Consider the following 71446-nt stretch of genomic DNA (forward strand, 5'->3'; position numbering starts at 1 on the left):
GGTTTGGGATTAGTTCCACTAGAGAAGAAACACCAGAGATTTCCCAGTTGTTGTCTATAAACCATTAAGGGTACAGTGTTTTATTATTGCAGCCAGACCAAACTAAGACAACCACTGTGTACATGCCTTCTGCTATTAAATATTAATAAACATTTCAGTTTTCTTTATAGACTCTGCATTCCTAGATGGTGAGTCTGTTCAATATTTTTAAGTTTCTGAAGCTTTCAACAGCAGCATAGTGTCTCTACTGCAAAAAGACAATTCTTGAGTGTCCCTTGAATTCCTGTGGTAACTTCCATGTCACGCACATAGTAACACAGTAGGCTTGGGGTTGACTGCCTCACACAGAAGGTATCCATCCACTTGTAGTTTTATAAATTCAAATAGGAGAACCTTGAAACTGGGAAGTTGGTAAAATAGCTCTCATTTAAACCATTCAAACACTTAGGAATCACCTCACAGTGGGGAAGAGTCTGATGAACTTCCCCAAATTTCCTCTCAGAGTCAAGGAAAGATGAAAGGAACTCCTTTGCTCTTTGTTTCCCCGTGTTCTCTAAGCACACAGCGGTGCCTCTGGGCTATCTGACTAAAAGACTGAAAGGGTTTCCTTCTGGGTTTTCTTCAGCCCAGGTACCTCGAAAGGTCTATTGGGAAGAATCCAGCATGAGTCAAATAGTAGGAAAAGCTGAGTCTATGAGAAAAAGGCGAGTGGATTTCGGGTAATGGTGATGACAAAATTATTCTAAAGGGCCCAGGAACCTGTGGCTTAACTTTGCAGCTTATGTTCATGTAGAGCTCATCATCTGCTCGACGTCTTTGAGTGGAAAAGGTATTCGCTGCTGCACTCCCACCTCCACAGTGAAGAAGCATGCTGCCTGCGGAGAGCATCCAACCCGTGCAGCTGTTATCCCAGCACAAATATTCCACCATAGGACAGATGTGCACGAACATTCCCCGAACGGTGCTCTGAGGAGATGGAGTGTAAGTAAGCCCTGACTATAGGCTGTCCCTGTGACCTCTTTGCTTGTGCCCTGTGCTCCTCCTGCATTCTTTTAAACAGTGCCTTTCTCACAGCACTGACACACATTCACCATGTCCAGAATCAGGGCTCGGGAACCCTGGGAGGGCAAGAAGGCATTCGAGAAGAACATAATCTATCCTTGACAACCTGAAGGTGGCAATAATGAGATTTACTTGAAAGCCTCGGGAGAATGAACTACTTGTTCTTACTGTGCATATGCAAACGTATGCAAATGTATGTAAATGTTAGACCCTCTTCACCACTTTTCCATCTGGATGTGGCCCCTTGTGGTGAGGCCAGAAGCCAGTGGGCTCTAAGTGAGGGATTCTGTCCAGTTTGCCCTGGGGCTGAGGGATAGCTCTGTTGTTGTTCTGTCCATTCTTTATCCACCGCAGGAAGGCAGCTGGAGCACTAAGGTTCACGACCAATGCATACTAATTACCTTGACTCAGTTTGCTCGGCATGGAGAGGGCAGACTCCCTTCCCCTACCTCACCACAACTGGCTGCTATCTCTCCCTGGCCAGGGCACAATGTGATAAAGACAGGATCTTACACTTTGAGGAACACAACCGAGGGACAATCTTTCATGTTTCTGGGTCTCAGCCACCTTCTGTACAAGAATGAACCTGATTCACTCAAAGCTCTCTCCCAGAAGGTCGTATCTGAATTTATAATGTGAGCTAGATCGTCGAAGCTGGGTGTTGTTATGACTCACTGCCATCTGAATGCAAGAGAAAGAAAGAGCAAGAGATTGGAAGTCTTTTTGGAACACAGACGTGGGTTCAGATTTTAGATTTCTAACAGTTTATTCTTGAAAAAGTTGCTTTGCTTCTGATTGCACTGGTCCATTTTCTTCACTGTAGAGTATATTAATGTTTATATATATATATACATATATATATATATGTTTCAAAATGTGTTCTATGTGTCTAGCACTAGGCTAGATTCATCAAATGCAAAAACAGGAAAACCACAGACTCTGCCTAAGAAACAGAATTATGGGAGCAATCCCCAAGGACAAAGGTTATATGTGAATGCCTATGTTGCTGTGGGAGTACATGTCAAGCACACCAAACTCATCAATCAAGCCAGCAGGGCAATAGGTATGGCTCTAGATAAAGGACATAACCTGAACTAAGTACTGAGGAAGAGGCCTTGTCCAGATAACGGGAACCACTGAGAACCTTCTGGGACAGTGGTACTACCCTATGTAAAGAGACAGAGATTCCAAAGAAGGTGGCTAGCTTTCAAGACATCATTGTCATCCACTATTTTCCGAACATTGTCATGAATGGCAAGGTAATTGAGGGGGTTCAGAAGTTAGTGGGGACCTCGACCCTATGCTACATTTGGTCTTCCTCTAGGGTAATTAGAAGCCAGTGATCCTCAGAAATGTTATGAATTGATTGGCACGTTCTAAGAATCTCTTTGTCTGCCTATAAAATTGCTTTAGAGTGGATTGGGCTGGAATCAGGGAGGCTTTCAAAATACCGAAAATGCTCCCCATCTCTGCCCCAGAGAAGTTGCTAGAGTTCGGGCAATGGGGGAGTCCTTTCTAAACTCTATTGTGCAGAGACATCACAAGGTATCTTACTGAGGGGCAGACTCTGATACAGCTCTAGATTTGAGGTGGAGTCCAAGAGTACGCATTCCTTGTATGCTCCTAGGTGATGGCCCGTCATGATCTACAGCCCACACTTGAAGTAGAATTAGTAGACCTTGAGGCATTGACAGTCCTTCTTGGCTGGGTTGGGTCAAGTTCAGCTACTGAGAAGGAAAATTCTTCCAGTGAACTTGCCTTCCTACGAGAAATAGCCCACCAGGAATGGGAACCACAGGCGATTGAGACAAATCTGAATAGGGTCATTTTAAGATCTTTAAATATGTTTGGGTGTGATGGGACTTGCAGAGGGACCATTGAAATTTGGCAGAACAGAATCATTTTACCATCTGCTCTAAATAATGCTATATAATGTAGCCTGAGTTAGTCCAAAGGCTGAAACATACCCAGCTCTAACTAGCCCCCTACCTCCTTCCTGCATCCATTCATTACCATTTAAAATCAAGCCTTTCTTATAGTTTTCTCTTAAGTTCTATCTCAGATAGACTTACAGCCCTGTGGTCGTGAGTGGATACCCAAGGACAGGAGCAGAAAAGTAACTTCCAAAAGTCCATCCCCTTTTATACATGCTCATGAATGTATAAAACTGTGTATTAGAGAAAATGATCCCAAAAGACAATAGACATTTCCCCAATCATCTTCAGGGTGGACTTTTTTAAAAAAATACTAATTACAGTATATTTCTACCAAGCCATAACTGATTTTTACATCTTCAACATCTGTCAGCCTACTCAATTTTGACATCAGACCTTTGAGCTAAGTAGGGCAAAGTGTCATTAATGTATCAGATAAGGAAATGAGGATTCAGAAAGTAGGTGAGTAATACAGCAGAGAATGCAGGACCCACACACTTTATGTCTAACCAGTGTTTCAATTCAGCCACCTAACGCTAGTACATTATGTCACTTCTCATAGGACAAAACTGACCCATGGAGTGCCTTGCTTCCTTGGCGAGTTGTTCATTAATCCTTAAAGCTAGGGTCTCTCTCGGTTTTCTTAAATCGAGAATACCCAACATGAGGTAAAGAAGGCAAAGGACATCTGGAAAGCAATTCTTGGCGATCTCCTCCCTCCATTATTAACTCCAGGAAAGAACTTTTAAAAACATGTATTTAGATTTCTTTACTTTTTTTTTTGTTCGTTTTCTGGTTTGTTCGTTTTTTAAATAAGGCTTCTTTTTTGGAGCGTTCAACAGCAAACTTCCAGACCCACCCTGGGTCTGGAAGAAGTGGGAGTTGACGCGACGGCTTCTGAACACTAGAGGGCGCACAGGCACCGGCAACTCTTTTTCTGCAGTAATTTGTGCCAGGAATGGTACCTACCTTTGGAAAAATTCAGGTCAGGTCCACATCTGGCTAAGAATCCTTTCATTGTTCTTTAAGCCAGAAACAGTGAAAACAAAACTTTTTCAGCTTCGGATCATGTATATAATTCCAGAATACAAACAAATTAAAATCAATGTGAGACCTGGGAATCTGAATTTAAAAAAAAAAAAAAAAAAGCACGTCCATCTAGCTATATCATTTAGCATTTATCAGAGTGATCCAGGGTACTTTTGTGCCCCAAAAAAGAGATACCTGAATCAGAATATCTTTGGTTGAGCCAAGGATGCCATGATTGAAAAAGCTCTCTTCGGGTGACTGATCCTTGGTTTTTGTGAGGTAGCTGTGAGATCACTCTCAGCCGTACCCCAAGGACAGGACACCCTGCACAGACTTCTGAGTGTTCTATTGCACAACCCCAGCTTGAGCTCTTTCTGGGCATAAAAATAAGCATAACACTAATAATTTCTCCCCCTTTGTTTTCTTCTTCCCCACATTCTTGCAAACCCTTTCATCTGGAAACATTTGCAATTTATGTGTATTTCCCTTCCACCTTTCCTGTGGATCTCCAGTCTCCACAAAGTCAAGTCTCATATCTGGTAAGCTGACCACTAAAAATCAAGATCATAAGGCAATATAGGGTGCATATCTGCTTGTGTGTGTGTGTGTGAGAGAGAGAGAGAGAGAGAGAGAGAGAGAGAGAGAGAGAGAGAGAGACAGAGAGAGAGAGAGACAGAGAGACAGAGAGACAGAGAGACAGAGAGACAGAGAGACAGAGAGACAGAGAGAGACAGAGAGAGAGACAGAGAGAGAGAGAGAGAGAGAGAGAGAGAGAGAGAGTTGTGGAAAGCTCCTCTCTTCTGGTTTGTTCTTCTTTCCTCCTCCTTCTGCCATTGGTAACAGTGTGACAGCCCTTCCCTGTGGCATAGATTCCACCACAGACTGCATTTCCTAAAGTCTGTCCCTCATTAGTCTTCGTGTTTCTTCATCTCATCTGCTAGTTCCACTTCTGAAGCTACGCACGTGTATTTATTTTTCCTATAACCCAACTCAGTTACTTCGATACACATATACATTTTCTCCAGTTTTCCAGTGTAGCTCTCCCTCTAAGACACCCCTCAGTGGCAGCCAAAGCATGGTCTCTTATGTCATCATCGTCTTAAAAGTCAACAACTTTTAAGAGCTTTAATTTTCTAGTAGTACTTTCAACACATGGGACCTGAAGGTGAGTCCTCGATTCCGTACATGTTCTATCTGGGCAGGAGTGGCACCCTGCCCTCCTTTGTCCTGGATGCTGCATCTCCTAATGTATTTGGAGACTTCATTAGCATTTTGGCTGCCATACACAGGATTGGATCATACTTAGCTTGTAGCCAAGTGAAACCTCTAAGGATTTTATTTGGTTGGTTGGGGGGGTTGGTTTTAATATGAAGACGTCTGTTAATCCATGTCCCTTCCATTCTAATTCTGTGCAGTTGGTGTCTTAAATACAAGTTTTCTATTTGTCTCTATTAAGTTTTATTTGGTTCTCGTAAGTTCTGTTAACACGGTGTCCTTTCTTCCGTCTGCTCCTTTTATGTTCCCCAGTTCTTTCTACCAATCTTTCAATCAATTAAATCTATGAAAGAAGAAAATACTCCTCACCAACGCTTGAAAGGGCTGAAGGGGAGGGTCAGAACAAGGGAAACATTGTTGTGGTTTTGGAAGCTTCTAGGTTGATAAAAATGATCATTCTGCTCCACCTCTTTCTCGGGTTGCAGAGCGAGCCAACTCATTTGCACCAAGCTTTTGCTCCAAGCTCCACACCCATCCCTTATGCTCTGGGTAATTGGATTTCAGTGGGTTGACTTGCAGAATCTACCACAACCTCCTCCTGACAGCAAATAAGCACCTCTGGTTTGTTAGAGAAAAATCTAGGCCAGTGAGACAGGTACTGACCAGGAGCTCTGGGACTGGCTATGAAGAAGACGCCTAGACAAGATCTGGTGACTAAGGACTCTGAAGATGTATGTCCCTGGATCCAAATGAGCCCAATGTGGTTCCGTGGAAGCCTGAACAACCCCAATTAGGAAGGAAGGAAGGAAGGAAAGAAAGAAGGAAGGAAGGAAGGAAGGGATTTTGTCAAAAAAATAGAAGATGTCTATAATTAAAAATTTTCTTTCTGTCTCCCTCAATATCTCCCATGGTTGCTCGATGGGTCCATTCTATAAAGGAAGTTAATTATACCCATTATGTGCCTAGAAACATTAACCTGACCAAGTGCTTAGAACATGAGAAAGATAAATTGACCCCAGAGAGTGGAGGGTCACAGAGGACAAAAGACAAGAGAAAGAAATCGAGCGTAGAGATAGAGAAGGGGAAAGGCTGATGGGAATCCTAAATTAAAATTACTTAGTAGAGAACATTAGGAAATCTTTACTATGTCGATCAAAATGACTTTCAGGTTCCAGGAAATGTGAGCCTTTCCCTAGACTGTGTTGAAAACTGAGGAGGGAGCTGGACTCTGAATATGATTTGGAGCCAGTAGAAGACTTCATGTCCAAGAACTTCAGGGAGTGTCCTATGATTCACTACAGATAAAATATGGCCTCTCCCTTCTCTTCCTGGCTGTCCCAAACCTAGCATTGTCCCCAAAGAACCCAAGCATTATTCCTTCATTGCATAACTAAAGAACTGTGGTGAGGTCCCCTAGCTCTGTCAATCATGAGTTGGCACAGAAAGGGGGTTCATAGACCTTGAAATAAGTAAATAACACACAAGAGAAACAACTTAAAGAGAAAGTATTTGTTGTTGATGATGATTCTTTTGTTTTGGTTTGATTTTACAGATTTCTCCCCCAATTATTTGTGTGCTTGTTTCTGTTCCTTTTATCACCAGACTATGAACCCTCCAGTGTGGGAAGCTGTGCTTTATTCATACAAAACAACTAGTTTGCTTATGTGCTTATCAAATGCCTACTGTCCTCTGACTGGGTAACACCCAGGCCCTGTATTCTTGAAGCCCAGTATATAGTAGTGGATGAAAGGGGTGGACAGGAACTGAAGTGGTCAGACAGTAAGTGAATAATCAGGACAGTTTTGATGTCGAGTTCTTGTTGCTATGGAAACAGCATCAGCTGGGTGTGGTAACGCATGCCTGAAATCTCAACATGTCTTTCTCTTAATTTGCAGTGAGAGTCACACTCATTGACCAGCGCTTTGTGGCTGTCTGTGAAGGAGAAGCATGGATGAGAATACAGGGTGACTAAATACTTGGGAGGCGCAGGCAGTGGTATTTCCATGAATTCTAGCTACTCTTGTAGAACACCCAAGTTTATTTCATTGCTCACAACCAACTCTAATTTTGTATCAGGGATCTTCCATCCTTTTCTGTCTTCTGTCTGAGCACACATCCAGACACACACACACACACACACACACACACACACACACACACGCTCATATATACAAAATAAAAATAAATTAAGAGAGAGAGAGAGAGAGAGAGAGAGAGAGAGAGAGAGAGAGAGAGAGAGAGAGCACTGAAGCTATATCCCTTTGAATGCTAGGTCAGATTTGAAGGAATTGATATTTGTACTGAGACCCCGAGGATGGGGGGATGTCATTCATACAAAGAACACAGGAGAGTTTTGGCAGAAAAGTATCTGGTGGGAAGACTTGCACACAGAAGGGACTTGGCCATCCAGAGAATTGGCCCATGCTAACAACCGAAGCACTGGGACTCTTTGGGATAGGCTGTAACCTAGATGAACGGTATGGGGAATGCAACTCTGAGGCACGATAGAATAATCCTTAAAGGGAAGACTTACTAAGAGGTGTGCTCCTTCTCTGCCACATGTTACTTGACTCTAGGGAGAACAGAAGTTACATTAGCAAGACGAGAGAGACAAAGGGTAAGGCTTGGAGCTATGTGAAATGATTTTTTTGTTTGTTTGTTTGTTTTCCCAGAATCCAGAAAACTACTTAAGAGATTTATGCAAATAATTTTCCTCGATGGGAGAGACAAGGGAGTGAATTGAGACACTGTGAGCTATGTCTTTGGGGGTAAGCAACATTAGGAAGCCCATATGTGTTAAAGAGAAATAGAGGAAAGCATGCTAGAAATCACATTAGCAAGAGAATGAAAGAAAGGAAGAAAGGAAGAAAGGAAGAAAGAAAGAAAGAAAGAAAGAAAGAAAGAGAGAGAGAGAGAGAGAGAGAGAGAGAAAGAAAGAAAGAAAGAAAGAAAGAAAGAAAGTTAGAGATACCCAAGAATTATAAGGACTTAACCTTGTCATGTACTAAAAAAATATAGAAAGCATATTCTAAATGTAAAAGTGGCACAAAAGTTGCCTGAACTCTCACTACAGTTTGTTGTTTCCAAATCCCCAGCCCAGATATCTAGGAGCTCTTTTTTAGAGATTCCCTCTTCCTCTTCATCCAATAGTTATCGAAGAGATGTGAACCAACACGAAGGTTTTCTGAACTGATTTCCTAAAATACCCGCCGCCCTCTGTGTGCTCCTTACCTCTCCCACCCGAATCACCTAGATGTCTGAAAGATGATTTGGAGACACTTGGACTTGTTAATTAACCTAAACAGTCACATTCATCTGCAAGGTGCATTATTGTTAATTAAAACCGCGATTCTCCTCGTGCCCAGACGGCCGACTGCTGTTGTCAGAATAATTAGATAGCATAGGATGGTTTTCATGCAAATTCCTGGCAATTAGAGTTGGCAATGAATTGGGTTTGAAATCCCAGTGAATTTCTCAGTGAGAATTCCTCGGAGGCTACAGAAGGAAGGTGTTGGGAGACAGAGAAGGAAGGTATAGGCGTGGCGGCAGATGAAAGGATTTAGGAAAGAGGCATTTGTTTCCTAAATCCTCTAGGGTACCAGTCTCAGCCAGAAATAAATGAATTATAAGCATCAATGTGATGTTCAAACTTTCCTCAAGAAAAAAATCTCTCCCCTTAATGTAAATTGACCCTCCCCGGAGGTCTTTATGTATCCCCAAGAGCTCGTTTTGTCTCTCGTCTTTCTGAGAGGAGTTTTGGTGGGTTTTTGTTGTTGTTTTGTTTTGTTTTGTTTTTGTTTCTTTTTCCCCTTAGCCAGAATGCCCAATAAGTCATACACAGCTAAAATCCCTGCCAACCCTTATATTAAATTCTAAGGAAACAGGATTTGTATTCCTGAAGTGAAGGGTCGAATGAAAGATGCCAAGTTTCAGCCCAATTTAGAGTGGTTAGTGGTACCCACTGGGTTGAGTGGGTCCGGATAGCAGGTCCCTGAGGAAAGTTACAAGAGTTGACTGAATTCAGGGTCAGACATGGGGATGAACTATCCGGTTGCAGTATGATGGTAGGGAAAGGGCAGTCCCAAAGGGCCTTGAGCAGGGCAGCAAGGATGGGGGAAGGGGGATGAGGGCCAGATAACTATAAGCATTCTTGTTTCCAGCCCAGGGTGACCTCTTATCAGCTGCTGGCTTCTGTTTCTGCCTTCCTTTTGCAAGAGATGTGATAGTTGTTAGCTATCGCCGAGAGGCTGCCAACCCGGACTGAGTGAGGAGGGAAACCCCTCTGAAGGTATGAGGTCGAGACAGAATATGTAGCCCTAGTGTTAGGTCAAGTATCCCGTGAACACTGGAAGGATCAGGGAGTCAAAACAGCCTTAATATTCGTTCAATTAGGTCAACCTCTAAATCTAGTTAGTCCTTTGTAGGAAGAAAGCAGTTGGACTCTCTCTCTCTCTCTCTCTCTCTCTCTCTCTCTCTCTCTCTCTCTCTCTCTCTCTCTCTCTCTCTGTAAATGGCAGCTGGAAAGGAAATAAGAAAACACCAGGACACATTCACCATCTCTGTGGTTGGAGGCCTGAACATAATTTAGGCTTGTAAATAATTTTCTTTTTCCTCATTTTCTTTCTCTTCCTCTATGTTTCAGAATGTCTCCCGCGTCTCAATGGGTCCCAAAGTCCCGCCTTTCAATTTGTGTTGCACCAATCAGGAACTAAACCTGGTGGTTGCTAAGAGACCAGAGGAGGGAGATTTAGAGGCTTTGTCAAGGCCAATAAACCCACCCAGGAAAATTCCCTGATCCTTTTGCACTCTCCAGCCTAGGATGCTTTAAGTCATCCCTGCCCCTTTCTTGTACTTTCCTCAGTCCTTAAACCCAGGAAGTCATGCATAGATTGTCAGGGAAGACAGTAGAAAGCATCTTTGATCATTAAGTGGATTCAGACCGAGGTGAAATACCTGCTCAAGTTTTCCTGGGTGGGCTGGGGTTGCGGTGCAGGGACAAGCTCTTTTTGTGGTCTTTCGAGGGAGAAGATTAATTTGTTGGTGGTGAGAATGCTCCACGTGAGGGTCTTGCTTATGACCACCCAAGCTTTGCTGAGTAGGGCATGAAGAAAACCCTCCAGAGTCACAACAAGCAGACAGAGAACCAGGCATGTGTAGGGGACAAATTTCCTAGGATACTAGGATGTATAAGAGAAGGAGAAAAGAGGCTGGCATAGGGTAAAGGCTTCTTTTGAGAGCTTGGTTTTGTAAAGAAAACTTGGGCAATTCCAGTCCGAAGATGAATTGGATCAAGGTGTCTTCCTTTCAGATGCTTCGCCATTAGTTACGTCATGATCTATTCCCTCTATATGCCACACGCAGAAGGGCTATACACAAACACCATCATGAACAAACTTACCGATTAAGGATTTCCGTCCTCAAATTCTGAATAGGTGCAGCACAGAATTAGTTAGGAAGGGACCTCTGTAAGAGTTTTGTGCACACACACAGGTATGTGTACTGCAGAAAATGACGGAGACGCAAGCTCATGCGTAGACACATTTCACTGCTTGCATGCATCTATTATAACATGGAAATGGGTCCTAACAGATTGAGAGACAGATGTACAGAGGCACACACACACACACACACACACACACACACACACACACACACACACACGGAGGATGGGGGATAGGGATCATGATAAATAAAAAACTTGCCAGAACACACACACATGTATGTGTATGCATGCACATTCACAAACTCATATTCACTCAAGTGCACATACATTCTCTCTCTCTCTCTCTCTCTCTCTCTCTCTCTCTCTCTCTCTCTCTCACACACACACACACACACACACACACACACACACACACACACACAGAGGAGAGTGAGTAGGAGGTTGTCCAGGTCGTGATAAAGAATTAACTTGCCAAAGACAGCCTCTAGGGAGCATTTTACACTATTTTGATGTATGCCCTAGATCGGGATATAGTAAACATCACTGGCCAAGGTGACTGGCAGCCCTGGTAGGGCAGCTAATCTCCAGTATCCTGGGGCATGCTCCTTTCATTTTCTATCACCATTCTGACCTCCAAACAAAGCCAGAGAAGACGAAGATGACAAGGAGCACTCGGAAGGGTCAGACAGGGGAGCAGGTAGGGCTATTGCCTTGGGCTTTGCTGCCTGTCACTCATTGCTCTTTTTCCTGCCTTGGTTTCTCTGCCCATTCCACTTGTTTTCTGTAATGGGTTCCCTGTTGTGTGCTTGTCGAGCCTTGCCATCTAGTTGAGAGAGCTCATCTTCTCCTCTCTTCCTATTGTTTTTCTTCTCTAGTTCCGTAAGAAGACAATAATCACTCACCTCCAGAGAACATCTGTATTCCTGAGGATGCTAATCCACCATTCTCTTTCTTCCTCCGGGACAGCTCTAGGGACAGGAAAGCAAGGCAGGCATTGCCCTCCTATCCCTCAGTGGTCTTTCTCCTTCTCTTAACTCCAGACAAAACAAGAAAGCACCCGCTTCACAAAAGCAGTATAGACTTTAATTTAAGTTGACATGTGGGGGGAAAAAAAAACGAACAAACTACGAGTTGCCTGCAAGGGTATCCATTTGAGAAGCCTATCTTGCAGGGAGGGACAGAGAGGCCAAGGATCTGCGGGTGGTCTGGTGGCAGAACAAGGCCAGGAGCAGTGGTGTAGCCACACAGTGCAGCGTAGCCAGGGCTTCCGCCACGTCCAGCATCATGTCAAGCATCTTCTGGGATTGACATGTTTGCAAAAGCACGGCTTTGGACCTCACCAAGGCATCAAACATGAGAACCATCCCATGAGGCCACCAGAAAATGAACCAGAGCCACAGGACACTAACCCAGGGGCCTGGCCCCTTGCCCAATGCCATCTTCAGCCCCCTGACTGCCAAAAGAGTCAGTGGCAATCCCGTGAAGATGGTAAAACAGATGGCAGAATGTATGTGCTTCAAAGTTTCCAGATTCCTATAGGATGGAAGGGTGCAGAGGCCATCGTAAGCATCACTGGCCAGGGCGACTGGCAGCCCTAAGAGAGCAGCTGCTCCCCAAAGTCCTACAGTGAGTCCCAAGGTGAGGCCAGGGATTTGAACAATATTCAGGCTGGGGTTGAGGAAGACATAGCATCCTATGAACAGAGCCTGAGCAAAAGCAGCAGTATACCAGGCCCAGTAGCCCAGGTTGCACAGGGCTGTACTATGGGCACTGTACAAGCCTGGTGCCAGGATGGGCACCGAAATGCTAAACAGGGCACTGCCCACTGCTAACTGTGCCAGAATGGGCCAGCTGGGGCAAATCTGCCAGTGGAAGAAAGGTCGGAGAATTGTGAAGAGGATGCCGCCACTTGCCAGCAGGCCCAGGACACTGGTGAGAATGAAGAAGGGCAGGGAAGAACTGTCAAGCAGGTTACAGGAGTAGCAGGGAGCAGCTGGTGTCAGGTTGTAGTCATCTGTGAGTTCATAGGAGGCGTTATCTTCATACGAATAATTCCAGTTTTCGAACGTAAACTGAGTTCTGCTGTTGTCTACTGAAAAGCGTTCCACCTACAAGGCACACCCAGAAGGGACAGTCAGGGCATCTAGCACCTCAGTCAAGAGGCTGGGGTAGGAGCAGAAGGGGCACTTGGGTTTGGAGAACAGGGGATCTGCCTGCGGGACATGGATGCAGTGAGCATGGTGAACAGGAAAGCTGAGGGGGAGCCTGAATGGTCAGAGCCACAGAGAAACCCAGTCACCGTTGTGTAGAGATTTAAAAGAGCAGGTGGATGGAGGGAAGGTGGGGACAAACCTGCTGGGACTGCCTGAAAGACGGAGAGAGAAGAAATAGGGTGGGAATGAGAAACAGGAAAGGAAGGGAAGAGATTTTTGAGACTGAGAACAAAGAAACATGAGGGATTATGAGAAAAGAGAGGTCTAAAATCCCGAGAAGGAAGTAGAAGGAGCAACAGGACAGGGGCAAGGGTAGCGAACCACACTCCCCACACTCACCGGGTGCAGACAGTTCCCCATGGCACTGCAGGCTCAGGGCAGCAGAGCAGCAGAGTACAGGGTCTGGACTCTGTCAGCAGCTGTGGCTCCAAGATAAGTGCCCAGGGCTAATGAATTCTCTCAGGTTCTAGGCAGAGCCAGGGTGTGTGTGTGTGTGTTCAGGGTCACACTCAGGAAGTTCAAGCTCACACCCACTGCCTTCTTAAACCTTGGGCTAGCATAGGGCACTGTCCTGGAGCTTCCTGTTTTGAAGTTGGATTTGGTTGGTCAGAAGGACCTCAGGAAAAGAACATGGTGAGGTCCACAAAGAGGGGAATTTTCTCAAAGGTGGCAAAGAAGAAACCAAGAATCTTTCCAGCAACGGAAGGATAAGGGGCCAGGGGTGACTTGTGAAGCAGAGATAAGAGAGGTGCTGGGAAGTTGGAGTAACCAGGCAGCTGATGACTCTCTCTGTTCTCTGTTCCTTTGAATGGGATCCAAGGAAAGAGTTCAAATGTTCCCCTGTTTGGGGGAAGGTGTGGTAATGGTATTTGGTGTTGGCTCTGTCCAGACGGAGAGTAGGCATTTACTTGGAGGTGTGGCAGCATGCGTGGAGGAATGTACATATTTATCTGTGTGTCTGTGTTGGGTATCAGTGTGGTCCCATCTGAATGTTCGATGCTGGGTGGTGCCTGGGTGTGTGCATTGCTATCTTAGAGGTATGGGCGCTTCAGTGTAAGGAACAGAAGACTGGAGGCCTGTCTAGACTCTGTAAAGACTCTTCTTTAGGGAGCAATTGGGCATTTGCCTTACCACCTATGGACTCAATGAATGTATATCTCTCACACCAAGCAGAACACATGGTCTGACACATCAAAATAGGCTCTGTGGGACCATGGGACAGCATACTTTAATGTGAGACTCTAGCCCACTGGGTAATCTCTATTCATATTCTGTTGTGAGACATACAGACTGTGAGAATGCTTCATCGACTTGGCAATAGGTAAAGTTTCTGGAGGGAGGTAGAAATGGTATTTCTCTGGCCAGGAGAAATGCAGGATACATGTTCGGCAGGTGGATTCCCATTAACCCTCTCAGATTGACGTGTAGAAGGATCAGTACCCAGGTCTAATTTCAGGTGCATCGGGAGGGAGCTAAAAAGAGAGTTTGGCAAAAACTGGTGATGCTCTCCTTCCTGGAGGGCTTTGCTCAGGTCTTCACCTCCATCACGGTGGTGGCCAGCATGGCTGGACAGAGGGGAACAGGGTAGCAGTCAGATGACATGCTTTAAATGTAAATATTCTCAGATACTCTGTCCCTTGATTCCATATACAGATGCCCCACAGAGTGGCATGGCGAGGACCCTTTGAGTACCAGGTGCCGGGGACATGAGGTCAGCCCTTATTTACATGCAGCCCAGCCAGCAGTGAGAATAGCAAAAAGGAGGCAGCCTGACCACATGGGATAATCCAGATATATTGAGGGTGGTCCCTCTGAGATTAGCACAGGAGAGTTAGAAAGATTATAAAGATACACGATCCCCTCCCTGCTCCCTTCTCCCACCCCCACCCCCACCCCCAGACAGACACACACAGCACGACAGCCCCTCTCCCCCCGCCCGCCCGCCTGGTACAAATATGGCTTCTGTGTAATATGGACAGAGTGGTTCAGCTCGAAGAGGAAAAGTCGTTTTCCCAAAAAGCGGGTGCTGGGAGACAAGGAGCCCAGATAGGAGCCCAGCCCTGGGACCCAGGGCTCCCTTGCTGCTATAAGAGGAGAAGCCCTGGCTTAAGCGAGGGGCTACCTGGGGGTGCCCAGGTTCCTAACCAGGGGCTGGAAGATTCACGAAGGTATTACCTGAACTGAAGGAGTGGGCAGGCCTGCTGGATCGCAGCTGCCCCATTTTGCACACCTGTTGTCAGAGCAGGGAGGACATGCCGGAGGAGGGGCAGCATGATGCCAAGAGCATCCTGGGTCTAAGGGACAGGCCATCCAGGATGGAGAGGGTGAGCAAACTCCTCTCCACAGTAACCAGCTTGGCCATAAGAAGGAAGACGGTAAACCAAAAGCCGATGTGGGTACCCAGTCCTCTAGTCACTGGGTACTGAAGATGGAGACCCAGGGTCAGTGCCAGGGAGAAGGGTGCATAGCAGAGGCTGTGGCCCTGGCCCCATGGCTCAGAGATGGGAGGTCCAGGGAAGTGTGGCGGATGCATGGTATTTCAGAGAGGGACAAAATGCACAGCCCGGTAAACCACATCCTGGGACTCCTCTCTCTCAGACAGGCATTGAGAGTGGTCTGGAAATGACTTGGATGGAGCAGATCCCTAGACGAGTCACAAACCCTGACTAGAAGCCATCCACTCCCAAAATCTGCCTCTCATGTCCCATGCCCTGTCCACCCACCCAAGACCTCTGGTCCTTCTTCTCAATCCCTTTTCTTCTTGTTCACACCAACACACATGTACACACATCCATGCATACTTACGCACACGTACACACACAAACACATACACATACACATACACACACACACACGTGTACAGAGTTCACATTATTCCCTCGGTTTGGGCAGGAAACAGCTCACTGCAGTGAAGCTCCTTTTAGTAATTTTGTTGTCATGTCTGCCTGGCTGCTGAGGGAGGAGGGACCGAGGGCTGGCACAGGGAACAGGAGAGGGCACGGGGTGACACAGGGTGGAGGAGTAGTTGCTGAGCAATGCCATAAGAGGATCGGTTGCCGTGCAACAGTCCAGGGGCTTGGGTAAGAGTGAGGGGCCCCTCTGAGGTGGGGGCAGCAGACGTTGTACAGGTCCACAGCTCCCTTCTCCACAGCTGCTGGAGCTGGGAGAGAAAGCTGAACTCTATTGTCCCCCAAGGGCAGATTCTCTTAAAGGAGCCTAGCTTCATTCATGTGGGGGGCAATGGGTGATCAGGGCTGTTTTCGCCACCCTCTCCGGATATCTACTCTCTCTGGGAAGAACATGTTGAAGCCCTGGATCCCTGTGTGGCTGCATGCTATCTCCAGATCATATCTCGAACACTCTCTTTCTTGTTTCTTTCTCATGTAGTGGAAGAGAGGTGTCAGTGTGACACCTGTCTCCCTGTCTGTAGTGCAGGGCTGGTAGAAGATGAGACACTACTAGCCCCTGCTTCCATTCCCAGGTTCCTTGGCGACACATCTGCTGTAAAAATGGAAGGAGGGCTGTGTTAAGCCCCCACCAGCAAACCAGCCCTGCTCCTCATTCGTTTCTAATCCCTCCAACTTCCTCCTCTGAACATTGCGGGTTCATTGCTCACCTTACCCCCATGGCCCCTGCCTCTCCAGCCTTGGAGACAGATTTGATTTGGGATTGTTACAAAAATAATAATAACCCAAACGCAGAGAAGCCACAAAAGGGGCTGAGGGCGACCCACCCCTCCCCCCCGCCCTCCTCCCCCCATTCCAAACCGAGTACAAAACCGCACCCAAAGCAGACATTCTGTACAGGGGGCTGGGTGGACTGGGGAGCAAGCGGGAGGGGCGGCCCTGGGGTCGCTCTGTACAAGTCCAGGTTGGTGACAGCCCAGCAGTCCCCATGGGGCTCCTGGGGGGCGCAGGAGGTGTGTGGGTGCCCCTAGATGAAATATTCCTTCTTGTCATCCCCGCCTGACTGCCCGCCTTCTGCGTTGATGATGGCCGTATCTGCATCTGGGGCGTCGTCGGAGCCCTTCGCTTCGTGTGTCAGGTACGTTCCTGTGTGGAGACAGAAGCTTCTCTTTTCAGAAGCCTCTCAGCCTCTGAAGTCCACCCTGCCCACTTTCCTATCCACCCACTCATACATTGCTCATCTCATCTTTCTCTTGCCTGGAGCTTTCTTCCACCCCACCTTCTCTAATTTGCATTTTGTTGCCAACATCCCTCACCTGACCCACCCCCCCTCCATGAATAATGAATCCTACTCTTAACTAAAATCTCATTTATAATGTAGGCAAGGGATAAAAGAAATGCGAGCGTGTGTGCGTGCGTGCGTGCATGCATGCATGCGTGCGTGTACAGAAGATATGACTTAGGCATGACACAGATAGGCTGCAAGTAATGACAGAATAAGAGGAAAAGTAAAAGAAAGAGAAAGGGAAATATATGGCAGAAAGGATGAAGAGTAAAGAGACGGAAGAAGGGTAAAGAAGCTAAACAGAGGGAAAAGAAGACAGGACAAGAAGAAAGGGGCTAGAGACTGATTAGCAGGGACCTGAAGGCAGAGTAGCAAGGAGCAGCTGGTTGAGTGGGTAGGTCTGATTGTACTTGGATGACTACCAAGTGATCAGGCTTGACTGTGGGGTTGCTGTCACGCAATGATCACAGCATTGGCATTGCAGGGGTTGGCTGTATTTTTCCCCTCAGACACCCCCAAGGGGCTGAATGAGTTTACAGGGCCATTTCTGAATCCCTCTTAACTGTCTGTCCTTCCCTATCTGATCTCCCCACCCACTCAAGTCCTTCTGACACCTCTGACCTTTGTGCCGGATCAAATAGTGTCCAAGGAAAATGAGTAGAATGAGCAGCAGGAAGACGATGAAAGCCACGATCCCTCCAATGATGGCGTGGTAAGTACTGGAGGATGAGGGCACTGGACTAGGGTCTGCAGGGAGGACAGGCATACAGTTAGCACTGGGGAGGATGTTTACTTCAAATGCAATTTGGCCTGGGATATTCTTACAGAAGGAAAAAGACACCAACATGAGGAGGAACCAGGAGCTGTGCACAAGCACAATGGACATGCCCAAGTTAGTGTCCAAGTGGGCATCACCATGCTGGTAGCATAGTAATTGTTAAAGAAAATTAGTGTATTCACTGGGCAATAAAAAAACCAGTTCTCGCTGGACCATCCAAGTTGCTTTCTTGGCACCAAAGTTTGACCTTAATCAGAGATCATTGCTTTAATGCCTATGACCAATATCAAAATTCTTTTCTTCCTGCCTCTTTTCCACACACACACACACACACACACACACACACACACACACACACACACACACACACACACACCTGTGTTTTCCTGTTCCATGATTATCCCCATGTCTTCCTACATCCTGTCTTGGTATTGTGCACTAGTCCCTTTAAGGGATTTGGGGAAGAAAGAGTGAAAGTTGATGGCTCCAAGGATTAAGCAAATGGACAGCACCTTGCAGAGAAAATTCTACTGTCTCACCCTGTATAAGACTTGTAAGTTTTCCTAGAGAGCAATGCTACAGTCTGATGTGGATTAGGAAAGCATCTCCTTTCCTAGGATGAACTCAGGACTGCAATCTCCACACCAGCATCTTTTTCCCAGCCTGGGCTGTGACCTATACAGCTGCCTTACCATGCAGCATTTGACATCTCTCCTTTCAGGCGTTTCAATCCTGATGCCTTTAGCTTCCCAGCCTCTACTCTCTTGAACATATCTTGGTTTATTTTTCAGTAATTTCTTCTTGGCAAGGAAGAGTAGTGATCTAATAAAATCCTGTCTTCTGACCCTTCCAAGGAAGGTGACCTTAGGGTTTCCTCTCCACTTTGACATCATCTAAAGGTTTGTGCAGAAGGCATGATTGGATTTCTCCCATGATTACTGATGTTCCTTTCATTAGATATACAAAAGTCACCATCTATAATAATGTGAACTGATCTCATAGGACAATGCAAACCGAAGATGTCAAAAAAAGAAAGCCCCAACCTTTGTTGGGGACCCAAATATCTGAGGACAAGTGAACAAACCCAGAACAGTTGTGACGTGTCTATATTTATATAGCTACAGCTATACGTCACACACCCAAGGGAAAACTGCTGTCTTTCATGGACCCAGCTTGGTTCTTTCCGCCTCATTGACTCCTATACTTTTTTCTTCCCTACCTTATGTTTCCTCAGGCTTGACTGGGCCAGCTTTTTAGGTCCCTGCCTTTCTATTCCTGATTTGAAAGGAAAACATTTGTGCTTTGGTTGTTTTATGTTCTGCTTGGGAGGGTGGTGGCACGTGGCCCAGGTGTTCCACGGCCAGGCAGATTTAGGGGAAGGACATGATTTAGGGGAAGATTAGTGAAGAAACACTAGACCTGGTCCACTGTGAAAATCAATCCTGGACATTTACTCGGGAAGCTATAGAAGTAAACCTTTCTTGGAGAAACACAGTCTTCCACTGTCAAAATGACCTCTGGGATTGTCGATAACCAGCCCCTTGCACACAGGAGATTCCTGAAGAGGCTGCAGTAACTCCTTCCACCACCAGGCGTCAGCACTAGCAGCAAACCATCAACCTATTCTCCTGTAGCTTTTTAGTCCAGGGCAGGATCAAGAAGATGCCAATTGAGGCTGGACACGCCTGTCCATAGGACAGGCATGAAGGGGAGTACTGAGAAGAAAGCAAAGGGCTGATATTGGGATGTAAAGTGAATTAATTAATTAAATAAATATAATAAGATACCAATTACAGGGCACGACATTAACTTTCATTCACTGCCATTTGCCATCAGAAATAATCAGGAGATATCCGAGGGGCTGAGCCTAGATCTCAGTGCCTTGTCATAGCAATCGAAATCTTGCACTAGTCCTGCTGTTGGATTGAGGAATTTCCATGAGCGGAGAGGTTGTCTTTAGAGTCCTAATCATCAATGCACATATTCTGGTCCCAAGCCCTCAGGCTTTTGGCTTCTTTCTCATCCCTGAGATTCTGGGTCTTAGGTACCCCATTCCCTGCCTTACTGGGCATTTCAAATGAGGCGAGTCCCTGAGTTTTCCTCAGGGTCTGACGATGTTCAGGTTTGAATGTCTCTTTTGTGTTTGTATGGTATGCACATGTGTATGAACGTGTGTGTGTGTGCTATTGTCTGTGCGTGTCTGTGCCCTTACTGTACAGGTCACAGGAAGGCCATCTACCTAATTTATTGAACAGGATAATCTCTCATTAGCTGAGAGATCACCAAGTAGGCTAGGTTGCCTCTGCCTCCCTAACATTGAGATGGCAAATGTGAGTTACTGCACCTAGTTTTGTTTTACTGCAACTGGCTAACCTTACTTTCTATGTGTCTGGTGGCTCCAATTTTTTCGAGGCATTTCAGTAAAAGGCAATTCCCTGTCCCTTTGGGAGGGGTAGCATTAGAGAAGCGATTCTGACCACCCCTCAGCATAAGTACATGCTTGATGCTTCTTTTTTTTTTTCTTGGCCAAACACGGGGTCTCGAGGAAAGAGACTGGAGGCAGCTTTCACACCATATCTAGTCCTGGGAGGAGGAGCTGATAAGCTACTGCCTAAATAGAGAGAGACAGTGGGAGCTCGTCTTTCTATTGATTAGGCATTGCTACACACTCCTCAAGCCTAAGTACCATGCTTTCCAATAGTGGGTATTTTCCATCTACCTAACTACCATACAGAGTCTAGGTTTACCATCAGGAGAACAAGAGATGACCAGAGAAAGAAGATGTGGGGTAGAGAAGTCGAGAATACTCACCGTTGACATTGAGAGTGAAGTAGGCTGTATAGCTGCCCATGTTGCTCGTGGCTGTACAGCCATAGGTGCCACTGTCGCTTTTGTTCAAAAATGGGAAGATGAGTGCACTCTCTTGGGTCATCTTGAGGGGTGGCTCGCTGCCTTCCTTTACCCACACGTACTGCTGAGGGCTGTGGAGATAGGAAAGTGAGATACAGTTTGCATAGCCTTGACCAGAGGGCTAGAGGAATTAAAAATGAACTAGTATCAGGGAAATCAGAAGCTGCACAATGATGCTAAACTTCATTAAAGATGCTATATGGGCCAGAGAGTGGGCATGGGTGATGGTGTGGGGTATCAGTCTTGGGTGCAGTTTGGAGGAGGTAGAGATGCTTTGACCCCTATCTGACTGTACCGTTCTTCCTTAGGGGAACCAAAGGAACTGAACTTGGGGGTGTTCCAACCTCACGTCTGCTGCTTTGCAACGGAAATAAAGGAGAAGTGTGGCTGAACAGTTAGGGGAGTAGGAGGTATGCCTCGGCGGGTATTGGGGTCCACGGAGGGAAGATGTGTGGTGAGAACGGTTATTTGAAAAGGTGGAGGGGTATCGGAGACCGAAGACTGCTCTTCTTACACTGGATTGCCACGCCCCTCACAATGTAACAACAGCTTCTGGCCTTCACGAGGATGAGCAGGTTCTGGCCTAATCATGGCTGTTGGTGTGTCTGTGGAAAAGTACATGATGTCAGCACAAAACTCCCCACTCTGCACAGGAGACCCTTAAAACCTTCAACTCGCCTGGTTACATGCTATAGATTCTATCTCCTGCCCCCAAAGTCTCAGAAGCCCGAAAGGCTATGAACAAGACCTCCTTCTTCCTGGATCTTGAGACAACAGATTGTGACTGCCATTGACTGAGAGCAACCTGCTGTAACTCAGCCTCTGAACGCTGGCATTCCAACAAGGCTGCCCTTGGTGGGACATATAGGACATCTTCGCAGAGCTGAGGAGAATCCATGGTTTATTCATGCCTAGCAAAACTGCCTGGCACATAGACAGGACCTAATATGTATTTTTAAATGAACAAAGAAAGTGAACTTGACACTGACTGAGTTCACAACCTCTCTATTCCATCTACTCTGTGAGGGAGCTTTGGAGTGAAATCAATGCTTGAACACAAAACATCCCTTTGAACGGTCAGTCCAAACATGGAACGGCAGCACAGAAACAGTGAGGAGTGGGGGGTCATATTTTGGCAGAGGGGGAAAAAAGCCTGAGACAATATAGATGGGTTTGTGTGGGAATAATGACATCTGTCATTGATGCCAAAAGGCTGCTTTGGAGACTGGGTCCAGATGGTGACTTAGAACAATGTGACCAGATGCTGGTTTGTAACCACGGATAAAGAGGCTGTGCTTTCCCTAAGGACAGAGCCAACCTTAACAAGCAGTTAATGAACATGCTTCAGTTAAATCATACAGGACAAAGAGTGCCAGGCCAGGTGAGAGAATGGGTTTTCCAGGACTTCGAAGCTAAAGAGACCTCTAGCATAGGACCTGGAATGTAGCATTTGTTGACTGACTGCTGATCAAAGGGGACCCTAGAGAGTATCAGCCAGGTGGCCTGGTATCTAAGAGGGGACTCTTGGCACTCCAATATCATAAAGTAGTCCCCAGTTATGGCCAGGGAACCAGGACTCAAGAGAACTGCCCAAGGTCCAGTGCCTCACGCTTGGAACTAATAAATACAGAAACACTTTACGATAACTTAGACCTCAAAAGTCTGTAGGTTTCTTTCATATTATTTAGTCTCAGAGTGGTAAGCCAGATTCATAGAGAGATCAAAGGCTTTGGTCAAGGACATACAGCTAATATGTGTCTGTCCTGGCTAAAACGCTCATCCTCAGCTGCCAATTGAGTGTCATTCAAATGGACCATGGTGCCATTCAAAATTGACTCGTATTAAAGTTTGAATAAATGGTCTAACTACTGATTAAATAGGCACTGAAGTTAGGAAATTAATCAGCTTGTGTCTTCCATAAGGAGATTAAAAGCTCTAGCTATTTTTTTTAATCCCCCAACCTTTTGGTAAATTAGGAAAAGAAAAGCATTATTGTCTATGCCTCCATGCTCAACGTCCATACTTCAATTACACCCTTGCCTTTTCATACATAACAGTTCCTTTGAAAAAGTCTTCAGATTTCCTCAGGTGAGAAACTCTCGAATATTCTGCCTTCTTCTTCAGGTATCCCCTACTATCTCAGGTATCTCAAAAGCAGTGTCCACGAGTAGGACTAAGACGTGTGGAGAGAGGATGCAATGTTCAGTCAGAATCCCAAGCGGAAGCTCAGAACCAGGGCACATAGAGAAGAGACTGGGAGGTAAAAGTCCTCAGAATGTTTCGGCACCAGAGAGGACTAGGCTTCTCCTCCACGCTCACCCTCCTGACATCACGGACTGTAAGAGTGTGAAGAGGCCATAGTGACAGCCCTGTCCACCTCTCTCATGTAACAAACAAACAACCAAGATCAGTCCTCACACCACGCAAACAGCAGTTGGTGGGCTGCAAGCTGGTCACTATATCCCGACTCTGTAACTACATCCCAGGACTCTGGGTTTGTCACATTTGCCACGGTAGTTTACAATCGAGTGCCGCACTCACCGGTTCAGCCTAAGGACTGGTAAACTCTGCCCGCGAGCCAAATCTTACCAGCTGCAAGCTTTTGTGAAGAAAGTAGCATTGGAATGTAGCCCAACACATTCGTTTACCCTTTGTCTGGGGCTCCTCTCCCGAAGCGCAAGCAGACATGGAGACAAAGACCTTAGCTCTCCAAGCCGGCGCTGTTTACTAAAGGGCCTCTCTTCTGAAGCCTCGCTTGCTGCCTCGTCTGTGTGCGTGGCTTCATGTGCAGCCAGCAGAGCTTTGCTTTTCCTCACTGTCTACCTCACACCTGGTCCTCCTCAGCCCAAAGCCCATGACATACATAACACTTCAATGCGCTGAGAGGTGGATCTGTCAGCTCCCTTCAGAGATTCATGGTTCACAGAGCACACGATGTTTGCTCCATCATCCTCCCGGGTAACCTGGAACGACACTGAGCTGCTCACAGTGAAGGTTTTCCCATTGGGATCTTCCTGGATTCGCGTCTGGTCCCCTGGAATGCAGAAACAGATAAATAGAAACATGTACAATATATATATGTATGTATATATTATATTATATTATATATACATACTGGACGTATACACAGACAGACTATATCTTCACATAGAGATACTGTCTGGACCCTTCAGATTCTGATGGTTTTTCCAGGACATACTTAGAAAATCTTTGAAATGGGTAAGAATGTATAAAGAGAAGATAGAGCCTAATAAACACATGCCCATAGTGTGTCTGTCATTCATTTTCTTCACTTCCCCTATTTCTTATATGTCTCTCTCTCTTTCTCTCTCTCTCTCTCTCTCTCTCTCTCTCTCTCTCTCTCACACACACACACACACACACACACACACACACACACACACACACACACACACACACACGTCATATCTCAGCCACCCTCTCTCGGAACCACCTCATCCCTGTAACTCCAGAGCAGGAACTACTCACCGTGGAGTTCTTGGTCACCTTTCCTCCAGGTGAGCTGGGCTGCAGGTTTGCTCCCAGAAGACTGACAATTTAGAGTGGCTGTCTCCTTTTCCCGCAACGATGACTTATAACCAGTGATTATGGGTTTCTGTGGGATTCCTGCCATGCATAGGAGATGGCCAGGATAGAAAGGAGAGGCATCATGAAGTCACAGTTCAAACTCTCCCTGTTGGTATGTCCTCTACATGGATCAGAACATCTGAGCTTTACTTTGGTTTAGCAAGATGGAGAGAAGCATGAAAGGTCAACATTCTTGTTTATCTATCTACTTCCTGAGTACAAGTCTTCCCTAGGAAGACTAAAGGGAGGAAGTGTGGTAGTGTAGATGGGGTGGGGGGGCACACCTGAAGGAAGATAGTGACTGATTAGCCCAGAGAGCAGCTAGGGGTCGTTGCTGATAATGAGAGATAATGAGAGCTCAAGAGAGTAGAGATGGAAATTAGAATATAGGCTGAAGATAACTGTATTTTCAAATAACTAAAGAATTGTCTTGGAAACTAGACTTGGACATTGCACACAGATCTTGCATTTTTCCCCACATAATTTTTGGAGTGAAGTAGAAATGATTATTCTTTGCTATAAATTACAAACTTTGTGTTTAAAGAATGCGGTTTGCTCCAGATCATACAGTAGGTGCAGCAGATGAGAACTCTGTCTCCCTCCTATTTAAAGGGAAATGTTCGGGTCTTTCCTGATATTATTGGAGGCTTGCCTGGCTCTGGGGAGCTTTTGGGAGCCACTGAGGGGGGTGCTTGCAAAGCAGCGTGCTGTGGAGACACAGGGGTTTGGGAAACTCACCGAGCACAGTGACGAGGGACTTGGCGGTCCGCACAGGCATAGTGAAGATGGAGCATGTGTACTCGCCCTCGTCGGCCAGAGCCACGTTGCTGATGCTGATGCTGAGCTCATGCGGGGTGGAGCTAACCAGCTGAATCCGATTATCTCGAAGGGCTGGGGAAACCAGGAGAAATGAGAGTCAGGATTCTACCAGGATTTTGCATGTGTACCTGGGCTAATATCATCAAGGGGAAGCGATGAGCAGAGTGGTGGGGGCAGAGACCAAAGACAAAGCAAGACAACCCACTTCTGAATTCGGACAGAAGCTTTCGGTGACTTGCACGAGCTACCAGGCGTAGTAGCTTCAGATACTAGTATTATAGTCTGTGTCTGGTGTAATTACTTAGGAGAGAACTGGGGTTGCCTGAAGTCAATTCTCGTGAGGGCTTCTTTGTGGGGGGTTGGGAGGATACTACTCCAGGACTCTATATAGACTGTGCATGGCTGAGGCCAGAACTGTATTACTGGTTTTTCTCCCGTAAACAACTAGGAGTCTACTACTTTTTCAAATAACATACCTTGTGTTTCTTAGCCTCTGGACTACACAGAAAATTCCCATCAGCCTCTGCTGTCCCTTTTCCCCTAGCCCATAGTTCCTATAGAGGAAGGTCATTCATGAGACATTACCTCTCTTCTCCCCAAAGTATAGAGTCTGCTGGGCAGGGTTAGACCACTGCAGAGATGAGTCTTCATGGTCTTTCACTTGGCACTTGAGCACTACTGTGCCACCAGCCACCACTGTTTCATCAGATGTCCAGGGCTGGCTATCTGCAGGGGTAGAGTAGAGTTAGCTTCCTAAGGAGCCCTGAGCATGTCCACCCATTACTGGGCCACCGTCCACCTCATCTAATTCAGGCTATCCAAGACTCTGGTCTCTGTATTCTCTTGAGGCTTCATGAGTGAACAGAGGTAGTAGTGGCAGTGGAGGGGAGGCAGACCTGCTCTTCTCTTGCTTTGAATACACAGAAAGCTTCACCTCTTGTTGCATGTTGGATGAACTGACAGGGTCACAACCACTGAAAGGAAAAAGGCACCCATATCTGAACATACTACTCCACATGTGTCTCTATAGGTACGGTTCTGCCATTCATTGTTGAGAACACACACGCAGCTCTCTCCCATCCTATGTCTTGCCTTCTTGTTACCATCTATTATAAGAGCCAAACCAGTAGAAGCAATTATGACTAATAACCAAAACTGTAATGGAGTAATGCCTAAACCAGCCCCTGGTGTGTACATTCATTTATACAAAGAAAGCAAAGCAAACAAAACACAAATTAAAAAATGGAAACATTTTATCATATTTTGCAATTTTTCTAGCATTTACTTCAATCCAATCATCAAATCTCTCACCAGCCTTTACCATTGTTGTTGGTTTGTTGTGGCTGCTGTTGAGGCAAAGTCTTACTCTGCAGTGCTGGCTAGCCTGGGACTTACTGTGCATTCAAAATGGCTTCTAATTTGTCAAAGTCCATCTGCCTTGCCTTTCTAAGTGCTGGGATTATAGGCATGCAAATAGAATCCAACTAAGTGTTCTCTTTCCTGGTAGGTCTGCCTGTCTCCCCAACTACAAACCCAAGTCTTGATTCTGATATCATTTAAATAGTGAAAGACTAAAGTCTTCCTCTTAGTGTGCCTCAGTGTTCGGAATCCCTAACTCCTCACTCCTTAGAGAAATTCAACAAAACGCAAGCTTAATTGATAGAGTCCTTGCCTAGCGTGCATGAAGCCCTGGATTGTAGGGACCCCCAGCACCACAGTGGCTGCTTGTGGTGGAGCGCACGCTATCCCATCACTCAAGAAATAGAGACAGGTGGAGCAGAAGTTGTAGGTTATCCTTGGCTATGTGCTGAGTTTGAGGCCAACTTGGACTGCATACACCCTGTGTCAAAAATGAGAAAGAGAGAGAGGGAGAGAGAGAGAGAGGCATGGAAGACAGGGAGGATGGGAGGGAGGGAGAGAGAGGGGAGAAAGGAAGGGAGGGGGGAAGAAATCCAGGTTTTTTTTTTTTTTTGATAAATCAATTGAATGCCAAATGAATCTTCTCCTAAGGTCTAGCTGTGAACCTCTCCAATGCTGGCATCTGTTTCTGCCACCAGGCACTGTGCTAAAGTTCCCACAGCAAGGCTTCTGATTCCTAATATTGATTCCCTCATCTTCAAAATCACTCTCAGTGACCCAACAGCAGTGACCTCCTGAGAGCAAATCTAAAATAATCATCTCCATGCTCTGATCCAGGAGTGTCCAAAAGTCTGTTCTGTGTCACAGAATTCCACAACCAGCACTATCCACAGCTCCATAGGAACCCCAAACACACACTTACCCCATCCTCTATAGAGTACTATAATGCTTTCTTTGTCAAAGACTTGACCCCTATCCTGCCCGCTTACTTCTTACTTTCCTAGTCCTGTGTTTCCAGGAAATACATCCTGCTTGATCTTAGCAGAGAGTGAAGGCCCACTGGAAATTATGCCAAGCAAGACACACCATTAAGGGCGGTAGTTCCCCAATTGGAGTAGGAAGCCTGATGGTTGCGACTGCCTAGAATTGTAAAGGCTGGAACTAAGGGAGCTCCCTCAATTTCCCAGGCACGGGCTACAAGGCAGCAGAGGTGAAGAGACCCCTAAGATCAGCTCACTGTTTCTGAACACCAGAATTATGTTCTGTCCTCCACACGGAGCTGTGCCCGTGGCGTTCTTCCTAAAGTGATCCTCTGAATGGAGACGTAAAACCTGTGATGGATTTTGAGATTTCTGTGTAGTCACTGAGCAAATTTAGAAGTGAAATTTTCCCAAATTTTCTCAATGGAGGGTGTCTGAGACTGCTCATTTGCAATAGCAGTATATCACTTTCCGCCTTCTAATCCCTTTGCCCTTGTCTCCCTTGAAGAATTCTTCTTTGCCAGCGCCTCTCCAGGACCTCTTTGTTTTGAGCAATCCACTCCTCTGGAGGCATTTTATTTTTGGAAAGAGGTGTAGGGTTACAGAGGTCTCTGTACCAGAGTGAGGGGGGAGAGTCAGTGCATGGAGAAGTGGTGGCGGTGCAGAACTAAGATCTAGACGTCAAATGGGAAGGAGAAAGCTGTGCGGTGAAAGTGGCGTGAGAACATGGGGTGGGGTACCATGAGTGGGAGATGGTGTGAGGATGAGAGAGACATCTGTAGAACGTTGAGATGAAGGGCCTGGTTTCTCACCTTGACTGGCCAGCAGGTCAGGGTTGCTCCAGACTGTGGAGCTGAGGGCCTCCTCCAGTGGAGCCGGAGTTCCCAGCTCCAAATCCTGCTCCTGCCAGTAGCCTGGGGAGAGAATCTCCATCAAGGATGAGCCCTGTGCAAACTGCTATAGTTCGTGTCTACACTTTCATGGTGGGGGTGTGGAAGGGGTAGGCCCCTATGGAAAGGGGCTTCATCGGCAAACCTAAGGGAAAGTGAGACATTAGCAAGAGTTCTGAGAAAGGAAACAACTTCTCTGATAGGCCATTTAAGGAGGATGCTAAGCTTCATCTGTCAATCACATAGTGTTAGAGCCAAAAAAAAAAAAAAAAAAAAAAAAAAAAAAAAGACGACCATGGAGACCATTCAGTCCCATTTTCCCACCTCACAGATAAGGGCAAAGACTCCCAGAAAAGATTGTGAGGGGTTCACTACTGAAAAAAATGGAAAACCAAAAAAAAAAAAAAAAAAAAAAAAAAAAAGAAAAAGAAAAGAAAGAAAGAAAATCAAAACTTAAACCAAAAAACCAAAACACATTATAAACTCCTTATTCAGGATTCTTTTTTGTTATGCCATATTATCTATTAACACAACAGCAGGTTTAAACATTAGAATGTATTTTCACATTTAATTCTTTCACTAAAGCTATAAAAATGGTGATGTCATTACTCCTATTTTGCCATGTGGAAGCAGAATGAAATGACTTGCCCAAAGCCATACAAATTAAGTAGAGACTAGAAGTGAAGTGCATGATTTCAAATCCAATGCTCTTTGTCCCAAGGTGAGACCCTCCTTACGAAAGAAAGATCAACTTTGGGGCTGGGAGTCGCATTACAGATTTTCTGAGTGTAAGCTTCTATGAGACGCTCAGATCCTCTTTTAGTTTTCGTGCTAGACTCCCAGGTTTCTGTCTCACTGAGCCTGTGCCTTCCTCAGATACCACCAAACCTTGTCACCCAGGCAAAGGTCACCACTTCTCTTAGAACTAGATCGCTTTTATACTCTATTGTGAAATACAGCGGTGTCTGGGGTTCACAGCCCCAAACCAAACAGAAAGCACAGAGGGACAAAGAACCCCGCTAACCACCTTCTCAAGATCTCCCGCCACAGAGTCCTAGAGTAGCCAATCACATCGCAAAATTTCAGTGAGATCATCAGCTGCTGAGGAAACTGGAATTGCTTCTTTTCCTGGGACAGCAGTGCAGGGAGAAGTTTGCCAGCAGTCCCAGCGTGAACAACAGTAAGTGTGTGTGAGGGGAAGGGGGGTGGCGGAGGGGAGGGGGCGGAGGGATAAGAAGGTGGAGGTGGGGCTAAGAGAGGGCAGGGGTGGGTGGGTCAAAACAAAAAGAAGAAACGGGACAGGACTAGGGAGAGAAGGATCAAAAGGGTAAGCAAGGTGGTGCGGAGAGAATAGAGAAGAAAAGGTAGCTTTGAAAGGGAGAGGAAGAGAGGGAGGAGAAGGGAGAGGGGAAAGCGGGAGAGAGTGCTCATATCAGATAAAGCTCAAAGAAAGCTTCATGGGCGGGCTGGCAGCATTGTGAAGCCCCCCACGCCCACCAACACCCCCCCCCTCTACACTGCTTCTGGTCTGGCTCTCCCAGAAGACTGGTTAATTTACTTTGCTCTGAGCAAAATTGAGAGACAAGGTATATCTCTAACAGGTAAAGAGTTGGGAGGTGGGGCAAAGACACTTGATGAAGACAGAGAAGAGAGACAAGGATGAGGGAAAGAAAGAGGGCAGGGCTCTCAATTCCAGCAGAGAGGCAGTCCGGGAGGTCCAGAGCCCTCATTTGGGGATGCTTTGTATGGACACCAAGGATGAGGATATCTGGACATTAGTGTTTCATATTATTTTTCAGGTTATGTTTTGGAGTGTGCTGTGTCAATACCAAATAGGAAACAGGATTGATTTCACTGGAGCATGGGATGCTGGAGGAACAGAGAGAAACCAGGTAAGGGGTCTATGATATCTCATACAACACAGGTATGCAGAAGACAGTCTAAGAACTACTAAACAGACTTATTCAAATGGGCCAATGAAATAACCTTGTCATACTTCAGTGTGGGACTTCCAGATTTCAGAGTGGATTTTCACCCATGGTGTCATTTTATCTCGAAACAATCGCAAGGGATAGGCAGCCAGACATAATCCCTTTTAAAGCTGTCATCCAAGGAGGCTCCTTGGTTCACTAAAGGAACCCAAATCCTTTCCTGCCCCCTTCAGGGCTCCTCAGCTTTCAACAGCCCCTGTTTTCCGGAGCATTTCCATACACTGCAGTGTTGTGTGTTTGTTCCCTTACCAGGCTCCTCATGTAAACTCTGAGCTGGTTAAGAGCAGACACGCTACCATTTAAATCTACATTTCCGTAACACTCCCATCCCCGTGAGCTCGTGGTGCTTGTAAGAAGCCTGGTACTTTGCCACCTCCATACCAGGCTGTCCACACTGCTCCTCAGGCAGAGTCTGCTTCTAGTCTCCACTCTTGCCTCTGTCCTTTGTCTGCATCTTCCTCCGTGGCTATTTTCTTTGCTCAGACCTGTCCATTAGGGTGTTTTTTTTTTCCTGCATTAAATAAATAAGTAAGATGGTGATGTACATCGTTTAAACCCAGCTGAACTGTCCAGAGGCAAAAGGCAATGAATAACTTCCGGTAAATGGCGTGTTTGGGATGTGCATGATTTATGGCCTCTGTGCATTTGCAGGGTTCACTTCAGATTGTAGAGTTTTAGGGAACTACTCAGGATGTGGCTGGGGCATCACTCCCTGTTCTGTGGGGTATGTGTGACCTATCTGCTAATCCTGAAACGTACTTGTGATCTCGTGTATCTCTACTCTTGGGAACTCTGCTAATATGTCTGAAAGTTACCCAGTTTGACGGAATTGCGGGCTGCTAGCGATACGTTCTGAATGGCCATTCCTGTGGGAGCAGGTGAGTGCTGGCGAGTCTATTGTCAGGACCGTGGATAAGTAGCACAAATTGTAAGGCGCTTTGTGAAAAGCTTGAACTATCTTTGGATTAAAATTGTGCCAGTCATTTATGACATCACCATGATTTCCCTCAAAATGTTTGGACAGGAAAGAGAAGAAGCTGAGGTGTATTCTAAAAGGGACATATGGACTTAGTGGAGTTAGTAAGGATTCTACTCAGGGACTGTGGAAGGAGCTGCTAGCTCCTTATGGGGAGAGCCATGAAGGCGAGCTCCAGTCTTGAAGGCAGTGTAAGTGTAAGTTGGGGGATGATCTTACTAGTCAGTCACATGGTTATCTGCTCACAAAACTTTTGTGACTTTCTATTTTAATCCTCTCTCTCTCTCTCTCTCTCTCTCTCTCTCTCTCTCTCTCTCTGTGTGTGTGTGTGTGTGTGTGTGTGTGTTGTATGTTGTATGTGGGTTTGTGGGTTCATGAATATATGCCTACATAGGCATGCAAGTGTGCCTGTAGAAGTCAGAAGGTAACAACGTGTGTCTTCCTCACTCACTCTCCAGTTTATATTTTAATTTTTTTTAATTTTATTTGCGTGTATGCATGTGTGCATGTTTGCATGGGAGTTATAGGACAACCTGCAGGAGTCAGTTACCTTCTTTTACCATAGCAGTCCTGTGGGTTGAACTCCAACTCTCAGCCTTGGCTAGTAAGCTAACTCCTTGACCGTCTTCCTTGCTCTCTACCTACACTCTTAGACGGGTATCCACCTGCCTCTGCAGTCATGGTGCTGGGTGTTTAGATGTGTGCGACCATGCCAAGCTTTTTACATGAGTGCCGAAAATGTGAATATAGGTTTATAGCAAATACTTTACTGAGGCATAACCCCATCAAGACTTTACATTTTTCTGCAGCTCACACCCAGATTGCCTAGCCTTGTCTTCAAGGTCATGCATCGTTTGATGTCAACCCACCTGTCAACTTTGTCCCATTTACTGATCACCCATTCTAGACACAGCAGCAATTTAGGATTTCATTTAAAGTATTTTCCATCCTGGATCCATTTCCTTTTCTATCGTAACTTGATTCTAATGTCGTTCACTCATCTCTATGGTCTAGCCTTTAAGCCTACTTTATGTAGCTCTTCTTTCAAGACTATCATCTTGGTGGTCCCAGATGGGGACTGTCCCCATATTTCTGAGTTGCACTGCATTCTCTGCCTTCCTTATACGATGTAGCACTTTCTTCCCTGCATTGCAAGTTGGGCTCATTCCTAAATCATAAAGATCCTACGAGAACAGTTGATATCTGAATCATCTTAGCATCAGTACTAGCCCTAATACAGCATATTGCACATAGAAGGTGCTTAATAAATATTTATTTATTAAGTGAATCAGATACTGAGTGTCTTCTGTTGTGAGAACCGAGCTCAGAATCTGTTAGTGCAGAGAAAATAGAAAATCCAAAAGCACAAGTAGGCTAAAGAAAAGCGTGGGCTACCTAGACGTAGCGACTGGAGATCTATAAGGCAGGGCTTGATATTTATAAAGCCCTCTAGTGTTAACTTCAAGATTCAAGTTTAAGAGATCCGTGGGCAGCACTCCAGACAAGCTCACTAGGGAACTATGTGACTTGTCTAGTAAGGGTTAGGATGGGACAAGCTTTAATCATAGGTCTCTTTGGCCACGAAACCCAAGCTTTCTGCTTCTTCTCATGGTACTGCCTGTCTCAGGAGGTGGAAGCATGCATTTTGTGTGTGGTGGTGATAGGTTAGGATTAGGAGAGGGAAGACTCTCTTACGTGGCTGGCTAGGGACAGTTTACCTAAATAATGTTTGAAGCTCTCACCAGCAGAATAATAAAACTCACAGAGTAGCAGGCTAGCGTGGGTACATGTGCTGGTGGTGGTCCTGGTGTTGTGATGGCCGTCCAGTGAATTATGGTTTTAACTGGATTTTATAATTCGTCTTCACTCCATACTTGGGGGTATATTTTGTCTATCCCTAATTTTTCTATAACATGGTACTATTTGGTTAACCAAACAATAGATGAGTTTATTTAAAACTGTTGACAAAACTTTATGTTTTCATCACATTCTAGAACCTTGGCTAAAAGGAAAAAGGTTGTCTTTCAGAGTGATTCTGAATTCTTGTTTTTATTTACCTGTGGGTTCTGATATCCTTAGAGTTCTTACAATTTTAAAGGACAAAATAATCCTTTCCCCTACCCTGGTTTCCTTCTGATTGATTGTTCTTATTGGGAGGAGCACAGGCAGGAATTTCAGACTTAATAACGAGTCTCTACAAAGCATGCATTGGCACTGGTGACTCAGTTTTTCGCTGCAAACACAAAACCTCACACATAGTACGGGCTCAATAAATATTTATTGAATAAATAAGTGAGTTACTGAAATGAATAAAAACATATTATGTCTGCACTTGAAGTGACTGGTAGGGAACGCTATAAGAGTATGTCACCATCACCCTTGACTGCTTGGTTTATGTATCTCCCCTGTCTTGTTTGCTCTGAGGATCCAGAATGTATGGGTAGAGCTATTAACAGTGTCATGGGTGCACATTTGGAGTGGTGGGAGAAAGGAACCCGCTCTGGTCTGCATGATATCAGCTGGACGCATGAGTGCTTGTGCCTAGAGCCCCCGTTCCCTGAGTAGGAGTTGGCTATGATGGTGATGGTGATGGTGGTGGTGATGGTGATGGTGATGATGATGATGTTGATGGTAATGATGAGGTCGATCCTGAGGATGCTGACGGCTATGGTGATTAATGATGGTGATGGTGACGGTGGTGATGGGGATGATGTTGATGGTAATGAAGGTGATGGTGGTGATGCTGCTGCTGCTGCTGCTGCTGCTGTTGCTGCTGATGACTCAGCATTTCTCCAACTCCAGAGTTAAAAATAATGCTCAGCCCAGCCTACTTGTTATTCCTCACGACTACCATGACAGGTGGGTGGAGAAGTGTTATCTCCAAGCGAAAAACATACTGGGGGCTGTGGCCTAGAATACTGAATCTCTTTTAGAATGGAGTATCCGTCCTTAGGAGTCTCACTGCTGGACTCCCAGGCCTGACAGGCTCACCCAGCTTCCGCTCCTTAGTGAACTGTTGTGCACATGTGGGTCACAGGCAGTGGAGAATGGCCACGTCGAAATTAGAATTGGAATTTGGCCCCTGGAGGTTTTCTTATTCGCAGAGCCACTTTTTTTTTTTCTTCTTTAAGAGTAAATGTTTGAATGTGCATTTGGAGGAAACTGGACCAGTTCCATCCGAATCCTGATTTAGAAGATAACTCCAAGATTTGGAAGAGTCACTTTGACTTCAGAGCAAAAACACTTAGATCACAAAGGACTCTCTTTACACTCAACTTCCTACAGCTGGTCTTTGGCAGCCACGAATGTGCCGCTTTTACCCAAATCCTCCCTGTTGACATCCTTTGACAGCTACCGACGTATTCTCTCTCGTCTTACTCTGCATTCCTGTCTCACTTCCCATTTTTTTTGCTTAGATCCCTCTTTGCTAATGCCGGAGACCTTTAAGGAACAGTCAGTCAGAGGGAGGCTGGGCCTTAGGAGGAGAGTTAATTCTGATTCTGGGCCCCTCTGTATTTTCTGGTGTGTTTCCTTCTTTTCCCCTTGGGATGGTGGGCTGTACCACAGTGAGATCATGCAGTCCTCACCACACCCTCCTTTCTGTCATTCAAGAGCACTTCAGAACCCAGGAGCTCAGTCATGCCTTGCCTGTTGCGTAGTCTTCCTGTTCCCCTGCCACTCTGGGTTGCTGAGGGGAGGTTTTCCTCCTTCTTGTTCCTCCCTATACTATTTCTGTCGCTGTCTAGTTTTCCTCTCCTGGAGCCTTGTTTGTCAAGAAGCCTCTTGGGCCCAAAGTCATTACTCTCTCCTGGCTTGATTTTACTCTCCGAAGAGGAACATAAGATGTAAGTGGAAACAGATGGGGGAAGGGTTGATTTCCACTCCTCCCCCAAGGAACTCCTTTTATGGCAATTAACCCTTTAGTTTGGTACAAGGCCCAGGCCAGAGGCTCAAGAGTTGAGGAGTATACCATTTTCGCATGCTTAACAGTGCCTGAGAGTCAGGGTAGGAAAGACTAAGTCTGGGTTCCAACAGGTTTTATGATGCATTTCACAGAAGTCTTTCGGGTCCTTCCTCGGCAGGTTGAAAACAAAAGGTTTTCCAGGCGAGCCAAGGAAGAGCACTTTCAGTCTAGTTGGCTACTCCTCTAGGGTAGTGTGAGGAGGGGATTAAGAGGAAGACCTTCTCTTGATGTAACACTCTTTCTCACTAAAATTAGAAGGAAATAAAAATCCAGTCATTCAAAAACATTTTTCATATGCAAATGTTAGGGGAGAACTGTGAAGATTTACCTTGTCATGAAGGGGTGTGTGTGTGTGTGTGTGTGTGTGTGTGTGTGTGTGTGTGTGTGTGTGTGTGTGTTTCTTAAGCCCTACAGTCAGATTCCATATTCTATCAGTATTTTCTACTGACCCCTAATGGCCAGAGATGGTTACTTGTAATATCACTCACTATCAGGATGAGAAGAACACTTGTTCTGACTCTGGCACTAAAGTGCAGTAAGTTTTCTCCTCTTTCTGCTAAAATTAATTTGCCCCAAATAGTTTCTCCACCACAACTCTCACAAATATAGACTTTCAGAACTGATACGGTCCTAAAGAGCAGCCAGTGCGATGCTGTGGTGTATGTGTGTCTGTGAGCGTGCCTGTGTGCAAACTACTGAGCCACAGGCCAAGGGCAGCTGCCTCTTGCAACTATGAGGAACCGAAACCCTAAGAAGGGTAAGGATGAGAACACGTCCCACGGGCAGTCAGGCGGATCCATGGTTATAACTCCAGTCTTTTCTTCTTATCACCATACTAAAGAGTCATGTGGACGAGCTAACTCAGGGAGTCAGTTGCCTCTGGGTGTGATTTTTCTATCTGGTGATAGCTATGCTCCTTCTAATCCCACACATGGGAAGGACCTCAGACCTCAAGGGAAGTGAGTTTATTACCAGACAGGTTGAAGAACTTGGGGTAAGATGAAGAAAAGATCTCTGAAGCTGTGTCAGATGGCAACAATGTCACAAATGCCAGGTCTTACCTACAGACTTCAGTTTCCTCAGAAGAGGAATTTGAAGGGCAGAGGCCATTGCTGTGTCTCTAGGAGCTAAAAGCAGTGGCCATGAGAATAAGACTGTGTGACGTGTGTGTGTGTGTGTGTGTGTGTGTGTGTGTGTATGTGTGTGTGTGTGAATGCTCTTATGTATGAATTTTAATGTGCTCCTGACTCTACCTGATGGAGCGTGCATTGTTCACAGTCATGGGAACAGGCACTTGAGTGTGAAGTGGAAAGAAAGGGGTTAGACTAGATGGGAGGAGAAAAAAGCAGAGGAGCGTGTCCTATTCTTGAGCTAGAAGGAAAAAAAAATCTGGAGGCAGAAGTGGGCTTGCGGTAGGCTGGGGGGGATGCTCACAGACTTAGTTAAGATTCTGAGGAGCAGAGAGACTGGGAAGTGGGTGGCAGAGAAGGAGGTGGGGACAGCTGTTGCTTTGATTTGCTACTGAGTCAGTGTTCTTGGTGCATTAGCGCTGAGAGGGAGCCCTGGGCTGGCCCCCAACCAAAACAAGCCCCTCTGCAGCCAATATTGAGTTGTAACAAGGACACATGCAGTTGGGAGACAAAGAGGAGGGGCATCTGATCCTAAACAGCTCCTTGTTCAACTTAGCCCCGTCACAAGCATCTAGCATTCTGCACCAGCAGCCTGTGAGGGAGAGAGAAGGCCGAGCAGTGACGCACAGCACTAACAACTTCTGGAGAACAGACACTGTGTAGGTATAGGACGGTACCTGGGATGGTGACAGCCTTTTGCAGGGACCGTTTCCCCATGCCTTCCCACAGTGATCACATTCTTCAGAAATCATGGAAGGTTTGATATGGGCTGTGTATTCTGGTACAATAGCTAAAGGGCTGGTTTTGTGTGAAGTTTTGGGTGCCCCCTTAAACTGAGGAGGAAAGTATTATACCTTTACCATAAATTTGTTATTTTCACACACACACACACACACACACACACACACACACACACACACACACACGGAGAGAGAGAGAGAGAGAGAGAGAGAGAGAGAGAGAGAGACATATGCACAAACACACATGCACATGATAAACGGGGAAAATATGCAACCCCCATATTTTAGGAAACCATCTTGGAAAGGAAACAACAGAATTGAAGATGGAATTCATTTAGTGTATTGAAAGCTTATGGGAAGATAGGAAATTGAGATTGAGCTGGAAAGCTCAGAAAATCAGGGGAGACATAAAAAAAAAGAGATTACAGGAGGGTGAGATCTCAAGTAGAACTTCAGCATGTTTTTCCCATCCTGCCATAACTACCTGGTGCCTGGGTATCTGACTTGTCCTCCTGCATATGCAAATTCCCTTCTTACGGAGCTCCATCCCATACATGGCTGTTTGGGTGGTGTTTTAGATCTTTCAGAGCGATGGCTTGGTGTGGTTATGATAACAATGCTTTAGAAAAGTTTAATTTCTTGCGAGGCATGCAGGGAAGGCATTTATCTCTGCTGGCTCTAACATTTCTGACTTGTTTTTACTGTTTCCCTTCACTGGATGATCAGAGGTAGGGTGTGAATGACAGGTTCAGGTCCATGGTTAGGAGAGTTACATGAAGAAAAATGTGTTCCGCTCTACACACCCACCCACACTACTCTAGTTTCCCTGACTCCCCTAAGCCTGAGATTTATTCTCTCTCTCTCCTTCATTCTTATCACTTAAAAAAGAGAAGATCTGTATTTTTAAGAATGCTGCATTGTACATGCCAGCCTTACTTCATGCTTTTCTGGGAGTTTAACTCTTCTATGAGACAGACACATTCTTCCAAGTCTACAAATCTCACGGTCTCCAAAATGATAAATAATGTTGTTTTGACAGATAGGTCCCTCTTCTCCTCTCTTTAAACCTCCATTGAATGTCTCAGCTTTGGTGTGGTTATGTCTCCTTCTTCCTCCTAAGAGGTTTGCATTCTCAACCTGGCCATCCTTTTCTCTCCTTCCATGTGTCCTTCAGGGCAACGTGATTCTCATTATTCCGCCTGCTTTTTGTTTTTGTTTCCTGACACAGACACACAGCTTTTATTATGACCCAGATACAGAGCCCGTTTCACATGCTCATATTAATCAGAACCCCTTACTTCCAGAAAACCATATGGCTGAACCTCAGAGCTTCCCCCCAAAGCAGAATTTAGTCTCTTTTCTTCTGCTCAAACTCCCCAGGAAAGGGCCAGAATCCTCTCCTCCCCAGGGCTAAGGCCCAGTCCATCTGTCACTGACATTGGGCTCCAGGGCTTGGAAACCAGAAAAGACTTGGCATTAACAGCAGTTGAGGATAAATGAAAACATGGAAGGCTCAGGGGCTTAGTGATGGTGTGTTTTATATTTGTGTGAGAGTATAGGTTGCAAGTTAGAGGGGGAACATAGCCTACGTCCTTGGGAAGATTTCGTTATTGGGAAGTGTAAGAGCTAGCAAGCACCATGGGCCCACTGTAATTTTGCATTTGCAGAACCGCAAATGCTCAGGAGCAGATGGCGAGACTGGCCCTTCATTTTATAGTGGGAGAACTTGGCCTCAGGCTCTCTAAAGGCTGGATGTGATGGTACGCTCCATCTTACCTATGCACTCATTAGAGTTTTTCTGGGTTTCTCAAGGGTCTCAAGTATTTAAGCCAGAAGCTCCATAAACAAACTCACATCTAGGAGTTTTTTTTTTTAAAAAAAAAACCTTGGTGAGGCTTAGACTAGAAAGCAAAGGGCCAAGGCACAGAAGATAAAGTAAATGAATAGACACAGAGACAGGGTCCTGTCTATTCTCAGTATCACCTCATATTTAAAGAACGAGCGCTCCATCCCACTTTGCTAATGTCTAAGATGGTCAGGAAAGCAAAGAAGAGATGGGTTGCAGCCTCCTTATAGATGAATAGCCAGGACCCAGACTTCCTCCCATTTTCTTTTCCCCAGGGCAAGGTGATACCCCTGACCTTCTTGACCCTGAACTAGAAGTAAATGAGTGAAGGTGCTTATAATTAGCAATCAATATATAATTAGTACAAGTCTAGCTGGGGAAGGGAAAAACAAGTCTTTAACAAATGCAGTCTTTCGGTTCTTAAAAAATATAGCTTTGTTATGCTCCTGGATACCTTCCCAGATGCGAGATTTCACACCAAGGGATGAAGGACATATTGAACAAAGTTAGAAACTCCGCATTCGAATCCTTCTTGAAATAGGTCCTGCTCTTCACTGGATGCTCCAGCTGTTGCTGTAACCCCAATCCTATCTTCCAGAAGGCTTGCTCATAGAGATAAATCACTTCCATTACCTGCCCTTGACAGGTAATGAAGCTTCCTCCTGCTTCAAGTGAGGAAATGAAGGAGGCACCCTGAAAATTCATTCTGACATTGTGCTTCCCCAGCTGGACTCCTCTCTAGGTCATTCGTACATAGAAACATACTCTCATGTGGAAATGGACATGGGACATTTTACATTTGGGGAAAGGGGAGCTCGTCCTGATCTGAGGTGATGACGACACACTGGCTGGGTAGCACTTGATGCCATCAGAGAACTGGCTGATGTGCACCGGAGTCCACCTGAAAGATATATCTCCTGAGATTTGGCTACAGACATTAACCTAGGATGGAAAATTTATGTTTAAGGCCATTTTCTTCATAAAAGTGGAAGGATCCTAATATTTATCTTTTATTCCTCTTATATGGTGGGGCCCTCTGTTACCTAGTTTTAAAACACTTTATTACATATCATGTTTGCATTGCTGGTATAGAAGGCAGATGGAAAACAAGCATTACAGCAGGACCGATAGATCTGGCATAAGATTCAGGGCGTTATTAGGGTGCTTATGACCGAGAAAGACTCATTCTACCCTCCATATCATACGGAGCAATGCCATCTTAATCTAAACTACAACATATACATGTCTGGTTTAAACTATGATTCCAGCTACCATAAAACATGCAGCTATTTTTAGGCTATCTAAGGACACTCTAGACCCCTGAATATCGATAACCTGAGAATTACTTTTCTGCCTCCGTTCTACAGTCGATTGGTCATAAGGCCTCACAATGTCCCTGTATCAGGGTTTGGTCTTCCTTTTAAAAGATCAGGTTCACATTTGTTTCTGACAAGGTGGGAGGTGCGTGTGTGTTGGGGGCCGGGGGCGGGGGAGTTCAGTCAATTCTGAGGACTGCCCAGTGAGAGCAGAGATTATAAAGCAAAAGGTAGAGCAGGACCATGGAGAGCAACAAGAAGTGCCTGGAGTGTCACCACGAGGAGCCAGCACCATGGAGAGCTCAAAGCACAGGTATTTTATTTGAAAGAGGACTTGGAACCTGTCATCACAAGCAAGGTAGCAAGCTCTAGTGCCCACAGAACTGAACACCGGACTTTCGTTAGGATCATTATCCTACATCCATTTTTTTTTAAAAAAGGACTTCGTTTGAGTCTGTTGTATACGCCCAAAATATTTCGAGGACCATCACCAGATTTCATTTGTGATCATTAGTTAAATTATCTAAGCGTTAGTGATGTTGGAAGTGATTTTAATTTGCTATATGTTATTAAAATTATACTTAGGATTATTATCCAATAAAGGAAATAATATACAGCCCCTCTGATCCCCCCTGCCCTCCTGGAAACACTAGGATACAAGTAAGCCAAAACCTTATAACCATCAGATAGATTGGATGGCATACCCAGATGACACCAATTTTCTATAAGTAGTTAACATTTGATGATGCAAGGAGAGGTAATATGGAACCAGGAACTTTCAAAAACAGTAGTGTTGCTGGGGCTTAAAACCCTCTATATTTTACAGGGGACATTTAGTCACTGGCTTTTACGATTAAGGGAATTTGGGTAAATTAATAAGTAAGTCTTTAATACTTGCTGGTTTGATGATGAATATATAGCTTTAATGAGCCACTATGTGTGGGGAAAGAAACTCAACAGATTTATGTGTTCTATTCCTGAGAGGTTGGTCTTTCAGGATGAGAATGGATGGACTGCCTTGTTACACACAACTGCTGGATTCGGGTTTTACTTGCAAAGCTGTAAGAGCTCTAGCATCGGCTACATCTGACCTTATAAAGAACCATCACTATTTCTGATCTTGGCAGCAGAGGTGGGTCTTTAACCTAGAGACATATTCTTCTCCATTTTATAATGATATATAGTGTTTATCCTTAATTTGATTGTGTTTTTAGAGAGACCTGAATCTTTTCTTAGTGGCTTGCCAGTACCTTCTCTCTCTCTCTCTCTCTCTCTCTCTCTCTCTCTCTCTCTCTCTCTCTCTCTCTCTCTCCTTCCCTCCCTCCCTCCTCCTCTTCCTCCTCCCTCCCCCTCCATCCCTCTCCCTCTCTTTCTATCTACCTTTCCTTTTTCCTCTCACCTTTCTCCCTACCTTTCTCTCTCTTCTATCTTTCCCCCTTCCATCTTCTTCTGTCTCTCTGTCTTACAAGCATTTCTGTGGCGATTTTGATTCTCATAGCCTATGGGTAGGCCTCTAGGACATGACCCCATACAGGAAGCAAAATGTTCCAGTATCTTGGCTTGTAGCCAATAGTTAAACAGGAACCACTAGCCTCTGACATTAAAAGAAAAGAAGATCTTGGACTGGCGTAGAGATTAGTGGTAGAAAGCTTATCTATCATTTAAGAGTCTACAGGCTAAATCGCGAGAACTACAGAGAAATGAAATAAAAATATAATTACTCTACTCTTCTAATATTCTGGATTATTCATTCAGCAAGAAGCCGACTGCTTCAAGGAGAATCAGGAATCTAGACTGCCATCCTTAGATGACGTTCTCTTACTGAGGCTCAGATGACAGAAAAGGGACTGTGCAGCCAGTAGGCAGCTCTGCTGGAGTAGGAAACAGCGAAGAATGTGACTAGGCACAGCCCCAAGGGTTTTCTTTCTCTGACAACTGTGAAGATTTTTTCCCCCAGCACATGAAAAAAGCAGCTTTAAACACCATTCTACATATTAGATATGGAAAGTACAGTGAGCGAAAGCAAAAAATGCCTAAGTCCAATCTAAGGATTCACAGAGCAGCAGTATCATGTCCCGTCTGCTATTTCAAAATGACCAGAACACCAAAAAGAAGCAAGCCATCTGTGGAATTTTATGGCTGCAGAACTATGAGTCACCCTCTTCAAGTGGATGCTGAACATCTCCAACATGTCACTTCTGAAATCAGACTAGGTATTCCTTCTCTCCTCAGTTGGAAGAGGGCAGAGAGAAAGTCTAAGTGCAGTCTACTGACCCTCAGTGGAGGGCAGCAAACTTTAGACTATAGCAAACTCCGGGTGTAGCTTACAGAATATAGAGAAGCCAGCCATGGGGCAAAGACAAGTCTTAATTTCATCAATTTTCCTGAATGAATGAGAGACCAGGGTCCTAGGGAAAAAATATGAAAATCAACAGTGCCACCTAGGCCTAGGCAGAACTTAGGACAAAAACTTGGCCATAATTTTTGGGGCCATTTCCTACCCTACAATAGACAGTCTGGATATTCATTAAATTAACTAGACTTTGCCATTCCAGTGTCTCTTTTGTGACCTCGACCTCCATGTGTCAGATGATGTGCAAATCTTAAGGGAGAGTATGTTCTTCCCAAGAGTGGTCGCTAGAACTAAGAGAACAGAGATAAAAGCAGGCAGAACCCTTAGGGCAATAACAAGGAAAAGAAACTCAATGGAGTAGATCTGCCAAGCAGATCCGTGGGCAGCACTACAGAGAATGTTGGGCTTCTCCAGCACATTGGGCATGATCTCCACACTGGGCACCTGGCCAGGGGGCTGCAGAATGCATGGCAGTGGATGGAAGGTCATTGGGAAGGAAAAGATATGCATGTGTGGGGTAGTTAAAATACAAGGTTAAGTTGCTATAACCTGGGTAAAGCAAAGCAAGGTTGTCCTTCTGCTCGGTTAAATCACTGTACTGAAAATAGCTTGGGAATGAGGAACCCTAAGAAGGCTGGCCACAATGTTGCATGTCAAGCCGCTCACCAGAGACATGACCACAGGGCGCATTAAGTTCACAGGCCTTGTGTTTCTCAAACCGGAGCTGCCAACTTCTGTTAATACTAGTGGAGAAAGACCAGAAGGGAGGGCAGGTGGCGAATTCCTAAGCATGTGGCCACAGCGCTGATGGCCAGGTTCTGATAGAACTAGCTGGCCCTGTCTTATCCCAGCTTCTCAATCCCTGCTCATCTTCATGAGCTTCAAATATTTATGCTGTGCCCTAGGGAGATTTACACCTCTGAGGTACATGAAGTTTGTTCTTCTTCTCAATGGAGTGAGCCTCCCAATCATAGCACCCCTCGCTATCTAAGCATCAGCTTGCTGGATCACTTTGTCCTTAAGTCTTCACACCACATCGCTCCTAGATTGGGCCAAACATTGCAGGGTGAGTTACGTATTAACTAGCACCCTGCTCAGGAGCCCCAGGTGAACTCAGGGCTATGAGATGCACCTGACTGATGCTAATCAGAACGGCCTACCAGGCTGCCAGCCATGAGAATATTTATTTTCCACCATTAGAGCTCACCTTCCTTAGCTTGGAAATCAAGGTACAAAGTCAACTTAATAGTGGACATCTGATGGTTGTATCTAAAACATCGGTGCACCCAGGAGTTTTGTACTCTACACCACGGATGTTCGGGAAGCTTGGTCGGATTTTTTATTTTATTTTATTTTATTTTTTTGGAAAGAGGTATCCTAACTCACATTCCCTCTTCCTGACCCATTCTCTTCAATTCTTCATGCTAAGTTTACTGCTTTCTGCTCTTTCCTATAAGCTGCTCTAATTGGTCTTCTAAGCTGAGATAAAATGTTCTCATTCTTTGAAGCTCAAATAGGGGCTGGGCTCCCAAGTTGAAGAACAAGAAAGACTCATGTATTGGACATACAAAGATGTGGTCACTGAACAGGTTTATTCTAGGCTCTGTCTGCTTAGAGTTAAAGATCCTGCAGCTTTCTGACATCTTTTTTCTCTTTTCGGGTCTGAGTTTGGCACTCCCATTGCCAATAGATTGTAGTTTGGGCACTTGCTTTCTTTGGTTCAGCTCTGAGTATGGGGTAGCCAGGGGCTGCACTGAAAGTCAGGGCCTTATAGGAGTGTCATGACTGAGGCACAAGCACTCAGTGTCCAGCCTGAGCCCACTGCTCCCCCAGGTCTGCTCATCTCCCCTGTGAGTAGGGTCATCAGTTCAGTCCTCTGGGGACGGGGATTCCAGGTACAAGAGAAAGGACTGCCATCTCTGTGGTGATAGTAGGAACTCCCCTTGGGGAGTGTGGGGAGTAGAGAGTGGAAAGAGTCAGCCAACCAACTGTAGAGAGGGGATCCCCAGGGTCCCCATGTCAAGGGGAGCTTCTTTACCAGGATGGAGACAGGGTAAGGGGAAGAGGTCAGGCAAGGTGGAGCTATTAGTCCTCCAGCACCCTGGCTCTCAGCCGGCTTTCCTCAGATGAAATTCTCTACATCATCCTCCTCAGTTCCAACCCCTCCTCTCTCCACCCCGCCCCGCCCTGTGCCCATCCCTGCTGGCCACTGGGTCCATCGCCCAGGAACCGCCTCCCCTTTCTCCTCCCCTGCGGTCCTTTCTATTTTGTTCCCCCCCCTTCCCCATTGGCATCTGGCCGGGCATAGCCACCACCCTCCCTCCCTCCCTCTCCCTCTTCCCCTTGCTCCGCACAGGTCTGGTTCCCTTTCCCCTCCCCCACCCAGCCCACCTCTGACAGGCCGCGGGAGTGAGGAGGATGCATTCCTTTAGTCCCTCCACTGCCGGTCCTCCCTCCTCCGGGAACCTGAGGCTCTGAGCTGGGGCGCCCTTCTTCCTATCTCTACACAGTTCTTCAAGCCACCCCACGAACCACCAGCAGCCTCTAAGAAGGCTGAGGTGCCCCCACAGCGCTGACCTACATAGTCTGGCCTGGGGCGGGAGGGGCTCTTCCCCAAGTCCCCTCTCCCCTGGCCCCGCCTCCTTTCTTCATTCCCCGATTCCCTACCTTCACCTCTTTACCTTTACAAGCCCAAGAAGGGTTGAGTTTCAGACTGGGGCAAAGAGGCTAGACTGCTACCCCACCTTAAATTTGGAGAAATTAATGTTCAGCCCAGGAAAGCTTTGGTTTTCCCATAGATCCTTCTTCCCAAATATCTTGCTCTCTCCGTTTGCTGCCCCGCACCCAAGTATAGGTTTCCTCTCCCAGATTTTACCACCACTAGGACTAAAGCCAAACTGGGGCCCCCTCCGCCCTGTGTTGTTGTTTTGCTTCAAGGAGAAGCCCCCTCTCCTTTGCCCACGCCCCCCTCGACAGCCTCACCCAGGCCCCCTTCCCTGCCCACTCAGAGCTCCGCGGCGGGTGGGGGACGCGCGGGGGAGCAGAAATGTTTGCACACAGCAGTTTTGGGGATCGTTCTGGCCACCCAACCCCTACAGACATACATACACAAACACCCAACACACGCCCTGACTGAAACAGCGACAAATCTCACTCCGCCTCCAACACACACTGACACAGACATACACACAGACTCTGACACAGAAACGCAGCACCAGACACCAACATAGACGCGCACACCCAGACACACACGGACATCAACACATCCAGACCCCGGTTGCTCAAAATAGACAGCAATCCCTGAGATCCAGGTCCCTGCTGCACACGCAGACATACACAGTCGGCCGTGTACACGCCGGCACACCCCACGGTCCTCAGAGACAGCGATGCTCAGAGACAGACACAAGGGTATTCCGAGAGGCTGGCGACTTGAACCCTCGCCTCCAAACAAAGCCAACAGGCTCCCTGCGCCCGACTCCCAATCCGAACCCCCACCTCGGGGCACTGACCACCTCCCCTGGCGCCGCCCCCTCCCTCACTCACCGTCCTGGGAAAGATTGGCCCCGCCGGGCGCCCAGGAGCAGGCGAGGAGCAGGAGCAGGGGCAGGGCGGAAGGGGCCCCCATCGCGCTTCCTGGCCACCTCCCTGGCTGGGCGCTGGCGAGCCTGGATCTCCGGGGACTGGGGCCGGGGGCTCTGGGTAGCCGGCGTCGCTGTCCAAAGGGGCGCCCCCGGAGCGGCTTCCAAGCCCGGGGCCGAGGCGGGTACCGGGAGGGAGCCGGCGCTGCTGCAGTCGCCGGGATTAAATAGGGCGCTCGGAGCAAACCATTCGGTTGGAGGTGGAGGGGGGGTGAAGGGGGGCTGGGCTGGTGGCGGGGGGGCCTGGATGCCGCATTCCCTACTCCCCCCCGCCTCCCACACCCCCTCCGCGCTTTTGTGGTGCCTTCCATCTTCTCCCCCGGGAGCTCCTCCAGCATCACTCGGGCGTGGAGCAAAGGGAGGGAGCTGACTCAGAAGTGGGACCCCATGTGCACCCCTCTTAAGCTTGGGGTGGAGAGAGGGGAGGTGGACAGGGCGGTGGGCCAGCTGGCGAGAGAGTCCACTGCAGGCCTGGGCAAGGGCGTGCCCACTAGCCTGAAGTCCTCCGGCCCCGCCTTCTCCTTAGGCAACTGGGATCCCCAAAGCTAGGACACCCCTATCAGCTGTGTGACCAAGGATACCTCCCCAGGGTACCTAATTACTCCAGGCATTCTCCTAAGCGTAAATCTCCTTAGTTCCTCTTACTCAAGACCCTCGACTTAACTGTCCAGCAACAATTTGTGCCTCCAGGCAACAGCCTTTGCAAAGCTGACCCCAGGAGGCCACCGACCCGATCTCCTTCAGGCCTTCTTTAAAGACATTATTACAGACACTAAACGAGGAAGTATCCTGTAAAGTTACTTGGTATTTTCCTCCTCTGTGCTCTGTCTTAGACCCTCTTTCCCCAAACTAGCCCTCAATATCCTTTCTGCTCAGTCTTCCAGGAGCTCTTCTCAACTTTTAGCTAATAAGAACCTAGGGTGAGAGCCAGACCACAGACCCTCTTACAGACCAAGAAACAGCGAGTAATGCACCTCTTGTTCCCGGAGGCTGTAGAGAAGATGGATGAGAAAGACTGTTTGCACTTGGTCACACTCAAGAGTCCCAAGTCCCTAGTGTTTGCTGTTCTTCTAGCTTATCTCTGAGTTCTGGTGTGTTTAAAAAGAAGACGTTTCTGGGTTCGTTTGATTGAAACCTAGCTTTGGAGGATGCATCTCTAAATTTTAGAATTGTAGAAATCAGGGAATTTCAGGGATGTTAAAAATTCTTAGAAAATACCTGATCTAACCCAAAGGAATTTAGCAGACCGAATCTAGGTTTTATAGTCACCTAGAAATAGAAGACCCAGCACTGGATATGGCAGAGAGAAGCCCATAGTGCTTTATTCTACAAGTGGGATGTCTGGGGCTCTGCTAAGGTCTCCAGTCCATTGTCTGAGCTGCCATCCTGTGCTAGTCTTTCATGTTTGGGTAATCTTTCCTTCCTTATGCCAAGACTTCTAAACTCTCTCTGGTGATGTGGCTAATGTCTCTGTCATCTACAAACCCAAGGACAGCCTGCAGAACATATTTTGTAACCAGTAAAGCCTTATCTAAGTGGCAAGCAGTGATCTGGGACTGAGAGAGTACCATTCAGGGCGCCCCTGCAGGCTGGTCTGGGTCTGCTCCGCTATTTTTCACTCACTGTTTCTGGAGTTTAAAGTTTCTATAGAAGAAATCTGCTTGCCTCTTGGACATGTCCGGACTGTCCGAGTGGTTTTTATTCCCTCTTAGACAATATCGAACAAGGTCTGACTTGACCTGTCTTGGGTGACACCAAATCACTTTACCTTCCTGAGATGGCTACTGTCTTGAAGCCCAAGTCTTGGAGATGGAATGATATATATTGCAGGAACGTGGAGATGTGGATGTAAGACAGGGAGGAGACTGGACTAGGTAGGTGGAGTGTGCAGGAAGATAGGACTTTTCAATGGAGGTGGGACCAGGTTGGCATGAGGTTAGTTACAATATGGAGAGGAAGGAGTGCAGTAAAATAAAATAAAACCCAACTACAACGCTAAACAAACTATTAGCCATGGTGAGAAAAATCAGCCTTCTCTAGTTAAGGACTCTTGATGGATAAAAAGTATTATATTTGGACTAGAAGAAACCTTAGCTTAAGCCATCATGTAAGTGGGATTAAGGTAGAACAGGGTAAGGGGTGCGTAGAGGTGAATTAGGTGGGGATAGGCTGGATGTGGGATTAAGTCCCAAAGTCGTCTAATTAACTATCTTTTCCATCTGCTGCATCACGGCGATCCCCTTCTGCCTGTCCTTAATTCTCTGATGACTGCTGCTCTGGCCCCGCCCTCTACTGTAACTGCCAGGGATGGATGGGTACGAGGGTGGGAGGGGAGAAGTGGAGCTGTTTGGGAGAGACTGTATTAAGGCCAGCAAACAAGATTCTGGAATGCTCTTTTCCCACTGACTCCTCTTCCCTTTCCTGCGTCCTCAGCATGAGTCTGGCTCTGTTTTAGTTCTTGGTAATACGAAGTTGCCGTTGACTTTTAGAATTAGGGAATAAAAGCATATTAGAGTTGCAAAGGACCTTCAGGATCATCCTCTTAAATTGGGTCTTCGTTGAACAGATCGGGGAAAATGGAGCTCAAAAGCCACTTGGCTCTCCATGTTCAGCAGCTACCTAGAAAAGCCTAACAGGGCTGGGTGAGGGGCAGAGAGTGAGTACCCGTTGGAGGTAGGAAGACTGAGGAAGAATCAGATCCGAGAATTGAGAGCAATGTCTGATTCGGAGAGTTCTCTTCTGTTTACCTTGGAATGGTAACTCCTATCACATGGTGTACATTCTGTTTGGAAGAACCCGTTCTCTATAATTCTTCTATTACTGCCCTATCTTCACCGACCCCCCCTCCCCACCCCACCCCCAATTTTACAAGCGTGCCATTTGCTTAGGAAAGGGGCTTTGCAAAGAAAGAATGACCTGCAAGGATGATCTCATCATAAAGATAGGTAGGATGTAAGTATCTATGTTGGATTGGGATCTCTATGGTTACTCTGCACTCGAAAATGCCGTGACATGCAATTCGCGTCTCCCAGAGACTTGCACAAGGTCTGAGGTGGGTTGTCTGTGGGACTACAGAGATGGCAGCTATCTGTGGGGAACCAAGGAGGAGAGTGAAGGGGGAGGGGGGAGCTTGGCCTCCCGCATGCCCCTGTCCACTCAGCAACAGCCTGGGTATCTGGGGGTGTGGAATGTGATACTGGCATTGATGCTGGGCTAGACACAGCTGTGTGGGCTCTGGGCATTCTTTCCCCACGCAGCTTCTGCTCAAAGGGGAGAGAGAAGGAACTCAGTTTGCTAAGGGTGAGCTTTATGTATTCCTCTGGTAGAGATCAGCAGCACCTATAGGAAAGACCCACGAGAAGATGCGGCTCAGCCCCGGCTCAGCTCCCTCCTCACACTCTGTCCCTTCTCTCTGTGACTTGGTAGACTCATGCAGGTTCCCACTCTGTTTTCCTCTTGAATTTTCCACCCAACTAAACCAGTACTTGGCAATGCCACCCCTTGCTTCTATCATCCACTTTTAATTAACAGCATCCTTAATAATAACCTCAGTACGAATTTTAATTCTAACCTTAATTGAGTTCTAATTTTAATCCTAACCCTAATCTATTAAGGATTCTAACCACCAGTCCTAATAGCAGCCCCGACTTAATTATCAGTTTTAACCAGTAGCTTCCTTGTTAACCAGGTTTGAGCTGGCAACTCGGAAAGCACATGCTTAAAACATGGTCACAGGTCCCATGAACTGAGAAGCCATCTTTTGCCAGCCTTCATGCTGAGTGCTTTATATACACAGTATCTTGTGTGGGCACCAGAAGCTACCTAATGTAGTTAAATTTATTAGTTCCTTACCCGTGCAAAACATGTTGTAACATGATTATATTTGTAATCAGTGGATCCAAGCCAGGCTTGCCTGATATGTGATTGTGTTCTCACCTCCTCTCTGCCAACAAGTAATTCTGACCAACCTTCTCCTAAAAATCCTAACGAATCCACACTGGCTTGACGTCTCCCTATCACTCCTGGTTTTGTTTTATTTTTAAATAACTAACAGTACAAATTAGAGATGGAGCAAATTACAAAATCCCCACATGTCCCTGCACACAGACCCTATTGGCACTCTGAAACATTAAAGTAATTTATTGATGAAGCTGAAATACTCAGACTATAGAAAGAAACTAACTGCAGAGAAAAGCCTCCTCGCCTTCGCCTTCTTGGGGTAGCCATATTGCACAACCCCAGGGGGCATCATTCTAATTGGAGTTGTGTAACTTGGCAGCATTGCCTCCCACTGCTTTCCAGGCAAGCAGATAAAGTCAAGGTAAATATCTACCAAATTAAATTGCCCTGGGTATGTGTATGACTTAAGCATGACAATCACTAGACACTTCAGATTTATAATTAGCAATAACTATTAAGGGTCAGACTTTTGGTCAATTCTTTACATTCATCCCACATTTTTATATTCCCACATCTTCTGTGCGGCATCTATCTCCTCTCTATTGCAGACGAGGACAATGGGGCCTGAAGAAGCCAGCTTGCACAGTGATGTGGAATGACACATTCAGTCCCCAAAGTCTACATTCTTAACTTTGTGCTTAGCCCGAAAAGCTGCTCAGGGCTGGGCTCTGAAGGTCATGTGGGCTTAGTTCTTAATGTCAGAGAAGTGGAGTTGCCTGGCATTAGACAAGAGGATGACCTATGAGGCTGTCGATGGACTCAGATTGATGTAGGAGGAGACAACATAAGCGAGATGGGATGTGGATAACTACATTACAGAGGGAAATGAGTGAAAGGTGAGAGAGCAGAAGGGAAACATACAAATAGGAGCAGAGACTGGGGAAATTGTTTTGTGATAAATTCAAGCAAAAACAAAATCATAGAATAAATATGTGTGTCACCATTGCTCCAGCTACAGGCTGATTGATGTATTATGGAAAGACAGTAGACATACATAATCATCTTCAAACAAAAACGCACATTTTCAGTTACATGGGGATCGGTAGCTTTCTCCAGTGAGATATTTCCACACTGTTCACCTTGATTCTGTGTTCTAGCAATATCAAGGTGCTTGTAATTTCCCCCAGATATTTCCTTGTTTCATGCCTCAGTGTCTTTGCACACATTGTTTTTCTATACCTGGATTGCCCATCTCATCAAGCCTGATGAAAATTGTGTTTGTTCATCCAAACTTTGATTAGGTGCTCCCACCTGGGTAAAGCCTTCCACTGGAGGGTAACCTTGTCTTTCTGGGTGCTACCACCGTATAAAATGTATACCTCAACTCTTATAATTCTCTCACAGTGTTGCAATGATTTTTGCAGTCATTGTCTCCTCTAACTGTGCACTCTATGAGGGCAGGAATGATATTTCATGAATCTCATTATTGCTAGCATAAGAACTAAAAGAATGGCAATCTCACTTAAGTATGAATTTAGCCAAATGACAAGTGTAGAGACTTAGTCTCAATAAAACATGTTCCACATAAGCACATAATGCATATACCCATAATTCATTGGCATATTTCACACAGGTATGTATGATTTAGTTATATGGATATTCCATTTATAGGCTGATGTGGCTGATTGCAATGTATATGCCCAGATGTATATAGAATACCTTTCATAAGTGTTATAATTGTCTATCATTTGTCTGTCTGCCACTTGTCCTTATTGCTAGTCTAACCCAGAGTCTTGAGTTTGCTAATCTGACACACCACCACTGAGTTACATCTCTATCTGCATGTTACTTTCTTTTGTATTGCTATAGTTGTGGGAAGTACCTATTATTTAAACATCCGTCATTTGTAATTTGGACAAATACCTTTAAGGATCCACAACTTTATATACAAATTGGTGGTTCATTCTGGGCACAATGAGAACTAAAAACTGGATGTAAAAAATAACACCCAGTGGCTTATTGACTGATTCTTTAGGGACTTCCCAAAGAGAAGTTCTAAGACACTTCCGAACAATTACATTCTTTTGCATCTGTAAATATGGTGTGAGTAAAGCAGGAGTCTTTATAAGCACACCTGGTGAACGAACATTCCCAGGCTCCGTGAGAACATAACATGCTCTCTCCAGATCTGAACTCCACTCTCGGATCATTCTTTCTTTTGTTCACGGCCTGTTGAGCAGTTTCTAAGTGATGAACAATACTCCTTGAAAGTGGTTGGGCATTTTGTGGTAGCCAACTAAGAAATTATATAAACGATTGTTTTTGAAACTGCATCTCTAGCAGCCCAGACGGGCCTCTAACCCCCCACGCTACCCCACCCCCATATCTGTTAATGACTTCGAACCCTGGATTCTCCTGCCTCTACTTCACAGGTTCCAGGATTATAGGCAGGTGATGGGACCTGCATCTTTTTTAAGTTAAGAAGTGAAATGCTCAGTAGATCGCATTTTCTCACCCCATTCCCAAGCCCCACTCCAGGTCTGAACCGTATTTATCTGTGAGGAATAATATGAGTCAAGGATAGGGTACAACTTGGGAACCCTGATAACTGATAGCAGCGACAATTCTAAGACAAATGGGCTGCTTTTTTAAGATCCTTAAGCGAGGGTGAATTTTTTAAATGCTGTTACAAAATGTCACCGTTTGGTGAAAGCAAAGCAGAAAGATGAGGAAGTCAGGAAACCCACATTAGAGGAACTCATAGTCCAATAGAGAAGACAGGCTTGCAAACACACATTCGCAAGATGGCGTGGGAAAATGTATACACGAGGCACAGAGGGAGCAGAGAAGAGATGGAAATTAAACTTACAGGAAAAAAAAAACCCGTTGAGACAAGGAACGTTGAGACAGGTGTCAAAGGGATGAGAGAGAGGAAGGAGGGACTAGCATATGCATAAATGGTGATGCGGGCAACTCCAAAGTTGTGGCTAGACTGTGAGGGAATTTATGCTAGATTGTTCTTTATGCTGCAGACAGGCAGTCATTGAAGGGCTTAAGCAGAGAAATGTCAGCGCCAGATTTGCATTTTAGAGCGATAATACTGGCAGTGCTGGATGGATGGATACGAGCTGCAAAAGCCTGACCTCCACCCCCTGGGTACCACAAATCCAGTGCCACGACACTAAATAAGACCCACTCGGTGTGGTCTTGTCTTGGATCCTATGGGTACGATAGAGAAAGGACCAGGATGCCACTACAGGACTTAGGCGCAATGCATGGCGGAGAAAAGGCTTCTGCACATGGATGTGTGTCCACAGCAGCTCATATTTTGTGGAGTAGGATTAACCTTGTGACCGACTGTTCCAGTTTGTCATGGACAGAACCTTTGCTGTGACAACTGGGAAGTTCGGCCACTACTTGGGGTCCTGGAAGAATTAGTCTGCACTTGGTAACCCAGAACATAGGTTAAGTCAAGGGCAAACTGGAGAGGCAAGAGAAACGGAGTGAATTATTTTTTGTTTTAGGGACAGTGGCTGTGACAGCTAAACTGATTGAATGAAAGGACTGTTGAAAACCCAAGTAGGAGACAAAGAGAGAGAGAGAGAGAGGTTGGCCCCTAGTCCTGGATACCATCTTCATTCTCTGAGATCGTGGGCGCTCGGTGTTGGCAAGGAATGCTACAGGCTCAAAACAACAAGCACTGCAGGAAGTTAATGCATACGCTTTTCATTCGTGTGTCACTTTAGACACACATGTATTCTTTCAGCATCCATAGAATGCCTACCGTGTGCCTGGCATTTTGCATATTCTACATTATGTGTTCTTTATGTACAACCTTACGGCACAGGAGCAGTATCATTCCCCTTTTATGGATGAGGAGTTTGTGACTCAAGCAACTTGCTGGTTTCGTATAAATCGTATGTGAAGTAGCGGAGGATGTGCGTATGTTTATGCTCACATTCACATGCATGTGGAGGTCAGAGGTTGATGCTGGGCTTATTTTTCAGTTTCTCTCCACCATATCTATTGAGGCAGGATCTCTTACTAGAACCTAGGGCTCACCACTTTGACTAGTCTAGCTAGCGAACTTGTTCCAGGAATCCCTTCTCTTCCTCTCCCACACTGGGGCTGGCGAGGGCCATTGCATCCACCTGGTACATACATGGGTTCTAGGGACCTAACATGCAGTCCATACGATATTGTGGCAAGCACTTAGCTGCTAAGCCATGTCTTTATCCTCAGGAATGTTGTGTCTTCAAAGCCTCTAGTCATTCTAGTACACTTCTCTTTGCTTCATCAAAAAAGACTGACTTGGATCTGTTTACTCAGGTAATATGGATGCCCAGGGAGCACTGGTTCCATGGGTTAATAATGAAAATTCCTATTTCTAGTGTCAACTGCTGGTGATGGGTGATTCCTAGGCCCTGACAACCCAAAGAAACTACTCAGTGCAGGCTGCATCCCCTGACAAAGTTCATTGATTCCCAAGGAAACCATGTAAATACCTCATTAAAACAGTTGTGTGAACGTTTCACAGTGAGAAACACTGCTGGCTTTCCACAATTGAGTTTCTCGGTGTTTCCCCTCCACTGACTGAAAAATTTGTAAAAAAAAAAAAACAAAAAAAAAAACAAAAAAAAAACTGTGCATCGTGGCCCATGCCTTTCTCCCTGGCTTCATGCAGCCTCATGGCTGTGCCTTCCAGAATTTTTTGTTCCTAACAGACACCAAGCTCATGTCCACCCCAAACCCTTCTTCTCAACTGGAGGGCTTCTCCTTTGCCCTGTGTTGAGTTGTTATTCTTGCGTTTGCTTCTCAGCTTTCCGGACTGCCTCACTGGAGATACCTTATGATGATGATGATGATGATGATGATGATGATGATGATGATGATGATGATGATGATGATGATGATGATGATTGTTTTTTTTTTTTGCAATTACTCATTATTTTCATGAAATTTCTTCTGTTTATTTACTGTCTAAGCTTCTTTCTCAGAGTAAGAGTAAGCTCCAAGGGAAAAGAAATCTTGTCAGCTTTGACTGGAGTTGTATTGCTTGAAAAGTTAGAAGGTGCTGCTGCCTTTCCACAGTTGAGTTTCTCGGTGTTTCCTCTCCACTGACTGCAGATCTTGTAAAAACCGTTCCTCGTGTTAGTTGGCGCACGTGCTAGTGTACACGGGTTGAATACACTAACCACACTGGAAGAATCATTTGATTTTATGCTCAAGAACCTTTGTCTTGGGTCCAAAGCAACCCTCTGCCTGCCATTTGAAGCTCTTCCCTAAGCTTCCTGAGAGAAGACATCTCACTCTTTTTTTCTGACCACTATGTAATGTCCCTCTAGAGGGTTTAAACTGTTATTAAATTGCCCCACAGACTCTGATACATCAGGCGAAGTGCCCCAATTCATAACCTTCTGCCAGTTCCTTTATCATTTTAGAACCTCTTGTCCAGTCCCTTTCTCTTTGAGAACTGGGTTCGGTAGGCCACTGTAGGTTAATAAGACCACGGCTGATGATTATGAGTTAGACATGAAATGTTCTTTCAGGTTTGGTTTTTTTTTTGTTTTTTGTTTTTTTTTTTTTTGTTTGTTTGTTTGGTTTTTTTTTTGTTTTTTTTGGTACAGCTTTTGCTACTCCTTACTTTTAAACAATTTCCCCTCTCCTAGTGCATGGCCAGCTTGTGGTCCATTTCAGTATCAAGATCTTTTTAAGCCCTCAAGTTCGATATCTTGCTACCAGTAGACTAGTCTCCCTTTGCCAGCTGAACCCAGTTGAGGTTTCCCACCAGACTTCCTAGTTTCAGGGTTTCCTTGTGACCCCAATGGGGGAAATAAGACATGGTGGGGGTTAGATTTAAAGTGCTCCTGCTAAATCCATGTGAAGTCATGGAAAGGTTTCTGTGTGTTGTGCAGAGGTAAAATAGAATATGCTTCTACCCCAGGAGAGCTCCGAGAGTCCTTGTTCCAGCCTTGAGGAGATTAGAACTGATGAGAAGTCGGCACTTGGTGGGAAAACCATGGCTTTGAGGGTAAAGTCAGCCAGGGCTAAAATACAAGTTGTGCTACTGGGGTTTGTCACCAGAAGTTCCCATGCGCTGACTATTAGGCACTATCACAGTCAGCCTTAGAGTTTCACTGTGAAGATTACCGTGTGAGAGAATTCATGTAACCACAGATAAGATGGAAGGACGCAACACTCACTGTTCCCCTCTCTGACTCCTTCACCTTGGAGCAGATGCCTGAGGGCTATTTCTTTGTGTTTGTCTTGCACAGACACTTGTCTTGTATCCGTTGTCTTAATAGAAAGCACCACATGGATCCAGATTCGCAATTCCAATGTCCTCACTTTCACCCAGGCGGCTTGCCTGTTAGCAGTGTAACCTGCTCTCTGCTACCCTCACGTGGCCACCCTGACCCCTGGTTATTCCTGATCCTCTGCCCCCTCAGTGTGGCGACTCTGCTGTAATGCAGTACACTACTAGCGTCTAGGAGTTCTTGCCTCAAATCCTCTGAGTTTTCAATGTTTATGTGATGGGAAGTCCCTTTAAGTTTGTCTTCTCTTAGGGTGATATTATTAATAACTCAGTCATTTTAGCATTCTTTGTCCCTTTCTACAATACCCCTCGTCTATCAGAGATATATATGTGATAGATGCATGCTGAGTTTGGACACAGCAAGGTCTCTTTGTGTCTCACATCCTAGACAGGGTTCTTTCTCCTAGGAATCCTGAAATTACAGCTCATTACCATAAGCTATTTGATCATAGGCTGTCCTGCTTCTCCCACCTCAAATTAGTAAAGAAGCCATATTCATTCCTGCCTTGGTAAGGGTTAATAGTAGACCTTGTGTAGACACAAAACGTTGGTGCTTCAGATTGAGATATATAAAAGGCTATATCTGTTTTTTTTCTCTCTCTAATTGTATTCTAATTTTAGCCCAGGGACTAGAGAATTATTTAGACTAGAATATGCATCCTAGTTTGTTTGAAAAATTTTGCGAATGAGAATATAGGAAAATCAGCTTGAAGAGGTGGCTTTGAGGCGAAGCTAGGAAGGTGAAATTGGAGAACCAGACACCAAAGAGCCTTTTATTTTTATGTCATGCTGGGCAGTGAACTCAGAGCCTTCCGCATGCTAAGCAAATGCTGTACCACTGAGCTGTATCCGTAGCCCTCAAAGGGTTTCATCTTTAGTCCAACATCGATTGAAATAATTTTTTACAGCAGGATGTCACATGACTGAATTATTATTTAAATATTAATCATGTTAATCCTGTATTCAGGGTGGTAAAGATGTGTTAAATCTCAATTTGTAAATCCAGTCCGGTACTGTGCTGAATCTCAGGAAGATGTTTTCTGGAACTTGACAGGTGGATTCTAGCATTCCCATGCCAAAGAAATTCAAGAACAATCGTGGTGAACACATCCCGTTAAAGGGAAAGCTGGCTGTGCCCTATCCTATAATCATTATAATCATTAAAACATGGAGAAGACAGATCGTAGCTCCAAACTAACATGAGTTTAGTGCTTGAAGGTATGTGTTGCCTTCCTTACGAAATACACATTTAGCGACTGAAGACTGGGCTGTAGAGAGCCATTAGAATAAATGGCTGTTAGTTATGGTGGGCAACAGTCCCACTTTCTTTATACAATATGCAGAACAAATGAATATGTTGGTAAATTATATAAAAATGAACTAAATTAATTCTTTTTTGAAACAGAATTCCTTTGTGAGGCCCTGGTTGCCCTGGAACTCACTCTGTAGACCAGGCTGACTGACCTGGAACTGAGAGATCTGCCTGCCTTTGCCTTCAGAGTGCTGGGAATAACGTTATGTGCCACTACCCCTGGCATACATTCTCCCCTCTTTTTTTTAAATGTGGAAAAATGCATTTACTCTTGGAAGTCGAGAAGCCCTACTTAAAACGTAATGCTGTAAAGTCTCCAAAGGAAAGGACTGACAGGATTGAACCATGTTTCTGACACAATTTGCCTTTGGAAATGCCATCACCAAAATTCAAAAGTAATTTGCCAAGTGGGAAAAGGATTGCACACATATCCCAAAGTGTTCAACTTGACAGTAAGTAAACTATTCAGCCTGTAAACATAAAGAGACAATCGAGCAGGGAAAACTGGGCAAAAGTTATGAATAGAAATTGTCAGGGAAAAAAGGCAATTGTCCAATAATCATCTGCAAAGATGACCAACTGCATTTGGATTTTGAAAAATGTAAGTTAAAGCACCAAAGGGACCATAGGCTGTTAAGGAGCAGCGAAGAGACCATCAGACTGTTAAAAATTAAAATGATGGATAACACGCAGTGTTGGTAAGTGTTGAGGGAAATAAGCACCTTCATATATTATGAGTGAAAATGTAAATCTGAAAACCTTTCTGAAAGATATTTTGGCAGGACGCATCAAAATTAAAAATGGAAATACCAGAGGTGCTGTTTCCACAAATTGTGTATAGATTTATTCACACTTGGTTGCCATGATTCATGTACAAAGGTGTGCATCTCATCATATTTTCCAGCAGTGAGAAATGGAAAACAACCCCAAACCCATCAATAGTGAATTGGTAAAATAAATAAGCCAATGTCATACTTTGTAATAACACATAGCAGTTAACAAGAATGAGGCAAATTTATGTGAACCATTATAGAAAAATACCCAAAATGTACTGTTTGCTTAAAATGTAAAGAGCTACACATATTGTTATCTGTTGTGCAAAATAGACAAAATTATTAAAAATGTATATGTGCATATGCAGATTTCATGTATGTGTAGATGGGTATTTAGGTACAAGAAGAGCTATTCATTGGTTGTGTAATGTCAAGCAAGGTACATAACCCTCTTAGCATTTCAGTATTTTTATATATGGAAAATAGAAACAGTCATTGTACATATCTTTAAGAATTATATGATGTGAGTATTAGTGTATTATTCTTTTTATACTATTACCTGACACACAGTAGGCACTTGATTAGTATTTCTATTGTTTCATATTTTAAGCTTGAAAAGCTAATCTTTATTATACTACTTGCTAGTGCGAGAGAGAAGAAATGCACAAACTGTTTCTCTCCCATGCTAACTGTCTGTCCAGTGATTGTGTGCTTGCATACTGAAAGACTAAAGTTTTTAAATTTGAAAATCTATTCAAGTTCAGTTAAATGATGATTGCTAGAATCTAGGGATGAGTTCAAAGAACCCAGCACTTGACCCCGAGACAGAACGTTAGGTAGCGGTTTGAGAAGTAAGAAAGGAGAAGAAATGAGATACAGTTCTCTGCCCTGGTATTTGAGTGGCTTGAAAAATGCTGAACTGTGGAAAGAAATCTTGGAGTCAGGAGAAGCTTTTTGTGGGGTGTAATATTTTGGGAAGGAAGACGTGTCTTGGTTCAGGCTGCTCTAGCAGAATGCCAGAGACGGAGTAGCCAAAACATTAGACACTTATTTCTCATGGGTTTGGAAGCTGGAAGCCAGAAATTACAGTACTGGCTTGGGCCTGGTCTGTGCCTTTTAGGAGAATGGCCACCTTCTCACTGTACCTTTCAGGGCAAAGAGAAAGAAAAGAGCTCTTCTCTGTCTTTTTATAAGGATTCACACATATGTCAGGCATCAGCATATGGTTTGGGGAAGGGACACAAAGATTCACTCAAAATCACTCCATATAGTTGTCTTAATTATATGTGTATAGAATTCTCAGGTCTCATTTCAAGAGTACCCATATAATACTTCTATTATAAAAAAAATGGATAATTGAGGAATTGTCTACAAGGGGCAGATAACCACTCCAACAGTTTGTTCCTACTTCTCCCCCTTAATAGCATATATCGAGCAACACCATGTGCTAGGAGCCGCACAGACTGTCAAGGGTAGAAAGAACTCAGGTTGCTCATCATCTGGTGGGAGAAAGACGCGTACAAATTAATTGCAATATACTGCACTCAGGGTTCCAATAGCCACATGCACAGGGTGCAGGGATGGTGTGAAAATGGGTGCGATCCAATCTGCTTTGGGTTGTGGTGGGTGTCAGAGACGATATTACAGAAAGGGAGGTGACTCAGCTGAGTCAAGGACGATGAGCAGTTTTGCAGGCAGATGTAGGGTGTCGAGAAGAGAAGGGCATCTGAGAAAAAGAAATATCACCGTATACCAAGACATGCTAGTATGGAACTGAAACCTTTTATTTTTACTTTTTCTCCTTTATTGAATCTCGAGTACTTTAATATTACATAGTTCAAAAGTGGGGGGGAGAGGGTTGTGCGAATGAGCAAAAATCAGTTCACCATTAGCTTTTCCCCAGGCAGTTCTGAAATAAGATGCACTAAGTTTACCTTCCAGACGAATCACAATTAGCCTGCAGTAGTACTACTAATAGGGTTTAACTCTCCATTATAACTTACCCTGATTACTACAGAAACATCATGACTGTGCCCTCTGGATATGATCTCTGCTCAGCAGCCAAGTATCTGAAATGTAGACTTTATCACAGCTCTCCAGTACTGAAAACCCTTTACTGCTTCTGCATCTGGTGAGAGATTAGAATCTTGAAACATGAGGCTGAAGGAACCTGGTCTTTGCAGGCAGCCACTGTCACTTCCTGTCTCTGGACTTTGCACTATCTCAGTTGTTGTAGTTTCTTGTACAGATGGTACTGGGCTGTAGTTTTGCTGTTGCTGTCATTGCAGAGTGCCCTCCCCCCTTTAGCTTGCACTCAAGATAAGCGTGCACATGCACACACACACACACACACACACACACCACTCACACAGAGGAACATGCGCATGATCATACACGTACATGCACACATTCAGACACAGAGACATGCAACATGCTCACAAGCATGCACATACATATACATGTACACACTCAGGCACAGGTACACACACACACACAAACACACACACACACACACACACACACACACACACACACACACACACACGTACTTTCAAAATTCCAACTTCTTTTTGTGTGCTGGTTAAAAACTTCTCATTTTAAGCATCAGCTTAGGTCTGCAGCTCTAGAAAACTCACAGACTCATCAGACTCGATGATTACTTGGCCCATTTTTGGTTCTGTAGATCATGGGATGTAGCTGTAGAGTGAGACAACATTTTTATGATTCTGGTAAATTTTCTGTTTCCGAGTCTTCATAAAAAGTATTTTGTTTTAAATTTTAATTTAAATTTTAGTTTTGTGGTTCCCGTCCCTTCGGAGAAGAGAGAGAAAGAAAATAGGTAAGGGTAGGATGTGAGGAGGATCTAGAAGGAGTTTGGGGTCAGGGAAACATGGTCAAAGTTGTTTGAGAATAATTTAATAAAAACAACCACATGTGATATTACCATTATCCTCCTATCTTCAAAATCCAGCACATTTCTTGGTAGGCAGAAATTATTTATGAATTTGTAGAATGAATAAATAAATTATTAGGTGGTAATTAATGAATGAAATGATGCTACCATTAACTAAATGGATTGTGAGGAGCGGATTCATGGAGTTCACGTTTACGTAGTTTGCAGTTGAGATCTCTATGAGTCAAAGTCAGTTTGTGTTCACCAGGCTGAATTCCATGAGAGTTGTCTGGCTTTCAGATCGATATAGAGGTTTCTAGTTCTTAGTCAATAGTGTGTGCTGTTGTATTATTTGAGGTCATCCAGGGAGAAAATATGAAAGAGGAGAACCAAGACACTATAAGGGAGTAATTTTTGGTTGTCATTTGTATTATACTCCAAATACACATGCCACTTGAATGTCAATTTCTTTTTATTATGCCTTAGGACAAGAATGAAACTCAAATAAAAGGTGTGCCCAGAGAAACATGGGCTGAAGGTTTGGTCCTCTGGGATTGGAAGACAGCAAACCATTAGAACAGTGGTTGTCAACCCATGGGTTGTGACTCCCACAGGGGTTGCATATCAGATATCCTGTACATATCAGATAGCCTGCCTATTAGATATTTCCACGACGATTCCTAAGAGTAGCAAAATGACAGTTATGAAGTAGTACACGCAACAATTTTATGTCTGAGGGTCATTACAATGTGAAGAATTCTATTCAAGGATCGCAACATTAGAAAGGTTGAGAACCACTGCTGTAGGAGGTGATGTAGGAGTATCAAAGCCTTTGGGTCAACGAGGGTGGGCAGTGCTTGAAGGAGAGTGTGAACTTGAATGTGAGTTTCTCCCACTTTCCCATTTTTCCTCTTCACTCATCATGTTAGCTACTTTGCTTTGCAATGAGCTCCTCACCAGCACCCTAGTCAGAGGCTGGAGCAGCAGAGTCACCTGATCTTGGACCAGAACGTCTTAAAGTGTGACCCCACATAAACCTTTTCTCTATATTTGAGTTAACTGTCTCAGATATTTTATTACAGAGATAAAAAGGTGACATGGTGTACCTGTGTATATACCTCAAACAAACTATTTCATTAGACAATTTTTGATGGTTTCTGCTGGTTTCTTTTACTTATCCTGGCACAACCTGTCTTACACTGTTATTTCATTTTCTCTTTAATACTATAAAAATGCTACTAGCATTCTGACTTGCAGCCTGACAATACCACTCTTTGGAAAAGCAACAGTTAAGAAGAAAGGGGAGGGGTTGGTGAAAGAGAGTGAACAGAAAGACTGAGAAATGAGACACCAGTAAGGAGCGCTTACATCACTGAAGCCAGAGAGATATTTTTAAGAATGAAGCTGTGGTCACAAGTGTGAAATGCTACAAGAAGGTGAAGTGAGACTATTGAATTTGACAATTAGGAAGCCATTAGTAACTCTATCGAGGATGCTTTATCTGTAGCTGGCTTGGAGTCAATTGGGGAGGGATGAGGGGAAGAGACGGTGGACAGCACACACTATCGTAGAAACCTGCTCACTGCAGAAACCAGGGCTGCCAGGCATCAGTCTGCTAAGAATGTTATTGTCTTTTCTTTATAATGATCTTATAGGGCAGACATTATTAGTTGTGTGGCTCATTACAATGAAGCAAGTGATTTGAGTGTCAGAAAAGGCTGTTTAGGTAGACAAAGGAACCCATCATTACCCAGGAAGCTACAGGCCTGGGATTCACACTGACCTCTCTGAGTTTGTAGTTTCCCAGTTCCATGTAATGCTTACTTTATTTTTCCAGTATCAGCTAAGTATACTATTTCTGTGGGTCCAAGTTTACCAATCTATGTAATTATACACGGAGATAGACCACAGAGATACAGCAAATAAAGAACAAATATTCACCCACTTAGCATTTTCAATTTAATCTTCAAAGGAAGTGGTTTTCCTAAAGTAATAAGAACGCATGACAAGTCAAGCTGATACCTAAGCTTGAAAGAGACTTGGTTATCTTAAAGTCCTCCATTTTTGTGTCCTATGTGATTCCAGGGGGAAGTCCTCTACTCCTTTGATTTTTCTTGGTTCATCTGTTGAGCCTGGGTACGTTTGTTCTTCCCTCTCTCGTTCCCCACATTCTTCATGTAGAAACATCTTGGGAATTCAGGAGGGGTTTGTTGATAGAATGAGTCCAGATTAAAGGAGTCCAATAGCCTAGAACCTGGGGCAAGCATGTACACGACTAAATGATTTTGTGTAAGAGGCTGCATTCACCCAGCCATCTGCTTCCCATGTTTTAACTTAAGGCGATTGAGAATGGAGTCAGCCACTGAAGCAGTGATAAGCCCAAGCTTGGTTACCCATGGCTATTCCTTCTGACTTCTGAAAACTACACACATTGATTTCATCTGGAGCCTTTTCTAGATGTTTGCTCTTCTGTCCTATTCCAGAGCAAAATAGCATGAGGACGGGCCAAGTGCCTCCCCAGACTCCTACTGTGGAGACTTTCAGAGTAGACATAGGTTTGTCACTGGTACCAATTTATGAGCTACTGCTGCACGTTAACTGTTGTCTTGTTTCAGTATGCTTCTTTTGTAGAAGGACCATGACAATATTCTCACAAACTAGGACAGCTGTGATGTCAAAAGAAGACAAGCCATTTGGAATAATGTTATTATTGTATTGATATGTGATGGTATTGCTACCATTAATGCTGTCTCTTAGAGTTGTAAGGCAGGTGTTAAGAAGAAGGCCCTTGAACGTTGAGCTTCTATACTCTTTAAAAAAATGAATCTGAGACCCTGGGAGTGAGTTGGTTACTTCAATATAATGTTGGCCTCTGTCCTTATCTTCAAGAGCAAATAATTTTAGGGACAGACTTTAGGGGTGGTGGGGGTGTGCCTGTTTGAAGTACTTGCCTTATTGACCAGCTACTGTGTAAAAGAGGTTAAACTGGGGATAACTAATTTCTTGGAGGATCTGGGTGAAGGAGAAAGTTTCCTTCTCAATTTCTAGAAAAGCCTGCTGACTTTGACAGCCATCGTCCTTCTAATTTTAAAGAACGGGCAGTTTCCTCAAACTTCATATGCTTAGGGGTAGAATCTGGAATGGTCCTCAGATGGTTTTCTGGGGGGCGGCTGGCAGAGTGGGGGATGACTGGCAGAGTGGGGAAAAGTTTCCCAAGAGAGGAAGATTCTCCATCCGGCTTCTGCAGTCACATTTGGGGAACACGCTATGCTGTATGCATTCGATTCCAAGTTTCAGTGTCTCGTGAGATCCAGTACAGTTTCAAGATAGATGGGTTCTTGGGCTACACTGAAGGAGTTCTAAAAATGTCTCCCCTGCAAGTCAGTTGGGCAGAGTTAGGCCCAGAGTGGCTTCTGACAGCCGGACACAACAACCGAAGGAGGATTTTGCTTTGCATTTCTCTTTTTGTGGTTTGTTTCCCAGGTTTGATTCTTACCTGGATTTTGTATTTAGTCCTAGAGGAGAGGAATAGGTAGGATGGAGAAGGCACCAGTGATACTGGTAGCCAAGTTCACAGGCTAAGAAAAGAGGGGCAAAGCCTGGGTTCACAGGCAATTCATTGTTATGCATTAGAGATACATGAGAGAAATAGACAGGCAAGTAGGGGACAATTCTACAAGACTGAAGTATCTGGAAAAGAAGGGGATGTTATATTACAGGTCTGCCTACGTCAGCCTTTCTTTTTAAGTATCTGGGAATTACAAACGGAACATCTGTATCTTCTGAGTTCTGCAGGGCGGGTCTTGTGCCAGTGCCATAATGCTGCAAAGTATCTTTCCTGGTTTGTGTGTTTTATTTTATTTTATTTTGTTTTTTGTTTTTTGCTTGTTTGTTTCATTTTGTTTTGCATCTTTCCAGGGAGATGATCGCAGAGGAAATAAAGTAGACTGGATAGTACAGAGGGGCTCTCAATGATCAGGGGCAGGAGAAGATGGCAGGCAGAAGGCACTTCTATAGGGTACTCTCACAATAGTGTGAACAGTAGAGCATAGGGTAGTTATAGCAACTGAGATGAAATTATAGCAGGAGCCAAGGGTTCTGCTCACCAGATAGCTACTCCATTGCCTTCTACCACTAGTACCCCTTAGCTCGTGAATCAAGGATTGGTGCACATAGGGACCTTTAGCAACGCTGTATGACCACAGTGGGATGTGGGATTTATGTCTGGATCAAAGGGAAGATGATTTTTCTTGGCTTTTATTCTGTGTATCCAAGCAACACTTTATGAATGAAATAGTGTATGAGCATCCCCAGTTTGCCTGTAGGGTCACAGAGAGGCACCTAATTAAAAGCATGAGTAATGTTTGAGTCATAGATCTTTGGAGAATTAAATCAGTGCACTTTTGTTTTAATTGGAAAGGGAATGCACTTGTCTTCTTACGGGTTTACATAAACAGGGATAATATGTATCTGGTTTGATAGAAGGAAAAATATGTACTGTAGTCAATCATTTTGAGTGGCTTAACCCCATCTTTCTGCTCTCTGTCAAGTTGCAGCTTTATTTGACTCCTCTTATTTTAAAATTGAAACCTAGTTATAAGACATTACCCACACTATGGCCGCCAAGCTATGTTGATTTACGGATGCTAAGACAAAATTAGAGATGTCAACACCCCCCCCCAAAAAAAAGAGTCCAGAACGTTTATGCTGATACAGACAAGGAGTGCTGCAAAGACTTATGGGTAGCAGGTGCCTACTTTTCCTGTCATGAGATCTATTGGGCAATATGGGGAAGTGGAAGGGAAGTCTTCAAAGGGAAAAGACTGGTCCAGGTGATGTGCAGAAGAGCAGAAGGATCAGCAGCGTGAGACCTCAGTTCCTCTTGGCCAACAGCACGAGTTGTTGCCTTAGGAGACAATGGCTGACCTTCTCAGCAGCTCTAAGCATCACAGCCAGCTACTGAAGCGGGGTCTTTGTACTTCTAGGGTTACGTTCTTCTTCCTCTGGACCTGGAGACTCGGTACCTTGTTTGGTGGGTAATGTATTGCTTCCCTGTTCCCTCCTGTACATCTTTCAGAGTCATTTCTCCTTCGGGATTTGCCAGCAAAATCCTTCCTCTGCAGCCTCAGAACCAGGTGAGAACATTGCAGGCAATAAATAAGGTTACTAGAGAGAGGTGGACCGCTGGGTTTAGGGAACATCTGATCAAAGGCATCATCAAAGGACTGGGTAAAATTGGGGCATGACAGACTTGTGGGTACATGCTGTGTGTGTGTGTGTGTGTGTCTGTCTGTCTGTCTGTCTGTCTGTATGTATGTATGTATGTATGTATGTATGTTTGTCTGTCTGTGTGTTACACACAGACTGGCAGCATCCTGTGAGCTACACTGCCTCATCTTTTTTTTCAGAGTGACAGGCACTGGCCTCCAAGTTTGGGCTTCCCTTTACAGATACATGGGCTTTTTGAACTGCTCCCTAATACTCTCAGAGTAAATACTCTCTGACTAGTATCCCCGCTCTATGAACCAGATCCTTGAAACTATTTAGGATCCCATGTGAAGAAAGACCTAATCTTGCTTCTCTGCAGTGTCTGTCTCCAGTGCTACAGGGAAGACGGGCCTGGCTGGAGGAAATACTGCTTTTGGGTAGAGGAAGGGTTCCTTGTTTAACCTGATGCTCGGCCCCGTACTCTGCTGTGTTCTTTTCCAGCTTGCTGTTAGGCTGCAGGGATGGGCTAGAACAGTGAGACCAAGGCAGGTTATTATTAGAGGGCCCTTGAGTTCTCCCAAACTGGACACCCTTTAACTGTCCTTATCCTCTGGTCTCACAGGTTGGGGTTACCTCTGGCTGTGTTTGGAGTCTGCAGGCAGTGCCTCAGAGCCAGGGTTTTGGAAACACGCAGTATGGGAGAGCAGGAGGCTCTAAGTTGGCTGTGACGTCAGTGTAACCTTTTGATTGTTAAGTGGGATGATGAAATGTAGAGTCAAGTCTCCAGTCAATGCATTGCCATTGGGAGTCAGAGGCTAATCACATCAATGTACCTGAAAACTGGGTAGGAGGAAACAGGCAAGAGATGATGTAGAAAGGACTTGGATTAGACATTCAAAAGAACTGGCCCAGTAGGAATTATAAATAGCACTGGTGATGGAATTGTCTTCTCCAGGAGGCTTTTTAAAATAGGAAACATTTTCTTGGATCTGAACTGGGTCTTTACATATGGTTACCCAGGGCTGGTCAATTTAATTATACCAGGATGCATCAAACAAGCCCAGGCAGCTGAGAAATCCTCTCTGCTTAAATTAGGGAGAAAAGACTGGAAAGACTTAGGGCCAGAGAAGGTGTGGGGAAGGGATTAATGCATTCAGAGAGGGCTGTGTAAAGGCCACCTGTATCTCATTAGAGAACTGCCACTTCCTCACCTTCCCTGTTTGTGCATACACAGACATACAGACACACACACACACACACACACACACACACACACACACACACACACACAGGGGAATGGGATAGAGAGACCTACATAAGGATGCACACTCTTACACACACATACTTTTCTGACTCCACCCATCCTCAGTTCTCATGAGGGTCCTGAAGTAACATCATATCAGACTCCTGAACCTCTCCATGGGTCTGACAGACACAGTTCTTAAAGCTGAGGGCAAGGAAGTAATCAGTCTCCTGCTTGGCTCCCCTGACTTTCTCTGATGCTGCTCGTGTTGGGCTTTGATTTTTGTGTTTTTATATAGCGGCAGATTCTTTGTTTCTGGAACCGGGGGTTTTCCGAATCCCTCAGCTTTCCCTAGCTCTTTGCCTGAGAATATCTGGACCAGGATGAAACCACAGTGAGGAAATGGGGGTGGCAGTAGAGATGGCTTCTGCCTTCTCGCCAGGCTGGGTGTACTCTGCTTCATTAGCATAAGAATGGAGAGACTTTCCCTGTTATCCTCCCTTAGGGACAGAGCAATGGAGAGCAAAGGCTTCTGCTCTATCCCGCTCTCTCTGGGATCCCGGGACTTGGAAAATGACTACTGTCACATTCTTCCAATCCTCTGAGGAACCTAAGACCCACAATATTGCAAAAACCTTTGATGGAGCCGGCTGGTGGATCTCCACTCCAGATTTTCCAGCTGTCCCTGTCCCCCCCACCGCTCAGAGAGCAGGATGCTGAGATGGCTCGGTGATGCAGAAGGTATGTGCTTTTTCAGTTCTGGTGCTGATGCTGTGTGTGTGGTGAGGTCTCTGTGGCGCAATGGACGAGCGCGCTGGACTTCTAATCCAGAGGTTCCGGGTTCGAGTCCCGGCAGAGATGGTCACCTGGCATGTGCCTCTTTTGTTTTGAATGCTGTCATGCTAGGTTGGTAATTATATTTATTCATCCCTAGAGGCTCGGAGGAGAGAGAAAGAAGCTCTTTCCTCGGGAAATCCTGAACGTTCTCGCCCCCTTGCTTCCCTCCATCTTCATTCTTTCTCTACTTCCTCCGTTGCTGATTTTGATTTTTCTGGTGGAGGCTTGGACGTCTGCTACATCTTTCTGCTCTTCGAGATGGGATAATAGGAATAAAATAATTAAGATGCCTGGCCCCAGGTTATTTTAACCACTCTGCTTCCTACCTTTTTCCCTCTGAGAAAACCTAGGGGCAGACTGACCCACATGCGAAGGGGAAATGGCCAGTTGTTCTCTAAGGGAATGCCCACCTTCACCAAAGTGCTCCTCTGGGGGTCAGGGGACGGCTGGGGTTCATACAGAGAGTAATTTCTCACAGTCTTTGTCAGCTCTTCTTTTGCATCCCTAGCACTTTGGATGCTACGGCTCATCATGCACATATCCATCGGGAAGGTGAAATGCAAACACTCTGCCTGCTCTTTGTCTCAATAGAATAAACCACAAAACAGCCCACCAACTGCCAGAAGCAAGTTGGCTGAGCTTGTTCCCAGGAAGTTAAAGGCATCCCCCAGTCGCTTTTCAGGGTGAAGTCTGTTATGCTTCTCCTATACGTATGCGAATGTCATTTTCTCTCACCCCCTTGCAACCTTCATTAGTTTCTGCCACCTTCCAGGGTCTCATCTGACAGGCTACATCCAACTAACTTGGGAGCCTGGTCAGACCAGCCTGTAACTGGGGTTTCTATTTGGGGCTGGCCTGGCTCCCTCCCTTGCACATTGCTGCTGCTATATGTGATCATCTGGATGAAGCTGCCCTTGGCAAGCAGTGACCTCCACCTCAGGTGATCCTGAGAAATCTGAGAAGACACCTTCTCTTGTGTGCTGGAGACAGTCAGCGTCTCTCCCACTGGGGCTTTTTGGGAAGGAGAACAGAGGGCACAACCGTTCACTTGCACTCCAAGGAAGCTGGGACAGGAAGAGGGATGGCACGTATTTGGACATACTCAAACCATATTAAGGCTTGGGAAACTGGTAACACAGACTCCTACTCTGGGCAAAGGAAGGAGCTTTTCCCCCTCTGGAATGTGCTTATTTGCAAGAAGGTGAAACTTCTGCCCATCCTTAAAAGCAGAAGAGTTTTAAAGAGACGGAAGATTCTTGTAGTCAGAGCCGAAATAAACAGAAACAAAACAAAAACAAAAAACAAACCCCCACCTTTCTAAGTTATCATAGAGGATGCCAGTCACATGTAACTTATCTGGGACTTTGAAGTCTAAAGTTGAGACCAGAAATCCAGTCCCCTCCAAAAAAAAAAAAAATCCATTCACGGAGCATTTTATTTGTTGTTAAATAAAATGCACTTTCTTTCTCATTGGCTTTGAACTCAAAGCTGAGAGAAAATATTAGCCTGTGTGGTGGACGGAGTCTGAAGAAGTGGACAGAGTGCAAGCAAGGGATGAGTCACATTTTCCAACCACCATCTCCATATCACGTTTGCCTTTCTGGGTCTCATCTCACATCACTGGTTAGTAACAGGAAACACTGGAAGGAGGTTGTTTTGTGCGTACTGGCAAATGTCAGAGGAAGGACCTGGGTTCACTCTAAGCTTCTCATGTGTAAATAAATTCACAAGATTAAGAATTGGATGTCATGGAACCCTCAGAACCAAGGCTAAGAAGGAAGGCAGGGAGGAGTGTGCACACGAGTAGGGTTTTCTTTGGGGTTCGCTTGTGCTTAGTCATGATGTCATATGGTGAACTCCTTATGTGAGGTTCTGTGCCTCACTTGAGCCTTCCTTGCTGATGTCTAACTTGGAGTGAGAGATCCTTGGCATAAGGCATCACTTCTGTAGGCTGTCACCCTACCATGGTCCTAACTTGGAATACCTAGGAAAGAGAACTGACTGGATGTTCCTAGCTGGCAGTGTCCTTCTGAAGACAGTGGTCCTTCTGTGCCTCACATAAGAGGACATTTCTTCTCAGCTAGCTAGATGGAGACACCTTCTACCCACTTCCTTGAAAGGATCTAGAAGTTTCCACATATTTAAAACTCATTTAGCTTTTGGCTTTACATGTCCATCGTAAGGGGTGATGTTTTAAGAATTTGAAAGATACTAAGTTTTTCTATATTGGTTAAAAATTCATCTGTATGTGATAATTTTCATCTTATTTCATGAGGCATAGTTCCTAATGTATGAGTATTAAAACTATTGCATTCCAAAGATACTCAAAACAAAATAGTAACAGAATTTTGTAGACATATATTTTTTTTGCAACTTTTAATAAACATTTGACCTTTCATCTAGCCCCACCACCCACCAGAGGTAGTGAAAGAGAAAAGTTATTAGGATAGGGGGGAAGTGGGCCTGTTTAGCAATAGTTCTTGGGAGGCGAGCTTGATCTTCTTCGTCAGCAGTTGAAGCCTGTTGCAAACACAAAATACAACTCAGCAGTTGTAGATCAGTCTTCTAGACAGGCAGAGGCCACATAGGAACCAACAGC

At 45.2% G+C, this 71446-nt stretch overlaps 2 protein-coding genes and 1 non-coding gene across 4 annotated transcripts; 1 reads left to right on the forward strand and 2 right to left on the reverse strand.

Moving 5' to 3' along the window:
• Positions 1-11744: 11744 nt before the first annotated feature.
• On the reverse strand, positions 11745-13387 carry Ackr1 (atypical chemokine receptor 1 (Duffy blood group)). Its single transcript, XM_032914626.1, has 2 exons — positions 13236-13387; positions 11745-12791 (listed from the first exon to the last, which is right to left on the reverse strand). The coding sequence occupies exons 1-2, from the start codon at positions 13254-13256 to the stop codon at positions 11844-11846; spliced, it is 969 nt and encodes a 322-aa protein (XP_032770517.1). The 5' UTR covers positions 13257-13387; the 3' UTR covers positions 11745-11843.
• A 2392-nt stretch (positions 13388-15779) lies between these two features.
• Cadm3 (cell adhesion molecule 3) lies at positions 15780-46514 on the reverse strand. 2 transcript variants are annotated; one of them, XM_032914627.1, is made up of 10 exons: positions 46271-46514; positions 28334-28435; positions 25768-25908; positions 25102-25254; positions 24265-24402; positions 23639-23809; positions 21290-21380; positions 20677-20846; positions 17709-17834; positions 15780-16948 (listed from the first exon to the last, which is right to left on the reverse strand). In XM_032914627.1, the coding sequence occupies exons 1-10, from the start codon at positions 46350-46352 to the stop codon at positions 16830-16832; spliced, it is 1293 nt and encodes a 430-aa protein (XP_032770518.1). In that variant the 5' UTR covers positions 46353-46514; the 3' UTR covers positions 15780-16829. The 2 variants fall into 2 exon arrangements, with proteins under 2 accessions (XP_032770518.1, XP_032770519.1); XM_032914628.1 differs by lacking the exon at positions 28334-28435 and having other exon boundaries at positions 46271-46513.
• Positions 46515-68797: 22283 nt separating this feature from the next.
• On the forward strand, positions 68798-68871 carry Trnar-ucu. The gene has a single exon. It is a non-coding gene; the product is annotated as a tRNA-Arg (tRNA).
• The last annotated feature ends 2575 nt before the right edge of the window (positions 68872-71446 follow it).

This window comes from Rattus rattus, chromosome 10 (assembly GCF_011064425.1).
Source record: "Rattus rattus isolate New Zealand chromosome 10, Rrattus_CSIRO_v1, whole genome shotgun sequence".
Taxonomy (NCBI): domain Eukaryota; kingdom Metazoa; phylum Chordata; class Mammalia; order Rodentia; family Muridae; genus Rattus; species Rattus rattus.

Bases quoted from the DNA above. Each gene is read 5' to 3' on its own strand.
- Cadm3 (XM_032914627.1), bottom strand. From the start codon at position 46,352: ATGGGGGCCCCTTCCGCCCTGCCCCTGCTCCTGCTCCTCGCCTGCTCC. The intron at 21,381-23,638 runs GTATGTCATGGG...ACTTTTCCACAG, and splicing joins TCAGCGCATTGAAGTGTTAT to ACACACCAACAGCCATGATT. The intron at 17,835-20,676 runs GTGAGTATTCTC...TCCTCCCTGCAG, and splicing joins CTTCACTCTCAATGTCAACG to ACCCTAGTCCAGTGCCCTCA.
- Ackr1 (XM_032914626.1), bottom strand. From the start codon at position 13,256: ATGGGGAACTGTCTGCACCCG. The intron at 12,792-13,235 runs GTGAGTGTGGGG...TGTGCCTTGTAG, and splicing joins TGGGGAACTGTCTGCACCCG to GTGGAACGCTTTTCAGTAGA.